The sequence below is a fragment of the Aythya marila genome (genome assembly GCF_965140915.1).
Source record: "Aythya marila genome assembly, chromosome: 3".
Classification (NCBI taxonomy): domain Eukaryota; kingdom Metazoa; phylum Chordata; class Aves; order Anseriformes; family Anatidae; genus Aythya; species Aythya marila.
This window is the reverse complement of record NC_139044.1, coordinates 6,541,932-6,614,020: the sequence shown is the minus strand read 5'-3', so window position 1 is coordinate 6,614,020 and position 72,089 is coordinate 6,541,932.

Genomic DNA, 72,089 nt, shown 5'->3' with positions numbered 1-72,089 from the left:
GTTTCCAGCTGGAGCTTCCTCTCTGCAGTTTGTTTTCTTAGCAAGTTCTTGCACCAACTTCAGTGGGTGCTGAGTCAAACTCTATGTGGTATCAAATACACAGAACATATTTACACCACAACACTGAAAATCTATTTGATAACTTCCTGTCCAAGACTGCATGAGCATCAAACATCTTTTCAACTGGAAGGAAGAGCAAAAGTGACAGCCAAACCCACCACAGCCTCCCTTGCTCCCAAGGTGCAAAGCCGCCTGTGCTAAGATGCTCATACCTCCTCCTTGCACAGCTGCTCCCAGCCCTCCTGTCAGAGATATCCAGAGCTCTGCTACTTTTGTTTATTTTTTCTCTTTTGAGCTCAAGTCCTCTCAAATAAATTTGACTAGTTTTTCAATGAGTTCGGCTTTTTCCACATGAATACAAATTGTGGATGAACATTTCAGTCCTCAAATACCACTCCCTAAATTAATCTCACAAGAGAAGAGGTGGAGTTTATGAAGTAGAGACTAATTCTCAAATAAATTAGGCAGCAGTGGTGCAGGAAGAAAAGTGAAGTAAGATAAATAGCTGTCAGGAAAGTAGAACTGGAGTGTAAGTGGAATCTGAACAATGCACGAGTGCTTCCCATTATGTAGAGCCTGCAGAGACAGGGAAGGTAGGTCGGTGACTCCAGAAGCCCTTTCCATTGCTGCACTTGCCAGCAAGGTGCTGGGAGACGAGCAGCAGCGATGTCTCTATCAGCAGATGAAGCCAGGCACACGGAGCCCTTTTCTCCGCTTCCAGCAAGTGGAGCGCCACGGCAGGGGAGCACAGCCCCGAGGCAGCACAGACCCGAAGCACAACGCTGTGCCCAGCTGCCGGACCCCACGGATCCTGGCTGGGGCCCCACTGGAGGCAGCTCGGGGCTGCATTTCACAGGGCGTGCATCCCATTTGGAGGGGCTGGCTTTCAGAAACGTGGCTTCAATGGTGACTGCAAACTCTCAGGTAAACTCACAGAAAGTCGCTTATCTCAAAGGCTTGCTGAAAGGAGACCCGGTGTGCAGACTGTATCAAAGCATATTAGCAGCGCTCAGGGAACAAGAAGACCAACATTGTAAAGCTCTTCCCAAGCCGGTTTAAAAATGTGAAAGACGGCCTATCTGCTTCAATGCCTAAGAAAATATTTAAGGTGTAGACATCAAGTGCCAATTTGTGAAGGTGCTCGGCTGGGATTAGCAGCATGCCTCCCACTAAAATCTGTGTTTTTATTTGGCGAAGTTCCTCCTCACACTCCACAAGGCGGTTTTCTTGGTTGTTAACATAACACTACAAGATGGGGACAAGGTGATGATGCAGGAAACATTGTCTCTGCACCCAGTGCTGTAGATGATTTCAAGGGATAACAAAGGGCAGCTGCTTGCAGGCACCTCAGAATGGCTTCATTTAGGGCAGGGAGTGAGCTCCTGGCAGGTGGGTGCAGAGTTACATATCTCAGATTCCCCCAGTATGCTCCCACAGCAGCTCGGTGGCTCTTTGCCCCCAGCTTTTTCATTAAAATGTCTCAGAAATCATTCCCCAGCTATCCTGCTGTACGTTAGAGTCCAGCAAGGGAGGAGAGCTTTCCTCCTGTGCAAAAACACGATCCCCGTGGAGCCAACGACTGCTCCAGCTCTGTGCAAGTCCCACGGCTCAGATGGGTTTCAGCACGGAGCAGTCTCTGCTGTGCCAGAGTGGCACTGATCCACGGCCATGGAAGCAGCTCTGGCTTCCCCGTGCTGACACAGTGGCTTGTCAGATGAGCACCTGATGATAGGCATGAGTCACGACTCTTCCCATTTAAATCCAGGCCAGCACTTACTGCACGATCCAATGAAACAAACGGCCCTAACGAGGACGCTGGCAAACGCAGAGTGTCATTCCCATATACAGCACAGAGCATTTTTGAATTTCCCACCTGAAGAAGAGATGCATGTGAATTAAAATGAGCCCTTCTGCTGTGATGCTAGCCAACTTATTAGGCAATTAAATAATATGCTGTCAGTCACATTTGCAGCATGTGCGAGCAGCTTTGATGGCAGCTTTCCATGCTGTAGTGTGCAGATAATAAACCACTAGCAAACAAGCTCTGCTCCCCAAGGAAGTTACGAAACAAGCAGAGACAAAATCAAAGCAATGGGCGGCAGACCAAGACTCAGAGGATGTCAAGAAGTGGCCCTTTAGAAAATCTGCTTGTTTAGACCATAATTAACCACATGCTTCACTTTAGCGTGACAGAAAATCCCAGTAAAGTGTATGAAGAAACCTCTTTGGAAATACTTTATCAGTGTGTTTCAATGAAATCACTGTCTCATGGAAGCTGAAATATTTACAGGGGCTGCAGATGGTAACATTTTGATGGGTTCAGGCTGAAATCGCTTCTAGATAGAGCAGACTCGACATTTTTGATCCAAAGGAACCTGGATAGCTTTGTGTTGCCCCTGTTTAAAAAAAAAAATCCCTTTGTTTTTATTTTAATCTGGAATAAAAATAAATCTGGAAATCATGAAAGTTGTTGCAAAACAGAATTGTTATTTCTCCTGCCAACTATGATATCAAAGACATGCAGCCAAGTATCATGGATCACTGAGTAGTTTTCACATCTTCCATAAATCCTTATTACACTGATCTGCTCACAAACGTTGACTCTGATTCGGGAATGCACTTAAACTGTTCTTTTGAAGTCAGCATCACAGCTGAACTCCGACGGGGAGGCACAAACAGCCAGTCGGAGAAGTGTGAAGGGCAGTCACTGGGGGATGCCAAGGCAGGAAACAGAAAATGGCAAAATGCGTTTGTCAGCCAGACAATCTAATTTCCCACTCGGAGGACTATACAGAAATTGCATGTCAGGGATTCACAGATTTAACAGCAGCCGTTGCACTTTTTTGTGCCTAGGACTAAGGTGCCTGCTGTGGTTTCAAAGCATGAGACATGCCAGCCTTGCCCCAGGGATAAATCTCAGCTGGTTCCAAATGTGCCTAAGTGCATGGCTAGTTGTTTTCCTGATGGCAGGGCCTTTGATTCCCAAATCACAGGATATATATCGTATCGCAAACTTCTTACATGTCTCAGCATCCCTAAGGACTGATTCTGACCTGAAAGCTGCTGTGGTGCTCTCCGGCTATGCCAGCACTGCCAGAGACACAGCACGCAGCCAGGGACTGGGGAGGACACCCAAATGCAAGCTGAAAATGCCTCATTCTTGGCATTCTATCCCAAGTTACAGTAACAAAGTTCAAATGGAGAATAAGGAATCTTAAACTGGAATGATTAAGGCAGGCAGCTCTCCCATTTAAATTCCACACCTGGTACAGGAGAGCGGACACGTAGAAACCAATGTTTAGGGTTTTTAGATGAGTAGATCTTTTTCAAATGAAACTGGCTGCTTTGACATAAAGTTGCACTGCCTCTGTCAAGGCATTTTCACTTTTAAAGCTTAGTATGAAATCCCTGAAATTCATCCAATTCCTTTTTTTTGGGGGAAGGTACTGGAAATATTAAATGCTGCAATTTCTTTCTGAATCCTTGCAAAAGGGTGACCTCTGCAGAGAACAGCACTACACGATCAAGTGAGAGACATACAGCCATAGATAGAGATGCAATTATTTGGATGTATGCTACACACAGAGGAAGTGGCGAGGTCTGATGCTCATCATTAGCAGCAGCTGAAATTCTTACCATAAATTCATGTCAGAAACACTGCCAGTTTGATGTGTAAGTCATACCACGTGAATCCGCTTGAGTCATTCTCAATGATCAAGCTCCTTAAAGCAAAATTGTGTTTAAACTTCCTAAATATATACCCAGTACAAGACAAGTCTTTTCCTTTTTTGCAACATGACAACTTCCAAAACATGGTGCGTCTCAGGTGGAGTTTGTACAGGGAGAGTGGGTTGAAATGCAGCACTCCTACAGCAACCCGTGGCCCCCATTAGAGACCTTCCAATACTCCACAGCTGGCATGAACTCCTCCCCAGTGGGGCATTGCTTTAATCATCTGTAAACATAATCTGTAAACATTTCATCCTATATTTGTCTCTCAAAACGTATTCACAGCAGTCACAAACAAGCTGAACCTCTGCAGCTTCAGTGGAGAAGCCTGATAACCCCACGGTGCATAGGATCCTTCCAGCCCACGCTTGAAACAACCATTTATTTCCCCTGAGCAATGCGTGTTCCCCAAAATCTATTCCTGAAAGCACAAATTCAGCAGTGAGGGACCCAGGTCTTCACCTGTGCTCTGCACCCTCACCAAGTGAAGGCACCTGTGGCGGCAGGCTTTAGCCACAGTCCCCTTCTCCCCAGAGATCGCCCTAAAAGCAGGTGCTGCAGATCTACTGCTGCTCATGGTCAGGAAGCCCTGACTAAGGGGCTTTTCAGCACTTCCCTGGAGCTGCAATGCTTAACCAGCACATCTCTGCGAACTGTATATAAATAGAGTTGCTGGGTTCCTTTATGCATTCTTTATACTTTGCAAAACAGAGCAGGAATGTCAAAAAAAGAAAACACTCTTCTGTTTCACTACAGACTTCAAAGGTGATGGATGCAATGTGTCCAGGAAACTATGAAAATACATTCTCTAATGGAAGAAAATGGGTAAGCGCACACTATTGTCACAAAGTTTTAGTAGAAAAAGACCTAGAATGGGCTATAATACCTGTACTCTATCTATAAAGCGAAGGAAAGCATCAAATGCAGTGCTTCCAATATTCAGAAGCAAATTTTGCTATTTTTCTTCTTTCCTTCTGCAGCTAAGTGCAAAATTCCAGTAAGTTCAGGAAGAGCTTGTAAAAAAATCCCTTATCAGAAAAATCTATGAAAAGTGTTTCAGAAGCTCACAGTTTTTCCCTTTTTTTTTTTCTTTCATTTTCAGAACTGATTGATTTTATGAAAGAGAGCAAAACAGTGCACCGATAGTTATCAAAATTGTTCCAATTGGAAAAAAAAAAAAATCTCTTTCCAAAATTGTAGGCTACAGGGAAAAGACCCAGCAAACCTGAAACAAACGATTACACATTAGAGCATCACCTATCATCAGTCACTAAAGAACAGTTTCTCTACGCACTTCACTTGTTTCTCCTGTGAGCCAGTGGCAGCACTTTTTCCAGTCTTAGTTATTTGTTTGAAGACAATCTCTACTTGCATGAAGACAGTGCAGAAGTGTTCTTAAAATGACAAACATTTGCATAAAAAAATATTGTATGTGCACGAGATTAGTACACTGCAGCATGGCATTGGATTATAAAAGAAAACCACCCATTAGCAGGTGTTTTTGTTGGGGGCTTTTTGGGGCTCATTGAGCAAATTCCGAGCACTCCCTGTTAGACTCAGGAACCCAGGGGCACTTCGGTTGTTTTTCATCCTGTCAGCCTGGTTCTTTCGCACTGCTGAATGGCAGATGCTACACAAATGCCCAAGTTACTGGGCTCCCTCTGATGGGCAGTGCTGCAACTGAAAACCAGAGGCAGGGCCAGACGCCCTCGGGCAGTTTTGGGTTCCCTGCAATGAGAGACATTCCTCACTGCTGAGCAAACAGTAGCCCTTACTGGCATAAGGATCTGAGTTGTTATCATGGAAAACATTTTGGATAAGCAAACAGTGGCTCTGAATTGCAATTATTTCTATTGTCAGCCCAAAGACAATGCGGGGATGCAATCTGCTTTGTTTTGGCTCCTTTCTCTCAAAATTACAGCAAGGATCCACTTATCTTGAGAAGTGATTAGGCTCTCTTTGGAAAGGACCCAAACCCAATGCACCTTTCCAGCGAGTCAGGGAAAAGTGGGTTACCCAGCCATCAGACGGGACAGGTTTCTCTAGGAGTCCAGTGGCAAAAGGAGGAGGAAAGGTTTTAAAAAGCATTCAGCCTTGAAAAAGCTTCTCCAACTGTCCTGTTAACATCAGCTGGGAGTTTGGAAAATCCACAGCCAAGCAAGCAATTGTGCAGGCCAAGCCTGCAGACAGGATCCTAATATGCCATCAAATATTCACCGGGGGAGATGGACAGAGCTGCCCACCCGTTGCTGTTGTTTCGAAGGAAGCTGACCTCAGCTTCTCCAGGGGGCCTTCATCACCACGCAGCGCACATTCCTGACTGCTGAACGCTGCCCCTGCCAGCTCCCTCTGTCCAGGAGTGTTTCTGTACACTCTGTAAAAATACGTGCCTAAAAGTACAGGCTCCTCCTGCAGAGGAGCAAAACCTGATTACCGAGTATTATTTAATGCGATGGAAAACAGAGTCCTCTAGTGGTCTCTGATCGCCATAATACTAGGAGCAGACAACAATTTAGGGGAGAAAGTGAACGATCTCAAAGAAACAAATCTTAGTCCAAAGCTGAAAAGAATCAGGGGAAATTTTCCCCGGGGATGTTGACAGCAGTCTCTGGAGTCTTCTGCAGAAAATCTTCCAGTGTTGCCTGTCATTTCAGGTATGCTGAAAAGATCTCAGGCAGATGCTATGGAAAAAGCTTTCTTCACCCATATATCTGATCCTATTGTACCACACGTGAGCTGTGCTGATATAACATACTGAAAAAGAACTTTTCCAAGCCATTAAATAAGCAGTTAAAAGTGAACACTGAGCCTTATTAGAATTGCTTGAAGAACTTAACATAAATATCCAACCAGGATTTTGGAAGTAAACCTGAATGAAGATTTATTGAATCCAGGAAAGCATCATAGAGACTTCTGTCATCCGCATCACAGCAGCAGCTGGTGCTGGTATTTGAGACAAGGACTTGATGTTTGACAGGAGATAAGTTTGTGGAGGAAATATGTAAAATAGTAAGAAAATGTCCAAGTGCCAGAGGAGTGAGGGAAAAAAATGGGAGTGGAGAGAGCAAGCAAGGTAGAGTACAGGTATGCCAACAGCGGGACCCGTGTGCTGCTAGGGGCAGTCTGACAAGATTATAGGTCTTTGCAGGAAAAAATATCAATAATTTGCCACTGCAGATAGGTGAAATAGGTAGGTGTGTGTTGGTGCCAGTTTTGCAGCTGTTTTTATTCAAACCAAGAATTCACCTGTGCCTAAAAAATGTGTAAAATGAAGTCTTGTAAAATAATCAAGCCATTTTCTATAGGCATTAAGATTTCTCAGAGGTATCAATGCACAAACGGCAGCACGGCATTCCTAAGGCATACAGTGTGTATCCTGGCATCTGCTTTATGAACTCCAGGATCTTAAGCAATCCTTTGGCAAAGGTACACGACCAGCCATAAAAATCTGGCAAACAGCAGTTTCTAAGAAAAATTTGTGTGGTCTTCGTACCAGACAGTTCCCAGCACTGTCATTAAAGCCTTATCTCAGGAAAACACTTGGAAAAATCTGTTCTCCCTTTAAAGAACCTCATCAGTCAGAGCCGTAGGGGTCATCTGTCACGACCATCAGCCTCCCTCTCTCTCCAGCATACCTCTGCAGAGCTGGAGCACAGCTAGATAAGTTCCATATGCAAAAATCCAGGGTCAAACAGCACCTGGCTGTATTTCTAGATGGCATCTTCAAATCTCTACCCCCACATCTGACTTTTCTTCTGTGCTGGCATGGCTTTTATCAGCTTTACCACTTGTATTTCATACACTTGTCAAAAAACTATTGCTGAACTTAGTGACAGTAAAATAAAGTTTGAAAAGATTCCATCTTTCATGCAGCAGGGGAAATTATTTGCTTTGAACATGCTGTCAGCCTCAAACAGGGTAATGGGTGAGTGCAGTGTGCTCAAGCCAGTATTTTGTTCCGTAGTCTGACATGCACAAAACGATTCCACAACACTGAGAGCTGCCCTGCACCTCAATCAGTGCAGAACCACAAACCAAACAAGCCTGCAGAGATGCGACTTGGGAGGTAATTTAAGACATCAGTGACAAACAGACAAAGATGTACAATAATCTAGGGGGAAAAAATACTAGGAAAAAGATTAATTTGCTGTGTAGCAAATGCAGGAATCTGTTAAGCTTTTTAAGGGCAATCGTCTCTTACTGCTTCTACATCAGGTGTGGTCACCAGAGTGACAAGAACAGCCTCTTTTTCCTTCTAAAAAAGGAAGTTTGCATTTGGAAGTATGAAACTCTGAGCATGGTTGTGTTGTCATCACCACAAACTCCCAAAGGGTCCACAGCTCTCTCAATTGCCATTAGTCCTTCAGGCTCAGCAAAGCAATTCTTTGTTGCTGTGATGAGACACAGCTTTCGGTGCAGCTTTGCAGAGGGGACAGAGGATAAACACGTTACTGGCTGGTCTATTAGGACTTCTTTCGAAGAGCAAGAGATGCTTTTTATGGACTGTAAGTCCAATGGGCATGATGGAGGTGACTAAAGTTTTTCTCGTGGTGGACAAAACCATTGTAATTTCAACCAGACACTGTTCACATAGGAAAGAAGCCTTGATCAGTAATAGCCTGGATTACTTACTGATAGCAGCAGCTGTGCTGAACCTTGTTCTCATGAAGGCAACCCAGGATGTAAAGTTGGGGCATTCTCTCCTGCCCTGTACCAGGCAATTACGATACAAAACTAGCCAGGAAGAGAGATCCCTGATTTTCATGGCCACGGAAGTGTCCTTGGTGATTGCCACAGAAGAGCCCCCCTCTGCTAAAGGCACTGAGGGGCTCAGTAGTGTCTGGCACCGCTAATCCTAAGGTGTGCTGTGACTCGTGGGACGCGACAGAGCGCGCATGCAGCTCCCTGCAGTGGGGGGCCACCTACAGCCCTTCCCGGGGAGCCAGGCCTGGGGTCTCCCTCGTCTCCTCGCTCCTCAAAGGGCACCTGGCAAGGCAAGGTGCTGGAGGATGGATCGATGCCCAGCAACGGGTGACAGCGCATCGATCAAACAGCTCCTGACCTCCTCTCCACTGCGCTAACGCTGTGGTTTTTCAAGTGACTGGCTGAAGCAAGGGCCTGGAAAACAGATTGTTCTCGTATTGCACTGCAGAACAAGCTTGTGAAAAGAAACTCAATTCTTTACCAGGGTTATCAGGATTCTTTAACAGGGTTATCTGTTTTGAACTAGTCAGATCTCCACACCACACTGACAGTCACCTTTCTACCCACATTTCCAATGACACGAGCCATAGTTTATGATGCTCGGGTCTGCTGCTTTCTATGGACAAGCCACGCCACTTCTAACCATTAGCACACATTCCCAGCTTCTGAGTGGAGTCAAGGAGCACAACAGGATCTTAGATAAAGCATACGGCCCTCTCTGAGTAAGAAAAATAGATTTCTAGTTGTGACATCCCAAAGTGGTTTGAGTGGAAGTGTCAAGTGCATTTTACTCAATGATAGCTGCGAAAAACAAACGCACAGTGCTCCACGATACCCTGTTGCTACTTCTGTTTGCATTATCCATAAGTGGTTATTTTCCATCCAAAGTTTCTACAGCTCCAGCTCCTGGTTGTGTCATTGCCTGCCAATTACTGCAGGCACAGAGAAGTTTTTTCTCTCTCCTCCAGCAATTCAAACAGTAACCTTTGTCTCACCTGGTTTTCCCTTTTGAACATGCAGCTCCTGCCACAAGTGCAGCCTATCTTTGCTCTTCATAAAGGCAAAAGGAGTGAGAGATGTGGCTCAGTCCTGGAGAAGTGTTCCCCAGCTAGCCTCCAGGGGGCAAGGCCATTAACAAAATTACAACAGGTGATTACTTGAGTAGGAATAACAGATTTATATGAGTTTAATACCTAACATCTGTCTGGCCAAAGCAGGATACCACCTGATAATTGTACCTTAAATACACCAGTTCTCAGTCATGGTAGATACTCAAAATAAAGCTAGCAGCACAGTTTCTGTACAGTTTTTGTAAGAACATTTAAGGTACTGATCACAAAATGAAGCAATCTTGAATGCCAGCATCTAAAGCCAAGTGCCTGGCTTTTCGTGTAGGCAGCTACATCTTCTCACAAATACTCAGCAGCCACAAAGCAATGGAAAGGGCTTGTGTTCAGTGCTGTTTGGGCTAAAACCAAATCAGAAAAGCTCTTGTCAACTCCTCTTATAATTTAGAACTTCCTTTAGGTTTTTCTGAAGGTGCAGAGGTATCAATCTGTGCATGCTGCTAGCCTGAACAGAGCACACTGTGTTAGCGGTGGTGTTTACTTCACCCTTTCTACCTATCATTTCTTGTGGTCAAAGAGCCCGTCATGTTTTGCTATATTCAGCATGGCCCCTGAAACACCCAGGGCACTGGAGCTGATGACCCCACAGGTCCTTCCCAATCCCGTGTTCCTAATCACTTGAGGAAGGCAATGCGTCCTTCCATGTGCTCGTAAGGACCTCTCGTAATCTTAATTAAGACTGTGGGCATAATCACGATGCAAGTCATAACCATAACAATTTAATTAGAATTATTAAATCCAAAGAGCCAGAAGTACTTAATTAAATAAGCAGCTTGGTTTCTAAGCACAGAGACATGCTTCACATCACTGCAGTCATAAAATTCTCACTGTGCAAAATTATGAGTTGTTGTTTGATAATAATCAATAGGACAGACTATTGAATAAATACCTTCTGACTTGTTTTTCAAGCCATCATATTGGTCCCAGTAGCTTGCAAGACAGATATAAATAACAGTGAAATTGCATTCCCCCAGGCTTGCTGTTATTGGTACCTAAATAACCACTGACGTGACCAGATAAAGAGAGAAAAAAAAATCTCATTTGTCAAATCTTGCAGATAATTGTCACTGTAACCTCTGTATAGGGCTCAACTGCCAGGGTTACTGTCCACATCACTTATGTTCGTAGCACGTCTTTTTTCTCTGAAGTTCATCACAGCTTCCACTCAGTTTGGAGTAACAGGTAGAAGTGTAGTGTCCTACAGAGACTACATTTTTTGACAGAGCCATGGACTAAAAATATCAAAAATACATGTCTGCCAATTAGTAATAGGGATGATACACTAGGAATTCCAAACACATTATATAGAGAGCACTGCAGATCTTTATCAATCTGAGTCAGAATAACTGGCTTTGGTTTGGGCTCCTGTGAGAAGTGTTTTGGTCCTTTCTCATCTTAGAAATTTATTCCTCTTGTCCAGTCTCACTGAAGCCAATGAAAAGTCCCGTTTTGATGTGGGTTTTGGATCACAGATCTACAACTAACATGCAATTACAAATGAAGGAATTTGTACAGTAACCTATTTTTGCTGTGATCAGACATCATCTATACACAATTTCTACCAACATACCTGCAAGTGACAGTCTTTGCCAGTTGCTTGGGAAGTTCTTACCTGGGTATGTGTCCATGTTTCAGTGCTGTCTGGCTCCTGGGAGCTTTAGCACTTGGGTCCAGGACCAGCTGTGCAGCTGTGGCCACTCTCTGCATGCACATTGTCTCGTGAGTGCATGGGGCTGCAAGGGAGGAGGTCACCGACAAACCCCAGCATTTCTTAGGGGAAGCTGCTGGGGCCATGAGCGTGAGACGCAGCCCACCAGAGCTCACCATGAGTGCTGGTGGCCCCTCGAGTGCTACTGTCACAGGGGTGCACGTGGCCCTGGGAATTCCTATTTATAACTAACTGCTTTAAATTAGGCAAGAGGTGTTCCACCCCTGGGACAAAACTGTTCACATTCATCTCTAGTGAAGACAGAATTTGCTTCCTGTGGCGGGACTGATTTTAAACACCACAGAAATATGCAAATGACACAGAGCAAAACTGTCACCTATCTTTAGATATGCTCAGCTGACAGAGAACTGTCACATCCTCCAAGCGATACATCCTTTTCTTTGGCCTTCTGATGGCAAAGACTGCCATGAGCAGCAGGCACCAGCCTTTGCCTGTCTGGAGCATAAATACTGGCAAGAGCCAAAGTAAAACCTTGCTGCATGGCAGGGGCAGGTCACAGTTTCAGGGATAAGTTTCTCCTGCCACAAGAGTGCAAACACAGTGGCACAGCCCTAGGCCCTGACAGCCCCAGCAAAGCATGCCCACATGCAAGTATGATGGGCCCATCCTGCACCCTGTGCTCCTTCTGTTGGAGACTACCCACGTGAGACAGCACATGCCATCAGGAAAATATTTAAGGGGTTGGAATAGAAACCAAACACTTGGGATGAGCGAATAGGGTCACAGGACGTTGAATTTCCATTCAATACTCAGTGATGCTGTCTCATCCCTCAGTTTCCTTCCTGCATTTACCCATTTTGTGTGCCTGACTTCATGACACGTGCTGCCCCAAATACCTCACATACACTGGGACATCTGCACACATACACGCACACGTTCAAAAGCCACAAAAACCCAACAACAGCTCACAAGGAACTCTTCCTCGCCCCTACCTGCCAGCTATTCAGCCTGCGAGCAGCAGATGGCAGCTCCACTGCCATTCCTCCTCGCCTCCCCCTGGCTCAGGCCGCCCCTGCAGACAGCACTTCAGCCCCTGGCAGGAGCAAATCCCGCTCCTTCACACTTCTGCTGGGACTCTGGCACTACCCATTGCCTCTGGTAATCGCCAGGGAAACTCTGTCTGCCCGGTGAAGTCTGGAGCTTCCCACCCTCCTTCCCTGCCGCAATGCCCGAGCTTTGTGAAATCACTGCCTGAATGGAAATGCCTCGTGTGTGGACAGACTGTCACTGGCACTGCTGCTTCCTCAGCCAAAGAGTGGAGAAAAGGCTATTTACACCAAGACATATCCTACGCCCAGCGCTTTCGGCACTGCAGGGCTTTAGGCTCGCTCACTTACCTGCATGATTTGTTGGTAGAGGGCAACCCTCTCCTTGTGGAAACTTTGGACCCTGGTCTCTGTTGTGGATCTGTGCTGGTTTTATTCATCGAAAGAAGAGAGATGTTCTGTTTGACATGTCTGGTAATATTTTTCTGAGTTGTATTTTCCTGCAAAATAAATAATCATTTGTCTGCATATCCCTTCCTCAGCCCCCCAAAACATTTCTCCTTGTACAGTCACTTACACAAGCACAGAATACAAAGGAGAATAAAAGGTTTTGCTGTTTCTTCGCACAAATGTATAGCAGAATACAGAACTACACCCAGGGGTTTTAGAAAGAAGAACAAAACAGGCTTATGAGGAAAACTGAGTCACAACTTTCTCTCAGCTGTCTGCCCCATGTTGTGAAACTCACGGTAAATAACACCTCCATGCCAAAGCATGGGAAGTTTTCCTCCCCGCTTATCGCCATAACCAGAAAAATAAAAAATAAAAAAAAAAAAAAAAACACACCTGAAAGCAACAATATTTATTTTCCATACTCCATTAGTAGCCCAGAAGCAATTCAAGCATATTACTAGAAACTGAACCCAGCTAATTAAAAATAATGTTCCAAACTACACTGCTGTCTTTTGCATCTGGAGCTGGCTGCTGCAAATAAACATACACAAAAACAAGGACAAATCACAATAAATCTAAGCAGACAGGTACAAGCAAATTGGTCTGTGGAAGTGACATGTCTCTCTGCTTAAATGTCTACTGCAACTCCCAAGGAGACATGGTAGGATTTAATCTAATTGGGTTTGCCACTTCCCTGCAGCTTAATGTGAGAATAACTGCAATTATATATGACTGTACTTAGCCCGGTACCAAAAATCCATTTATTAGGCTATTAGAATCTATAGAAACCAGGGGTTTGAGATCATTTAGATATGCTGGTTACATACTTGGCCTGCTAGTTATTTTGTGGTTACAGTTTCCAAATTGCTACTGATGAGGTGGCAGTAGAAAAGCAGATGCAGTTAAGCATTTGAATGGATGGCTTAGAAGGGTTTTCTTCTTGCTCCAGAATCTGTAATAGCACCTTATACATTGGCTCAGTGCTCTGCAAATCTCATAGCGTTCAGCAGGGGATTGGGAAACCAAGAGGTTGCTGAGGTTCAGAAATCTGTTCATCATAAAGCAAAGCACCTTTGCATGTGTGGGACCCCACAGAGTTGGCACAGCGCGGCATGGAAATATGAAAAGAATTATGTTTAAGGCCAGCCTTTGGGGGCGACAGAGGGAAGAGCCTCTATTCTTCTTGTTTTGCAGCAATTGTGGGGCTGCAATTAGCAAGAAATGCAAGAAAAGCCATGGGGCCATTCCAAAAAAATTTGGTATCGCCGCTCTCCCACCTGCTCAGCCTGTAAGCGGAGCACAGCACGATGAACCTGCAAACCCTGTCCTTTAAGCTTTTGTCAGCTAGCACAACCATCATAAAATTCATCTTGCCAAACAGATGTTTTTAAATGAGGTAGTAAACTCTCACAATTTCATTTTTTTCTGCATCGTGGTAATTGCTGGGATAAAGGTGGATTTTCTTGGAAGTCTGGAAAACTTCAGCTATAGCAAGAGTACTCCAGTGTACACACAGCAGGGGAAGCAAAAATAACAAATGGTTCTTCAGCTTATCCACGCTACAGTCAATGCCCCACTTTATGCTACTGCAGAGACTGGACTATGGTGGGGGGGTCATACCCCTCCTCCCTGCCTCACAGCTAAACAGGGAAAAGTTACTTGCAGATGTCTTTCTTCTATGGCAGCAGTGTCCCTGCTAAGAGAAACCCCAGCCTCAGAGATTTTGTAGGGACAGCTACCCTAGCATTGGGCAAAAGGCATTTTTGAAAATACTCAGCTTATCAGCCTAAACCAAGGGCCAGTACGATATTAAGCCTTCTGAGGCACCCTGTTAATCAAAAGTTATGTTTAATATACTTGTATCAGAGACTCGTAAACTAGTTGGAGAGCAGTGACTAAGTATTTTCTCTGAAAACCTTTAAATTGTAACTCAAATGGGGATATACTAAAATACTTCTGACTTGCAGCAAGACGCATCATGTACCATTACACTCAGAGACGCAGAAACGGTCAGGATGAGCTCTCGAATGGCTGTAGTATATCACCCTAGAAGTGAATTCACTGCACTACACAACCTGATGCCACATGACAAAGTGTGACAGCTGATCTGTATTGCTTATGAGATATTGTTGAGATATGCTGAATATTTTCTAAACTGCTATCAGAAAACATATGTTCCCAAGGGGTAATGATACAGTGGGTCTGAATAACTCATAAAAATTATGAATGAAGTGTTCTCACCTTCATTTGACCTTTGTTACTTCTCCAGCAGACAGAGCTAAATGCGTAGCACACCAGAATGCATCTGAAGAAGAGACAGATGATAATAAGTAGCTGTTAAGAGATGCTTACTCCACTGGCTCTATTAGTTCAGCTTGCTTGCACAGGAAGAATTTCCCTGCACGTATAAACACAAGTGTAGATAAATAAAGGGAAATACCCAGGTTCATCTTTTCCAGACTAAACTCCTCCAAGCAAGAGGCACACACAGTGCTTTGTCAAAGGCTGAAGCCCAGGGTGAGGCAGAAGGAGCCATGCAGGAACCATGGAGCTGGGGGCACTACTAAATGCATCTCCAGCACCAGCTGGGAGCGCTGACTCCACCTTTGACTGCAGTCTCCTTACAGAGGTACCTGGAGGCCTTCACTCTCCAGCTGCATTTTCCTCTCTGCCACACCTACAGCTGAGGCATAGTGGGCTACTCACCTTTTGCAGAAAGGCCACAGATCGTAAGAGATCTTTCCTGCATATGAAAATATGCCTGCGTATGTTTTTTTAAATGTCAAAAGGAGAGCAATATTTTTCAAATGTCAACAGGCAAGCAATAACCGTGCATCTTTGGAGACTCGTACAGGGCATAAATCACAGAAAAAGAGGCTTTGGTCAACCAAACCAGAGAAACTTCTGTCCGTATGAAAGTAATGCACAGACTGGACAGGTATCTGGCAGGAATGGTTTAAATGTAACCAGCACGCCACAGGGTAGGAGGAAGGCTTCGTACTGGGGCTTGTAGCCTGCCTGGCCCACACCTCTCTTCTGTCAATCCTTTTCTTCCCATCATAACCCATGGCTCTTGGCTTTACACCACACCCTGCTGGCAGGCTCTGAGCAGCTGGGAATGTTTGGTGGTCCAAGGGCAGTCAAGGGCTTTGGGAGCCATCCATCCCTTTCCCTTTCATGCTATCTGGGTCAGATACTGCACCAACTTAACTGCCAGGTACCCCAGATAAAGCTCTTGTATTTCACTTCTGTAAACATATGATGTGAGGCCAACCAGAGACCAGCTGGGCGTTATCTCCAGTGGTCACTGGGATTCACAGCTCTGACGTGCCCTTGATTATCTCTCATCTTTGACACTAAGGCCTTGAGTGCTTTTCAGGGCAGAGTTTTTCTGAGGCATTTAACAGCCTCCTTGCTTCATTCTGCATCACCTACCTCATCCTCATGCCAAGCCCTCGGGCACAATGGGCATGAAGAATGCGCAGTGTTTTGTCACTGAGGAAGCAGGTTTCTACATGCTCTGCTACACAATCTCAACAGATGCCACGAAGAAGGCTGAGCAGCATCTTTCACAAAGTTATACATTTCCTTGCAGTCCGGCTGGGGCTTTCAGAGCCAGAGCTACGCACAAACACGAGGAAAGGACTCCGGTCCACTCTGGGAGCTCTCAGAGGAGCTCGGGTGGGAATTATGTTTGGGAAGCCAGGGGGAGGATGCCAGCCAGGTGCCCAGGCTCACCCAGAGAGCAGGACTGAGCGTGGTGGAAAAGCTAAGTGGGTGAAGGGCACTTCTGAGTGTCAGCTCTTTCTGGAAGGACACAGTCAGGCATGCATCACAACCATGCAGGAGCACCCCTCTCTCTGCTTCCTCCCAGCAGCCTGGTTTTTAACATTTGGAAGCAGCAAGGTGGAGGCAGGACACAGCACTAATGACACCTGCCACCTAATTGAAGCTGTGCACGGGAGTCAGAACAGCAAATATGTTGCATAGGTGCTAAGGCACTGCAGATGATAAAAAGGCACAAGGTAAAAGGGAAGGCGATCCTAAATGGGCACGAGCGAGCATCAAACACAAAGGAAGTTGTAATGAGAGCAGGAGCGTGGAGAGTGACAATTCAGCATGGGAAAGATAAAGCTGGAACAAGAACGGGATCAAGAAAGAGAGCAGAGAAAGGATGGGGAGGAAGAAAAATTTGAAATGGAAACGATGAAAATAGAATATGATTTCCAGAGGGAAAGAATAAGGGTGAATGGGGGTCCTACTGGGTCAGCCCATGCATATTTAGTCAGTTATAATAAGGTAAAATTGCTTCCTCATTACAAGGAAGGGAATGATGTTGATATGTTTTTGCAGTCTTTTAAAAAACTGTACAGAAGTTATAATTGGTGAGAGGAGGCATGGGCAGCACAGTTCAGACCTTGCTCAATGGGAAAACCCTAGAGGCCTATGCCAAGCTGGTTGATAATGACTGCCGTGACTATCAAAATTGTGCAGGGAGCTTTTCTGAGAAGGTATGAGGTTGACCCCAGAGACCTGCAGGGTTACACTCAGGTCTCCAAGGAAAGGATCTGATAACTCCTTTCCTGAATTGGCTGTAGAAATGACAAGTTTATTTAACAGGTGGATAGAAGGTGAAAAGACATCTGTATCTGTTCCTTTTTTTTTTCTTCTTCCTTTTTAAATGATGAAATTATCCGTAGGAGCAGCTTCTAGAAGATGTTCTGAAGGACTTGGAAGCCTGCTAGACAGACAATTCTTCTCTTACAATTGTCAGCCTATTAATCAGAGCAAATTTTTATGTGCATCCACAAAATAATGAGAGGAGTTGTGGGAATCCTACCTATTTCCACAAAGACCTGCCCTTTCTTTCAGAAGCAAACAGAAACAGACAACAGTACACAACTGCCTAAACCTTACAAACCACATTCTATTTCTTCAAGGACATAATACGAAAAGGAAAAGAAAAAAACCAACAACTTATTACCGATATTATATATGCCAAAACTGCAGATATGGCACAGAGTGTTAACAAAGAGATCAGTTACCATGCTTACCTCAGCCATACACAAGTGCACTGTAAAAGCTCAACATAAGCAAGTTCAGATAGAATTTCTTAAAAGACCCTTAGTGCAAGCACTGAAACCAGCCTCTGCTTCCAGAAGTTGGGCTGGTTTGCTCCTACTGGAAAGTATTAGCCAAGCCGTGTCTATATTCCAGCTTGAATTCCCACTTCAAACAAAGCATGAAGTATTGAGAAGCGAGTGGCTGGAATACGAGCCAGATGTTATCCTCCACTTTCTGAAACATTTACTCATCGTAAGGAGCCTGTAAAATGCAACACTGACTGAGCTACTGCACTCCCAAATTCCTTCCAGACTCCCGACTAAATTTCCTCTGGGCCTGGCAATGTTGTGTTGCTTCCTCTGGCACTTTGCTCCCTTGCCTTCACTGCGCTGCCTTGGGTCGCACCCTCCTGGCTGACCGGCCTGAGGCGACTGCTTTGCCCCAGGCTCTGGAGCCAAGGCTGAAACAAAGAAACATGCCCTGTGTCCCATCTCATTTTCTTTAATTTCTTCTTTGCTATTGATCATTTTCTCTTCTGTTTTTAACTCATCTCTTTTCTCATTTACCTTCTGTTTCTAACAATCTCAGAAGTTTGTTTTTTATTTTCCTCTGACTCTCAATCTTCAAATTCCCTCTGAACCTGCACGCCTTTTACAGCTCCTTTCCTGCTAGCATCATTTTGGCTTTCATTTGATTGGCTTTTAATTTCCTGAAGCATTTTTGGCATGGGTAATATACTGCATTTTTGGGTGTGAAAACAGTAAAATGTTTTTTCCCTTGCATTCCTGCTTCTTTTGTAATTCCTATATACAAGCCCTACATCCCCTATAAAGACTTCTGTGGAAGACTTAACGCTACTTATTTCATTTTAATCTCATTTTCCTCCTTGCACAAGGACACACATCCAGCAATCTGTCACACAGCAGAGAAACTGGGGTGAGGACAGTAGGGCTGGGGCTTCACTGATGTGAGAGGCAGCAGATTTTGGTCTAAGGGCACGTGTTGAACATTTCACTTCAGTACCCACCCATTGGTACGCTGTGTGCCATTTCCCATACATACTCCCAACAAACAAGAGATCTATTTCATGCATCTCTGGCACCTTTTCTGTAAAAAGCATATTAAATAAAATGCTTTTTAACTAAGTGCTCTTGTGTGATGTGTGGTTGCCCATGAAACTACTAGATGGTTAAATGAAGCTAAATGCACAGTAAAATCAGCAGAACTCCATACTGATGCAAGTACCAGTATGTGTAGTCTGGCCTTTCTATTGCTCATTAACCTCTAGAATAAACATATTTTAGCATCTGCTCTACTGCCAGCACTTAATCCTGTGGTTGTTGCATGTAAATGAACAGGAGTCAACATTTAGAGAAAAACCTCAGAAAGCTTAGACAATTATCTCAGGCATCCTGGCGAGAGCTCAACAGTATCAGAAAGCTTTGGTAAAAGCACAAAAGAAGATCAACAGAAGTTTTCATGAAGCAAAAAGATCACATTTCCATTGCTCATGAGAACGTACTGGCAGGATGATGTGATAGTCCATACTGGATGGTACAGCTGAAAAGTAGCTGTCACGGGCACCTCTGCATTCTGTACTAAACCTCAGAGTGGTTGGTTTCTTGACCAATTTATTCTTGAATCCACTCATCATGTAGGAGTTCTGACAGACAGAAATACTTTTTTTTTTTTTTTTTTTTTCAAATAAAACCAGCATAGGATCTTGCCCTGTCTAGTACAGTGGAGCTCTTCTGACTGATATCAGCTCATGAGCTGGCTCATCTATCATTTAGCCCATGTTGAACAAGTATAAGCTTCACAAACGTGTCTTAACTAAAGGAAAGTGGCTTGTGTACTTTGTGAAGCTTAATCCAGTTCACAGAACATGTGCAGGGAAAGCACGTGGTGTTTAAGATTTAGAGCTAGGTTCAGGTGCTCTTGTGGTTTGGGTGTTACCATTAAAGCTCAATGTAACAAATATGGGGTTATTTTAATCTTCTATAACTGCATGAGATTCGGATTTTAATTGACTTCTTCCCTCCTGAACTCATCTCATAAAGTATACTAGGTATATCTGCTGAGTAAATAGAAGACAATAATGTGTTTAAATGTTTGTCTAGAGAGTTTCTTCCACCCAGAACTGAAAATCAATATAGCTCTGAGACATCTTTTGTTAATATAACTTTTTCTTTCAGCATGTTTCTAACACATTTAATATTTTTCAGTGTTATCTTGCTGGCACTGAAAGTCCAAGCCGTGTTGGCAGATCCCTGAACTGGGACTCCAGAGACATGGATTCTACTCTTGGAGCCATTTTTAACATCTTGGACAAGTAATTACAGCTCTCCAGGCCCTTATATCCATTCCAGCCATTCCCTTTTGGGCCTTGTTTCTGTAAAGATGTATGCATGTATTTGGTTGTATAAACTAGGAAGGTATTTAGCTAACTGCATGACTGTGAGCAGTCTAGTGACTTAAAGTTACTGTTAAATTCAGTGTTCAAGCCTTTGAAAGATGAAGTTTTGTATTGCACGCTCTTAGACTGTGCCAAATTGGATCGACCTGCCTACAGAGTTTGATGCTCCCAAATTCAATCCAGCCTCTGTATGTAGCACCCCAAAAAGCCAGTGGTTTTTGTAGGAAGGAATGCCAAAAATTCCAGCAAACTGTGGCAGTTGTGGAGCATTTTAGAATTAAGTAGTTCCACAAACCCTTAGCAGCAGGCACCTGAGCACAAGCTTTCAAAGCTTCCACAGATGACAGTACCAGTTTTCCTCAGCACAGTGGGCAGAGACATTCACAGCACCCTTGTCTAACCTCAAAATCAGATTTCAGGCTTGAGGTTGGGCAGGCGGGAAGCTTCAGCTGAATTGCATCTATCTCTGGGCTCATACAGATAGCCTGAATTTGCTGCCCTGTACTGAATACTGTCAGGCTGAAAATATACATGAGAAAAATACGTTCCATTTCCCCCCGAAACCAGCCTATAAATAACATGTGTGGTCCAGAATGGCTCTGATCTCACATTAGGAATAGAAGCTGTGGTGCAACAGTGACAACAACAAAGAGAGGGGAATTGGTTAAGTACTTTGGGGGTTAAAATCTGTGCCCTGAACAGTAGATTTTATGGCCAAAAGTGACTCTTCTGTAGTCTCATTTATTATTGCAAAAATGATTGGAACCGGGGACCATGACACTATTACCTGTTACTGCAGATTTATTGAAAATTAGCAATTCCATTTGTATCTATGAGATTTCAGGGATTATTCTGTTATAGACTAGAAAACTGATAGATTTATAACTGTGGTGAATCTAGTTGTACCAACTAATAGAGCAAGTGAGAAAATTTAGAGGTTTGTACTCCTAAAGGAGTTAACCTCTGGATAAAGAAACATTTTTCAAGTAGCATCTGAGAAATTATTGGATCCATAAATTGTCACTGCTGTAGCATGAAAAATATCCATTTCCCGGGCTTTATGTTTTTGTTCAAGAAAGATACAAAAAGGAAAAGTTAGTACCAAAAAAAAAAATTCACTCCACTCAGTGTCCTGCTGTAATTGCTACTGTACCTTTTGTTAACCCTTTGGCATATATTGGCAGAGCTTGCCCCGCTGGCCCTAAGGAAATTTTCAAGCTATGCGTCTTCTAAATTCATTAACATTGTATTGACTTGGGTAAATTTGATCTAACTTTAATTTTGATTTTTGTGCACTCACTGGACTTCTTAAAAATTGAATCAAACCTTCAAAGGTATTAAATACATGCCAGAACATCTTGCCTTTTTTTTTTTTTTTTTTTTTTTTTTTAACATGAGAGATCTCTGACAGTGGGTGAGGCTTGTGTAATTCACTAAAATGATCTTAAAGCTCCAAACTCCGCTCTCCTAGTGTGACACCAGCAGCCTGCCACAAGGATGCCCTGCACACAGGCAGCTTCTAGCAGCTATGTCCCCTGCTGCCACACGGTGAGCACTGTTTATACAAACCAAAGCACGTCCCTCAGACACCCAAGTACCATGACTTGTGGCACAACATTTGAGCCTGGCTGAAATCATTAACGATACCATGATAATACATGAGGATGAGTTTTGCTCTCCCTCTAATGCAGGTCTGTGGGGCAAAGTAAAGCTCATACAGTACCTCGAGGTTGCTGAGAGCTCCATGGTTGGCAGCTAGGGCACGTGGCTCTGATCCCTGTCTTTTATCTGCTGCAGATTGGAGGCCGGCACTCGTAATGCTGGCAGGACCAGATGCATGTCCACTGCCTGATCTGCAAGACAAAATGAGATGAAACGAATGTGTATGCTGGACAGCCGTTAATTAAAAGAACAGCTCATTTTGGAGTAAAATACACCATTTGCCTTATTGAACAGCACAGAGCTGCTACCTCTGCATGGCTGCTTTAGCACTGATTATTGCCTCTTAAGGAGTGAAGCTGGGTTTGCTTCTAGACCCAGCAATGCTGAGTGAAATCATATAACTTCCTCGGGACTAACCCAACTTAAATTATGTTTCAGCTTGATAGTTGTAAGAATTCAAGCTTGGAGACTGGACTGGGAAGAATCATTTTTGATATTATTAACTTATTACTATTTTTGTTCAAATTACATATATAGATAAACAGATTTTTTAAATTACTTTTAAAATACTCCAAGGTTTAATATATCTCTAAAGCTACAGGTGCTAAGGTCTGAAAAAGAAAGAAACATTGAATTTCAGTTAAAAGTAATCCAGAATACTCACACTTCTAAAGGGGAAGAAGAATGACAAGCATTTGCAATACGGACCACATCTCCATCCCAGTGGCATCAACAGATTTTGGTTATTAACTTTGGGAAAGAGGAAAATACTTTATCTGAGAATCTCTAAGGAAAAAAGCCCCTGAAATTATCCCACCATTTCACAATCAATAAGGCAAAAACAGAGCACGCAGAAGTTATTTATGATTCCATCATACTGTTATAACACTGCCTGTAACTTGAGAATAAAGCATTTCTAAGCATCCAGTGTTTGATGTGAGCCACAAACTGAGTTTCAAATGCCCAACAGAATTTTTATTTCTGCTTATTATTTAATACAAACTTAAGCATGAGATACTTCCAGCTACCATTTGAAAAAAATAATTCTGAAAAAGAATACCTTCTTTCCTGTATTCTACTACAAAAATGGTGCTGGATTTTTACCCCGGATAAATCAGCACAGCTCCAACAAAGTCTGAGCTATCACCATTTACATCATCTCTGAACCCAACTGGCATGCAATGCTTCTCTGATTACAGATGCAAAATACCCCTGCTTGGCTGAATTCCTTATCCCTTAACCAAATGTGGAACTAGTCATGGAGCTACACGTGTGTATCTGACTTGGCCGTAATACTGAATTTTCTCTCCTTGCAATGTAAGGGAATTACCTTTCAAAGATCAGACACTATGGCTTTACAACTATAGTAACTCCTGTATGCTAGTTTAGTGCAAGAAAATATTCTTGAGTACATGTGAAAGATTATTTCTTGTACCTTTTTAAACAAATGGGCAAATATGACAGACTACAAATCCAGTTTATGTATCACTCCTGTTCTAAGGAACAAAGACAACATATTTGGTAGTGTTTATTCACTACTCTAGGCTAAACCATCTCAAACTTTGATGATCTTTCTTTCATTATGATGCACTGCCTTATCATACACAAGTTTCCTGAGTTGAAAGGAATGTTTTGTGCTTCAAAGGTGGTAAAACCAGGACCATAATGCAGCACAACCCCTGCAAGAAGCAGGTCCTAACCTCGAGGTGTCACTGCTCACTGAGACATAGCTCGAAATACGAACTGTCAACAGGGAGGGACTTTGTCTGTCTGCTTACCAACAATTTGTAGATGTGGAAAAAAAAAAAGTTACAAGAAAATAAAACCCTTAGATTTTAGAGTTCTGGTCCACTTGAAGTCCCGGATAAGCCAACAGGCAGCTTGGTCTGGAGAACTGATGAATTCATGATTTTCAGAAAGCTGAAAGTTGGTGTATGTCAAGAGTAAGGACGGATTCAAGAATGATGTGAGGCAACCAGTGAGAAATTGCTTAACTAAACAGAAAATGTTTAGTCTCCCAAACAGCTGCTGAGTACCCCCAGGAATACTTTTCTTTATTTAAAGAAATTGACAGTGTCACAATATCTCTCTGCTTTAATATATGAGTGCATTTGTACTTCAGGCTACTGTGGAGGGAAGCGCTGTAGCTCAGAGCCAGGAAATAAAAAGGTAGTTCAACAAATAGTGAGTAAGAGAGCAAGAAGACAGGCTACGTTCTTCATGTAAATCAAAGTTGTTCCAGAAAGGCTTAGAAAGAGAGGTTGCTATTTTCAACTGAGAGTCAACTGAAAGTTAATGGGGACATTGCGAAAGATCACAGACAAACGGTTACTGTACTTTTAATGAATATTTTATTCATGTCACCTTTAAATTAGTTAAATTCGATAGGATGATAATGTAATGCAAAATGGCTTCCTCCCCAGACCATTTCAGGTAGAGGGTAGATCAGAATTTAATTTTAGGGTAATGCCAGGTCAAAATTAAATTTAAAAAATTATGGTTTGAAAGTAATAAATCTAAAGTGACCACTGGAAAAAAATACTAAGTTAATGAGATGTGTAAGCCATTTAGAAAACCGCAGATATATTATATGACATCTATTTTTCTTACCTGGAAACAGGCCATTTTAATACCTGCTGATAGGGATGAAAGGGGAGAAAGGAGAAGAAGGGGCACTCTTAAAGCTATTGCTATCCGGTCTTGATAAAGTTATGAAGAAAAATGTCAAAAGTTCAGCAATAGGAATATTCATCATTTGATCAGCAAGGTTGTTTAAAACTTAAGACTCCTAAATCCTCTTTCGGGTATCTAAATACGTGTTCTGCTTTTCAGAGCTCTGTCACTCACATATGCCAAAGAAATTGTTAAAAAAATTAGGGTGATGCAGCTTAATAAAATAAGAGGTATGAGATGGGGCCCAGACTACATTGGTATGTGTCTCATCCCTCTCCTTTCTCTTACCTATCGTGAAGCCAGCACACGTGAACACAAAGCATTTACAAGGGGTCTCACAATTTCAGTCTGTTTTTACACAGCCATAACAATCTCGTGGACACCATGCTTCCCTGGGTTATTCTCCTTCCTCAAAGGAAGGCGGTCCTGGAGAATGCCAATGAAGGGGCCAAGGGACAACTAAAGCAGCAGTCTGCAAAGAAGGCAGGGAAACAAGCTAGGAAGGTGCAAAAATAAACCTGAGGGATGCAGCCAAGGCAAGAAGAGAGGTGTGAGAAAGGAAAAGTTTAACTCACAGAGCATCTAATTTCTGTTCAAATTCAACATTAAAAAGACACTCCCAGATAGCATGACAAAAAGTGATGACATCAGATCTTCCTTAGCTTTGAAAGATCACTGTCATTTGTAGGTTGCACCAGAGCTAAGTCAAGATGAAATGTAGGGACAGGTTTTGCCCTTGATGCGGGTAGTCTGCCTGCCCAGGGATGCTCCTGAAGATGCTCAAACTTGGGAAGGCACAGAGGCTGTAGGGGCAGGTAAAACCCAGTGCAGCAGCCACAGGTGGGAACATACAGCAAGAAGAACAAGCTACACTGAAACGAGGTCCAAGAGAAAAGAAATATGAAAATTAGCTGCTCAGAAAGGGGCAAATTCATTTTATGCAAGGACATTAAAGTACATCATGATGTAAAACTACAGTGTGATTGTTCCCTTGCTAGAGAGCTTTGGTTATGTGAACACAAGTATTGTTGCAATTAAGAAAAACGCGCTCAGGGAGATTCAAAAATTAAACAAGTTACCTGACTCCAAGTTATTCCTGGCTATTCTGGTGGCAGTACTACGGCTGCTTAAGCCGAGCACGTCTGCTCCTTTCAGATGCTGCATTAGCCATGCTGCAAGAAGGCTGACACTGCGCTAATGGGCGCTACCATCCCCAGGATCCCCCTCCGGATCAACTGCAACCTGAAGCGAGAGGTAGGAGACTTCATGCCTATGGAGGGACACATCAGATGATCGCAATGCTTCAGCATCCAGTGGCAACCAACGATGTTTTGGGTACGCTCTCAGGTGTCAGTGTTATTTCACAAAATCTGAAGTGAAAGCTGGGTACAGATGGACGTTGCTTTCCCCTCTGCACAAAAAAAAAAATAAAAATAAAATCTGAGAGAAAGCTGTGAGGATCAGCCCCACCACGCCGTGAGTACAGACAGTGAATGCAGAGCGCTGCCCAATGCTGAGCAGGGCCATGCTGGGCCTCTCATAATCAGGCCATAAATTATTCTAATTTGTTGTCCCTACCAGGCAGCTCATTGATGAGCTAGAATGGTCATCAGGTCTATAAATTATTATTATTGTAATTTTTTTCTTTCTTTTTTGGCATGGCTGCTGGCTTTAAGCAATGCCTTCTCAAGGCTCAGCTTGATAATCTTTTTCAAGCTTTTATTTAAACTCTCTAAAAGCAAAAATGAATTAGAAACTGGAAGAACACAAAGAAGCTAGAAAGAGATCAATAACTCACATAACACAGCAGTAAACAAACTGGAACAATTACAGTGAGAGATGGGTATTGATCAATATCAGGAGAGCTCATATGCTGGCACCTCTGTTTATACTAGACCTCAATTATATTCTTACTTTCTCATAATATAACTGCATTCTACAATTTTTATCACCAATGAGAATTTAATTCCCTTATATTAATGAATAATAGCCGTATAATGGTTTTAGGCAGTTGTTTCTATCAGTAGATCTCCCAATCAGCACAATTTTGACTGCCCAGTGCCCTGTGTCACTGTTAGGTGTTAGTGACTGGAAAGCTGAGCTGCAGATTGCCCAGCTGACCTTCCTGCGGCCAAGGGCAGGGAAAGCTGAGCCCTGGGCACTGTGTTCTGGCAATACTAATCCCTGTAGACCTTCCCAAGGGGTGACTTTTTTTTCTTCTTTCTCTCTCCAATTTGCAAGCACCCAACCAAACTGCTCAGACCTGCACTTTACTGTACTGGAAGAAGCAGCCGAGGACCTGCACACCAGGCATCCAACTCCGCCTGGAAGAGTTTTAAATAAAGCTCTTTAACTCTAAATAAATCTGTTCTTTATGCTGAAAGAGGCACCGGTATTTATTAAACTGCTAAGAGGCCTCAGGACCGGAGTCCTCCCTGTTCTGTTTTGTTGTTTTGTTTTGTTTTTTCCCAGCACTGCCTCTCACAAAATACGCAAGCTGTTCAGCTCACAGCGGGCTGAGGACGTTTGCTTCCACTTCCCTCTCAGGTATTGGGCTACTCTGCAAAGTCATCACTTACATTTTGTTCTGTTACATGAGTCAGAGTCAAATTGAGCTGGAACTTTGTGGGTTTGACTTAATGAGACGTATCAGCACCAGCACAGCTTTCCTTTTCTTATGCAAGCTGTGTGGAAGTGCTCCCTCACAGCTATCTGAGGTGACTGGGTTTTAACTTAGCACACATAGCAATCCGCAAGCCTGCTTCCATGAACTCTGACTTAAAAAGGCAAGTGGCTAGAGGATAGTCAGCTGAGGTCTGTCCTGCTTAGAAGTTTCTTCTGTAAAATAAACACATTAAAAAAAATACCCATATTTAAACAGAATCCTATTCAGAGTTCATATTGGAAATCAAGCAGTGAAAAGGTAAAAATGATTGAAAAAAAAAGAACCAAAGTTTATAATACATAAAATAATCTAGGATAAACTTTAAAGCTTTTTTTTTCCCCTCAAGAGTCTGAATCATATCATTCTAGTTTAAAAAATAAAATAAAATAAAATAAAATAATAAAATAAAATAAAATAAAATAAAATAAAATAAAATAAAATAAAATAAAATAAAATAACATGTTATTGGATTAAATGGTTGGGTTTCAAGCCAGTGATTCGAAACACCTACAGAAATGTTAGCAAAAATGTCCATAGTCCAGAGATCACCCATAATGTTTCAAATTGGAAAAAAAAAAAAAATTCAACAAGAATTCATTTACTGTTAACAATTTCAATGAGCTCAATTCGAAAAGTAGAGTACTGAGAGTCATGGTGAACATCAGCAGACATAAACAGTACAGGGAAGCTATGAGATGTATTCAGGCTTGATGATCAAAGAATGCTTTAATGGTAACAATCCCCATAAAACAGACCTCAGGTCAGGATTTTGATAGATCACACAAAGTACAGAAAAATTCAGGAAATCTACCTCTGCCTCAGACAGATAGCGAGGTTAGATTTTTCAAGTCCACAGGTGTAATAACGTGTGTGAAATTCAATAACAGCTTGTTGCAAGCTTTGAATGGAATTTACCCCCAAAGGCTCACGTGGCCTGTTTCCTTCCATCATATCCCCCATCCCATCCCTAACCCCTCTTCCTTTCTTGTATTCTCCCCTTTGGGAAAGCTGAACACGCGGCTGGGTGAGGTTCCCCAAGGAAGAGGGCCAGAACGTGCCCCCTGTCCCTCGGGAGGCAGAGGCAGGGACACCCAGCCATGCCATGAGCCCGGGACGGATTTGTGCTGCCTTCGCTGCACATGTCACCAACAACCCTCTGCAGCAAACAGCTCACCCTCAACTCGAAGGACAACCTTTGGTGCCAAGGAAGTACTGAGGAAATAACAAACAGGCTGTGGCCACATCTGCGTCCTGCCCAGGAGAAACTATCCTCAGCAAAGAGGGCAGGGAGGCACTGAAGCTAAATGAGCAGTGGACTGGAGCTGGTAGCATTTTTTCACCCTCTCATTGCCCCAAATACAGTGTTATAACATCTCTAAAGAGATGTTTCTCTGACCATCCACAAAAGAGCACTGAAGTTGGATCCATGTCCTGTTTCTACATTACAAGCTTTACCCTTTTTTTTTTACCTCTCCATTTTTTTCCTTTTCTTTTCAAAAATCCATTGTGTCTTTCCACTTTAGTTTTTATTCTGATCCATCCCTCAGCTGTCTTGACATTCTGGTGCTCTTCAAAAATCCATCGCTGATTTCCTTATAATCCTTACACAAAATGGACAATATGCTAAAGGAAAACTGCCTTGCGAAGTTGCCAAAAGAGCAATTCCAATCTAATTAGGAGTTCGTACTGCTTCAGTGAAAGCAGCACAAACACTGTTAATATTCACTGCAGCTGCTTTGTCAATAACTCCCAGTGAATCCTCCAATTTATAAGAAAAATCAGGAAACTATTGGATTCTATGACACTGATAGATCTATCAGTATTCATTGCCCCCATCCTCTGCAACACGAGGCACAAATGCCAATAACTCTAACAGTCCCTTAAATGCTGAAGGATCATTATTAAAGTGTGCTTGGCATCCCTGGTCATTAATTATAATCTTGTGCACATATGCAGTGTGATTGCAGGAAATAATCAGCTTTGTCTGCCAAATTGGCAACATTTAGGAACTAATTTGTTATGACATACCATCAAAGATATTTAAACAACAAACCCAAAGCTCTGCTGCACTGCGCACACTGTTAAAATATCAGATCACATCATTAAAAAATAGTTAACATATCCGAGGGGAGGTAATATTTATCCTTGAACCCTGGTTCAAGTGGAGTTTTCAGAAAGAGCAGCTTCACCCTCTCTCCCTCGCAGCTCGCAGGCGAGGAAACTCTCTCCAGAGTGACGGGCGGGGGGGAGGCGAGGACCGAGCCTACACCACGGACGCGCTGTCAGTCAGGAGCTATTAAATGGCCATTGAATAAATGTTTGCCAAGAGCAAAGCTTACCCAGGATTACCGCGCTGCTCAGCGGATTCATTTAGAGACTTTAAGCTCATATTTATCTGTCTAATTTCCTTCACAGGCCCTGCTGCCTCTCTCACCCACCTGGCGGTGGGACGCGGTCCCCACTTTTCTTTTCCTCAGACCTACAGTCGAAGTATTAAAATATGCATCAAAAGAAAAACAACAAATAAATACCGAGCTATGCTTTCATCCAGGAAACAAACCTCTTTTTTTTTTTTTTCTCCTATAAATGAGAAGAATGGTTTAAAAATGATAAAGCAGATTATGTGCTTAATCTTTTTTAAAGAAAAAAGTTGAACTATAGCTACACTAAATATGGATGTTATCACCAGAGAGAAAAGCTGAATGTGCAGGTTTTTATGCAGCCTTTTCTGATGCTTTTTCCTTTACATGCTGTTTCCTCCTTGGACGTTATTGCTTATGTTCCTGTCTGTAACAGGAGTCCAGCAGCCCAGTTACAACTGAGCATGGAGAACACGAGGAGAACTGACAAGTGCAAAGCACTTAACTGATGTAATTGCTCCTCCATTCTTACAGTAATGACGTTTTACTCCAAGAGAGTAAAACGTTTACTTCAGCAGAATATTTTGTTTGGTTTATGCGACAATTTCCTACTCTTTTCCCATGTTTGCACAGAAGACCATGTTCCATAGTACTGAAACTGCAGTTAAGAAATCACAGTTTTGTACAAATCCATTTCAGCAGATTTTCAATTGCTGTCATCAGCCACTGAACCAACAACAACATCTTTCTTTCTTTCTTTCTTGTGGAGTTCTGTAGCTTGTAACTAATTTCAGAATGAAGTCTGAAATGCTTGAAAAGAAACAATATTTTATTCCTAAAGCAATACCAGATGTATTGCTTTAACAGTTTTTAAATCTATGCTTCCCAAGGATACTTCTTGAAATAAGATGTAGTAAAAAGATCTCAAATCCATCATCATCAAAAGACAAGCTATATCAAAAGGTACTTCAGATTAATAACATCTATTATATTAATATTCTTTATTTTTTCCCATATTTTCAAAGAAAAATAATAGTTATGGACTTCTAATCAGCTCCTCAGAAATAAAGCAAAATTTTCAACACAACTGTATAGATTTCACTATAGTAAAGGCTTTTAGCCTTTCAAATAAGTAACTTGCATAGACTTATCTTTTTCTTTTAGTTTCTTGTCTGATTGCACAGTAATAGATGTGAACAAACTATAACCCAAACCACCAAAACAAGGACATTGGTAAAGCTTATTCTCTCAGTTGTCACAACACCACTAGAGATTAATGCTTATCCTAACGGGAAGCTCAAAATTTTAACTAAAGCTTTTCATATAAATGGTATAAGATCATGAAAGTACCATACTGTATGTAGGTTTTAATACAGTGTTCTTAAAATAAGCAGATAGAGAATTCATAATGCCTTTTAATCGGGACACATTTTACCTTGAAAACTTCTATTACGGTCTACCCCATTAAGGGCAACGTTTAAATTACAAATAATAATATGGTTATAATTATTTTATTCCTTTCCCTGTTTAGATAAAAGTTATTCAGCATTTACATAAAGGCCTAAAACACTGGCCTTGGAAACAATATCCTTTCAGACAAACCATTTCATATTAAATGTCCGATGAACAATGCCTTCCTGCTGCGAGCCAAACCCCACACTGCACAAATTAACAGAAGCCCAATAAAGCCCCGAGCCAGCGCTCTGTGCCTGAAGGTACACGGCTAACACGTGGTAAGGACAGCAGCCATTGTCTCCTGTGCATTGCAGGAGATTCAATATGGGAAATGAAATGCCTCAAGAGAAAAACAGAAAGTACAGACTGAACCTCACGTAACTCTGGCTCTGCCGGGTTTGTTTGGACACTTGCTCACAAGATGGAGGGGAGCTAGGATGGCACACGGTGCGCTGACCTTCGTGGCAGCCACAGCGCAAGTTCCCCTTATCAGCGCCAAGCCACGGTGATGCCATGGTACAACCACATCATTGTCAGCACCCGCAATCCCACTGCCAGGGACGAGATGAAAAGGAGGTGCTCTGAGGAGGCGGAAAGACCATTTGTACAAGGACAAGCTCCTTGAGGCCCTCTCTCTCCCTGCCGAGACGTTATTTCCCATGCTTTAATCACTCTTGTCATTACTCTCCAAACGCTCCCCAGTTGTCAGTACCCTCCTGAGTTATGGAGAGGAGAACTGCACTCATGGAGTATGGCAGCAGCAGTCACGCCAGTTCCAAAAGCAGACGTAACAGCCTCTCTTATTCTCTTGAAATTTCCCATTTTGTACATTCAGGAATGTCATTAGTCCCTGCGGCCAAGGTGTCCCCTTAGAGCTCGCGCCCCCCTGATGGCCCACAGCACACCCAGGGAGGCAAGCTGTGTCCTCCCCTCACAGGAGCTCCAGAAGAACAGCTCTCCATTTACAGCTCCTGATTTTACCACTTGTGCTTTTGAACTGGGGGCGAGCACGATGCTGCCAGTGACTTACCCTTGGAAAGATAATAAAAAGTCCTGCCCGCCTTGATCCCCTGCTCTGCTGCACAACGCGCCTGCCCCGGACCTGCTCGCCTCAGCAAGCGACCATAAAATGGCGGCGATGCCCGCTTTGAGCGGCCTGCTGTGGCCGGCTCCGCCTGCGCCTCGTCAGCCTCCCTCGTGAGGGCTGCGGGGCCCCGGCAGCTCCCTCGGCTGCCCACGGTTGCCTCGATGCCGAAAAAAAGCCCTGCCCGTCCCGATCCGCAGCTCCGCTGCACAACGTGTCTGCCCCGGAGCTGATCGGAACAGACGCCCTTTTCAAATCAGCAAGTTCATTTTGCTGCTGGGGCTGTACCTTGCTTACAGGCAACACCAGTACTCGAGCTATGGTAACCTACGTTAAAACAATTGCTAATTTGTACTTGTGTGGTCAATTTTTCTGTCATTGTGAGGTCTAACACAGAATTCCCCATGACAAATTCAATTCTTCAGGGCAGTGACATTTCATTCCTCACTCTGTCCTCCAGACTCAGCTCCTCATGTTTCTGCTCTCTTCTTGTGTGCACACCCAGATGCCACAGGAGCTGGCGACCTGTCGTAGATCACAAGCTCTCCTGGATCTGATCATCTCAACCAGCTACCTGCCTGCCACTTCTGTAGCATCCTTGATAACTACAGAAACCACACAGAAAACTATATAGTCCTTGTGTGCCACTGAGCCTTCTCTGACGGATGGTAGTGCACCGCTCCTGATTTTACTACTCGTGCATTTGAACTGGGGGCAAGTACGATGTGCTTAGCACATCATGTGCTGTTTGGCACAATAAACTTCTGGGATTGACATTGTGAACAGTTACCACATAAATATCCTAACTTGTCTTGGATAAATAAAAAGAAAATTAGAACTCAGCATCCCATTCTTTTAATACTGGTGCTGCCAGTGACTTACCCTTGGAAAGATAATACTTATCGAGCGAGTTCATAAGGCCATTGGGAGAATTATTTACTTGCTATGCTAAAATTAATTATGTGAACTGCTGCATAATGGATCAGTAATGTTTCCTCATTGTCATCATCATGAAGTATACTTCATTCATTTGTCAAAGAAAATATATATACTGAAAAAATACTATGGGTATTATTCGCAAGCTCCACAACTTTCCAATTTCAAAAATAGAAGTCATTCTTCTCCATGGCAAAATGTTTTCCAAAGAGACATGCAAAATCGAAATATGTTTTTCTCTTCCAAATACTGAAGGGTAGTCTGAAGACAAAAATAAAGCACACCCTCCCTGTATCTACCAGTATTTTTGTGTGGACTCCAGTATCTATGTAGCTGAAGACAGAAAATCAGCTACTCCATTTCTATAACAAATATAAAATGCTTTTATATTTTAAATCTAGACTTCTAAGAGTCTTTGTCTTGCTCCAGGAATCCTAATGCCTATTTCGTAGATCCTCGGGGAAATTAGGAAGCTACTAGACAAGTTAATGCTTCGAAGCTGTAATTTTTTTTTTTTATTATTATTATTATTATTATTTTTTTTTTTTTTTTTCCTCCTTAAGGTCTTGGCATATTTTAAACAGAAAATTTTAATAATAATTATGGATATATTGACCTCTCTGTACTCTTAGGCTGGCCACTCAAGTGAAGTAGATTTTAACCAGCTCCCTGTAGGATTCTGTCAGCTTCCCATGTCGCTGTGCTGTGGCACTTCTTGCATTCCTCCTGAAAGTTGCCTAATGCTGCCTTAAGGTTTGACTCCCTGCAGAAACACTTTGATGATTTTGTTCATTTTGTTACATCTCCTGAAGAATTTAATGGGTAAATGACACCTAGCCAACTGCAAGCCTGTCTGTAAAATGCTGCTCTGTGGGGCTACGCCAGCAGATCTTCTAGCTATAGCTTTCTGTGGTAATGTTGGGAGCTCCAGTGGAGGGAAGGTTTCAGGGGTTTAATTGCATAATTTAATTTTTCACTTGATAACAATGGACCTGCCCTATCTGCAATATAATCTGCACTAATACTCTCACTCGTGAAGCCCTCTGCTGTTGCTGAGACTTTGAATGAGACAGAAAGCTGTCCAGAAGTCCCTTTCTCGGATGTCAATAAAAGCCTGAAAACTTTCAGGATTTGAATCAGGCCCCTGAGATGTGATTTTGAGAAAACTGAAGCATGACAGAGGCATACAGAGACTCACCTAACAGTGTAATACTGCCCTACACAGAACTGTGGTTTTGCAAAAAAAGGGCCTTCTCTCTGCAAAGCAACTAAACCTGAGTCACCACTGAACTGCACCCAGAGTAGCTTTAGAGATATGGAAAATATCTGGGGTTTTGGCATTATTACAATAAATAATCAGAGCAAGTTTTGTGGAAATCCTGAAAATCTAATGTCTTATGCACCTTTTTTTTCCTCTTCCCCTTTTAGCTAGGCATCATTATGTCCCAGCCTATCGCTGGAAATACAGAGGAGTGGACTATCACAAGGAAGAATCAGTTTCTGTTCTCTGGCACTAAGCCTGCTTGCTCCAACTTCCACCTCACCACTACAGATCTGGTATGTGTTTTCCCGGATAAGCCAAACCAAAAAGGAAAGATATGTGTAAATGTGAGAATCGATCACAGGTTTGACACTTGTGTCACTCTAACTGATGCAATTTAGATGTTCTTCCACCGAAATCCTACACTAGTACTGCCAATGTCAGATAAAGAGTTCACATTACTTTCAAATGTAGGAACATAGTTTACAATAAAATACACTTTGGACTGAAAAACTGCACTTACGTCCAGTCTGAACCATGCAGAAATCAGTTTCTTAATGCTCTATCTCTGATTTGAATGTCAGCTCCCTACACGAGTTATCACCATTTAAGTCAATACATTTACCACAATAAAAGAGAAGTGCCATCCCAGAGGCTCCACTATGTTTATGTACATAAAGACAGAGAAAGACTGAATGAGCATGCTTTTCTTATCCGTTTCATACCCGCTCACTAATATGCAGAGGCATACAGAATCTTTCAAATTCATTTTACAGTCCTGGCAAACAAGGCAGATGTCTGGAGTCTGGACACAGGGAGAGGTGGAGCTGGCTCTGTACCCTACAGCAAATCCAGGACGGGTACAAAACATCTGCAGTCTTACGGGACACTCGGAACCTTTTTAAAAATGAATATGCCTCCTAACTCAAAAGAAGCAATTTACATACAGATATATTTCCCAAATATCTCCCTGCTTCCTGAAAGCAGAGGATACAATTATTTCAATCGATGCGTTGCCGCATGCCTTATTCATAACCTGATTTACGGAAGTGAAGCTGGAATTTAAAAGCAATCTAGATGCACTTGACTATCTACAAAGACAATGAAGTTTTTTTTTTTATTGTTAACAGTGCTGCTAAAAATGAGGTGTTTGGTTATTCAGACCTTCTATATAAAAAGCCTATAGCTCAGTCATGTAAAACTGGCTCTATTTAAGTAGTCCTGAAGTATTTAGCTGCTTTGATGGCTTTAGTTCTCAAAATGCAGAGACATGGAACACCTTGAAATGAATCTTTATTTTTGTTGTTGTTGTTCCTTGGCAGGACTGCTATCTTTTCATGTTCAGTGCCAGGCACAAAACTTCTTGTACCTCTGTTGCTGAGGAGAACAAGAACAAATGATGACAAGCTGATATGAAAGAAATTGTTTCTAGCACTACAGGACAGTTCACTTGAATTAATGTCACGACATTGTATATCGAAAATTCATGATTTACAGTAAGAAAGCAGGTTTTTGGCTCTTTAGTGAAGGGAAGAGAGCTATGTGTATGTTACCAGTAAGAAGTTTTAATCATTACCATCGTAAGGGATGAAGTGTCCCTACAAAGAAAACCTGAAGCGGTGAAAGAAAGTTTCTAAGTGGGATCTCCTGCACTTTCTCTTGCTAATTGCTTGGAGAGCCTCTTCTTTCAGCTGCATAAATGTTCTGCCCCAGGAAGGTATAGCTCAGCATTATGGCTAAAGAGATTGAGGTCTGTGTAACAGTTTAATAGCAAAACATAAGATTTTTAAAAAATCATTAAAGCAAACACAGTTTCCTCAAAAATGCAAGTTTTTGAAACATGCTCATAAAAACAAACAAACAAACAACAAAAAAACTTTTTCCAGCATTTTATATGTAGAATTATATGTTTATGTGCATAATACACACATATACGCACACATATACACGTATCACAAACATGCATATATATGCATGCTTTTTATACTTGCTAATAACAATTGTATAGGATCTCAGTCTGAGGTCAAAACTTCATTATGCCAGGCATCACACGAACACAAAACACTTCCAAGAGTGCTTGTACCTGAAATGTAGGGCAAGGCACAGTGTGTGGTTACAGACAACAAACCCAGTGTGATAACACCGGTCAGCTTGGTGGGCAGAAGCTTCAGCAAGCCATCAGCCTGGCTGCTGCAATGTTTATACATAATACTGTCTCAACAGAGTTTTAAGAGGGGACTAAAAGGAGATAATAGAATAGCCCTACAAGCATCTAAGAAGGACTCTTCTTCACCATGATATAAATTCCATACGTCAGCCCTTAAAAGCCCAGAAACAGTCTTCATCTACTTACAGCTCCCATCTAAATACAGAAAATCATTCAACCTCAGAGAACCAACTTTATAGAAGTACTAAGATGCTGGACACTTCAGAGATTAAATGCTAAATGCCAACAAAGACAACAAAATGACAACGTACCACACAACTGACAACTGGTCCTTACTACTGCCATTGTTAGTTGATGATGGCCTTGCCATTCGCAAATATGTGAAGTCTATTCTCACTGACTTATGCACTGATAATGTTTAACAAGTGATTTCTGAAAGCTGTCATTGAGAATATTTGGGGGAAAACCTCACAAAATAAAAGGAAAAGGAAAAGGAAAAGGAAACACCAATTCTGCTTGAAACAGTGTTGTCACACTGCCAAGGTGTTGTCACAGCAAAACATTCCCCCTTCCCAGGAAGGAAGGGGACATTCCTCTGGGAGAGTTTTATGAGCAGTAACAAGAGGACTTTGCCAAGTGAGTGCATGTGATGGCATTTGCTTAGAAAGAAAATCGTAAAGAAAAGTGGGCTGATGAGTTTCTTGGTTCAGCTCATGCAGAGAAGAAGGAAGTGGCGAGTTCGAACCATGCCCAAGAAAGCAGCTCGCAGCAGAAGCAGAAGCCGAATGTGGGCATCCAGAAGACAGAAAAGCTACGACAGGCTCCCAGCGCAGCTGGGCCGGGGAAGGAGGGCGATGTCAGTGACACTTTACAGTTAAGCATGCACCACCGGGAGCGGTGGCTCGAAAGCTGCCTCATTTCAGCATGCCAGAGGGTGAACCGCTGAGCTGGGAAGCATCAGGCATTAGTTCATGCAAATTCACTGCATGAGCTGCTGCTGCACTGCGCCTCTCTGCCCAGTAATTGAGAGCCCTTGGAAACACTTTTAACTTCATCCACTGCTGACTCACTCCAAGCTTAAAAAATTTCCTTTGGCCAAGGCTGCTGCCCAGAGCAGATGACTCCAGAACTGCTTGGCAGCATCCCCAGCGCACAAACCACCTCTCCGCCAGTACGCACGGGTGCCTTCCTGAGATAGCCAAAGGAAAGGTTATCATTTATTTCTTCCCAGCCTCATCTTTGGAAAGAGATGGATCACTTCAGCCAGAACTTTCCAAAAATCCCAGCTTAAGGGAGACAGCTGGAGTAGACAACTGCTCAAGTAGTTCAGGTTTGGCAATGCTGCAAGCCGCTGACAACAGGTCGCCTCTCCACTCTCTCCTCTGGCAGTGGGGGCATCATCCGCACGCGCCTGGTGCTCACAGCACTCATCCTTTCCTGCTCATTTGATAAAAATCAAGGGTAATGAATGATCTAAAAAGTAATAGGCAGATGTGAACATCAGCTTGAAATGCAGCTCATAAGAAATGAGAACATTGGTTTATACATCAACTAACTTTAATCAAAGCATGGAAACTTTTCAGCTCTGTTTAAATATGGGAAGATTTCCCTTTGCTGGCCAGCTAACCTACCTATGCCTGAACTCCTGGGTCTTCTATAAGCCTTCTATATGATCCCATTCATTTCTATTTGTTCCTTTTGCTAATGTTGGCCTTTTAAATCTCTCTTCATTTGGAAGCACCATCCCTCCCAATACCTTTAACCATCCTCATTGCACTTTCATTGAAATCAATGGGGCTTTGCAAATTACCGTTGTACAGCTGACTCCATTATGCCCATTACAGATTTAAAAACATGATGACAAGGAGCTAATCTGTACGCACAACTCCCTCTCTTCTGCTGTAAATAACTCAGCCATATAATTTTTTAAATACTGAAGTGCCTAAATTATAGACTAACAATATGCAAAATTTCATCTTCAAGTAAGTCTATGTGTTTTGTTTTTTTTTGTAGCTAAGATAATACAGCATTTTTCACAGACTCAGCTAAACTGTGAAAGCTTGTTTGTTTTGTCTCACTCCTTGTTTAAAAATGGATAAAGGCATGTTGGGCCAATTTTATTTAAATAGGATGCTTGGAGACTAAGAAGTGAAGTGACAGAGTTTCAGTCCCACATAACAACAGTGATAGAGTTAATAGTCCTGCTTCCTAGCACAGCCCTTCAAAACGGGATCCGACAAACTCCTGATCACATTAAAAACCCCGTTCCCCTCATTAGCACCACGCCAGCAAGGAGGGAAGTGTCAGACTCAGCAGCTGCCTGGACATCACCCAGCAGAAGCTGTTTTCACCATGGAATGCCCCTCAGGCTCCAGGTGACCTCTCGACTTTTGGGCTTGGGCTTCCTCCAGGCACCATCATCCAGCTTACAAGGGGAATGCACAGCACCTTGCACCCACCCGACCCCACCATAGGAGCCCTAAGTGCCTCAAGCCTGTGTAATTCTTCCTGCTGTACCTTCCAGGCCCCTTGCTACTGAGCCACAGCAAGCAGACGCCTGCTTGATGAAGGGGAAATGAAGCCCTGCAGCTGCTGCACCCCATGCCAGTGCTTTCAGGGACCTTCTGTTGCCAACAGTCTGTGGTAGAGCTTTTCTTTGTGCCCTGGAGCCAGTGCAAAGAAGCGGGGGACAAAATGCACCAACCGTGGTGACAGGGAGAATATGGGGGCACAGACAAGACGCTGTACCCTCTTCTGTGGTTCTTCAGCAGGGAGCTGAAAGAAACCCAGCGGAGCTCAAAGCTGGGACAGCCAAATATGTCTGGTGCCAGAAAAGCAGGAGAAATCCCAGAGCTGGCTCCTGCTGGCACAGCCAGCCTCACATCATTGTCTCTGGGGCCAGGCAAAGCGGCAGCGTGCTGGTGGCACCGCTGAGCCTTGAGGTGGCTCTTCTTGCCGGGGGCTGGGGCACTGTGGACACGTCCCACGTCCCAGCAAGGAGCCTCGCAGCACGCCCTTGAGATCAAGGCAAGACGCCACGGAAGGAATTAAAGCAGTTTTCCCCAAATAACTTTCCTCCTCCTGTGGGTGGGGATGATTTAGCCCATTGTGCCATCTCTGCCGCTGTGCAATTTATATTCACTGGGGTGCCAGAACCGCACAGTCTCCTCTAAATATAAGCAATTAACTCCCATTAGCATTAGCGGGAATCACTCAGGAGGCTATCCCCCATTATTGATTTTCTCGTTTTTGTACCAACTCAAAAAAATGTACAAAGAGAAGAAAATCACATAGTTAGTGGCTTTGGCTAAGTTAAGGCAGGCAAATTAGATTCATTATCATTCTCGAGCTAAACAGCGGGGCTTATTAGAATGTAGTTCATTTACATACTTTGATCTGATGGGTGTAGATACCTAATTATACAGCAGCCAGCAACTTATTTTTGATGTTTTTTATTAATTAATATTCAGTATTATAATTAAATGCACAGGCTGCTCTTCTGCAGATCCTTTTTTAGTTGTTTCTAAAACAAAAATTATTTTAGAAACATACCTGGAAAGCAGATGATCAGCAGCGGATTCTTCCACTGCACAACAGAACCATGCACTGCCCTTACTACAAGCGTGGCCCACAGCTTTGCCTGGGGTCCTGCGCCTCCTGGACCCAACCAGGACAGCTAGCAATGCCCCTGATGTTAACCCTGATACCTGAAATATGCTCCTTTAGGAGATCTATACCTTTAAATAATGAAACAGCTGATATAGGCATCCTCTCTTTAATGTAAATATTGTATTTTATATACTTACTTTTAAAACACCATTAAAGAAAAAAATCAAGTATTGATGTGACTATCAGATTTGACTCTCAGTAGCTCCTGATACTGTATCATAACGTAAAATTTTTAAGTCTATTATGAAGAGGGGAAAAATAAGGCTAGTTGTACTCAGTCCTCTATATTTTTTATGACAATCTTACATAAAACAGAGAGAAACACAGGAAATCCCCCACGGACACACAGGTAGTTTACATAAACACAGAAGGCCATGTTGTGTTCTCCGCATGGCCTCAAGAAGTAGGACTAACTTCTGCTGTTGCCTGCACTGCTCCGTTCCCACAGGACGGGGAGCACTTGCATGCACGCTTAATATGAAGCACATGCCTTCAAGCATCTCTTGTGACGCTCTGTGTTTTAAAGAGGAGCACAGGATGTACATTTTGATGGAAAGCAGACTGCTCAGCGAATGACAAAGGTACATCCTTCTAGCAGTCACTACGACGGGACAGATACATGCCAATGAACCTGAGCACAGAATTCAGCCATATGAAAATGTATGGACATAAGACTAGAGGACACAAGTGGAGGTAGGACTTGGCTCAGGATTTCCAGATTAAATGCTTATATTATTTACTATGGTTGTGACTTGTGACGGCAAAGCTGTACGTAGGGATGCATGCAGACTTTGAGAGCCTCACTGTGGCCCAGTGCCACAGGGTAGCAGCTTCAGATTTTAGAAGACATTCAAGTTATGCACCAATCTGCACCTATTGGAGGTCTCTTGGTCTGCATAACTCAGAAGCCTCCTTTGCAAAGCAGGCATTTCTGCAAGAAAAGGCATATCCATCCTGTTACAACTCCAGGAACTGCCTGCTGATTAGGTCATTAAAGAAACCAGCCGCGAGGGGTGGCATTATGTACGGATCACTATAAAGGAAATAATAGAAGAATAAATACAGCAAGCAAAGCTCACTAAGCCTTCAAATACAATGAACTTTTTCTCTAAGCAGACAGTGCCAAGCAAGCTGAAAAATTAATTTGCTATTTATTACCATTTTTGTTACGATTGGTATCTTTACAAGTCTGAGTCATTAGCATGTACGTTTACAATTATCCTCTGAGCCTTGTAATGTCCTGTCATTTACCTCCAGGGATTTATGTCAGAATCCAACTTGGTTTGTAAGCGATCTTCCAGCAGGACAGAATGACAGCACCATTAGAGCTCCCACCAGCAGATGATGGTAATGATATTATTATTCCCCTGATCAGCTTGGTGATGATTGTTTGAACTTTATCAGTATTAATAGAGAAAATAATAAAGGTATTAATATTTGAAAGCTCTCTGTATTGTGTTTAGTATCATATTATTGCTACATTTTATGGCAAGTACTTTGACATTTCAGTGAATTTCCATTTACAATATTACCACTATAATCTACTCATTTTATAATTGCTTCTGGATACTTGTAAGGTTTAATTTCTGATATTTCCTCTCAATAAAGGGAGCTGCACTGAAACTGATATACAATTATCTTCGGAAATTTGCATTGTTAGTCTAGAGCTGTAGGGGCCTAGAACAGCCAAAAATACTCTGTGGCTCCTGGCCCAAATGAGACCTCCCTGACTTCTTGGGTTTCACAGTCACCAAGATTACTTCTACAGCAGAAGCATCCTTCTTGTTGTGGCTGCTGAAAACATCTGTGCTAATTGCATGCAAGGACAAAAGGTGCTGAACAACACAGCCTGACAGGCACCCAGGAAGACGGGACAGCCATAGGAAGGCGGGACAGCCATAGGAAGGCTGGGAAGACAGCCTCAGCTCAGTGTTTACCTCTTCTTAGGAAAACAGCAGATAATCCAATACATCAAGGATTCATGGCTCTGAACATCTGCCATTTCCAATTCATAACCTTTCCGAAGTGCCCAAGTTCGTATTTCTGCTTTCAGCCTTTCCCAATACCTCAGCTCCCTGCCCTACCTGTCCTTGTCCACAGCACTGAAGAGCAGCTTCACGTTTGCCATTGAGTTTTACTGCCTAATAATAGTAGCTCAAATTTCCACCCACAAAAGCAGAACTTGGGCAGGTTTCCTCATTAGTAGAGGGTCTCTTCTCTTCCCTCTCATTTATCTCGTGCTTTTCCCTATCTTGACATACACATGCATCATCAGTGTAGTAAGTCCTTTGTCAGCTGGCTGTAGATCTGCCTGCCTAAGTGGGAAAAAAGAGCTAAAAGCACTGACTCTCACTATGGACTGTGAAATATATTATATTTAAACAAAGGAAATGAATAAAATCTGAATATGTGACATGGGAGAGGGAGATTATTGTTTCAGAAAGATCTGGGGAAAAGTAAAATACTTTTAAAGGTAAATTGGTATCGAAAGATATTGCAGTGAGTCTTGAAGATGGACTCTAAGGAGCTCCAGCACCTCCAGGTACTGTCTGCTATGCCAAACCATAGATGTTTTGTCATCAACTAATTTAAAAAAGAACTTCAGGAAATTAATTGATGGAGAGAAACAAGCCATCAGATTAAGAGTTGTGGAATAAGCTTTCTGAATTGGGTCTTCGCAAGAGACTGATAAGAAGAAATGCAGAAAGGGGTACACTGCAGATAGATTTACTAAAGCTGTAGCTTGTGAGCGTGTGTGGAAGACAGAAAAGGTGAGGAGCATATGAACCAGAATTTGCACTTCATTTCTGCCTTGTCATTATTTTTTTAAAGCATTTTTGCAAACACTTGTGCTGTGCCACACTAACTTCCTTACATTGATGTAGTTGTTCCTGCAGAAGTACAAATTTCATTCCAGTATCTGCATAGAACTTCGAATTTTCTAAACTATTTTTAACAACTTACATTAAGTTAATAAAGCTACAGTTTTGTACAGTTATGAGACCATATGTTCTGACTGCTCCAAACCCATTTTTCTAAAGCAAAAAACGTAAAAGAAAACTCTGACATTAAGGAAAACGCAAAGTGTAGTCTGTCACCTCCTTAGCTTTTTGAGTGAGGCATCAAAAATGTAACCCAGTTGGTACCACCAGAGGCATCAACTATTTCTTAGTCTGAGGCCCATCTTAAGCTAGCTATTTTCTCTACTCTCTAGCTCCAGAGCAGCTGCATATTAATATATCAATAGTTTGTAAATCAATGTCAGACATGTTATGTGACAGGTCCTATATGGGATATTGAGAGCACTATGTGATACCAAAGGAAATGCACTCTTAAGAGCTACCTCTGATATTTCACAGAATCATGTTCTCAGCAGCTCTCATGACAGCTGCCCCCCCAGTCTTCACAGCTGAAAATGGGGTGCCGTGGAGGGAGAGCAGAACTGAAAGGGAAGGTGCTTAAACAGCAGCCTGTTCACTAGGCAATTCATGGCACAGCATTATTCTAGCTCTTCGGAGCCCTGTTCACCCATGACTCCCTGAAAAGATGCTTTTAAACAGAAAAGATAAATGGTGTTCATAGGAAAGCCAGGCCTATTAAATAGTGCCCAGACCCAGGCATTTATTTCAGATGAAGGGCTAAATCCCAACACTTAAGAAACAATTTCAGTTTTAAAATTTTGCTGTTAAAATTCTGACTGTATAAGATGTGAGATCAAGAGATGTGATCTAAGGATCTACTATCCAAACAGACAGAATACACTTGCATTAGGAAGACGACTTAGTTACCAGACAATGCACAGAAAGAAAGAACTGTGGTTGTTTTAAGAACCAAGGCTTCTTCACTTCCATTTTCATACTTACTCACCTAAGCAGCACACAGAAATGCCATCATCCAAGACCACAACATTTCCTGTCTCTCCAATGCCATTTGTTCAAGTTTCTTCCCAGTCTTCAACCTGACCACAGATTTGCATCTTTGCTTTGCATCCTAGAGCTGGAAGCCTTGACATTCCCCGTGAACTCAGCAAGCGGTGCTAAGAGCACTCTCATTAGCCCAGGATCTCATGTAGCTCTCAAGAGCTCAAGCCTGCATTGGGTCTGAATTTGTGCCAATGTCTGATTGCAGCAGAAGTAACATTAAAGGAAACCCCTAGGCTAGTCGGCTGGCTTACAATTGTATTAGCCTCACTGTCTTTGTCAGGCTTGTTCTCCATGGAATTGTATATCCACTTAAGGTTATGAATTTGATTTATCTTCAAGATTTTAGGTGAGTTTCAATCTTTGTGGCAGCAAAAGAACAATAGTGTGGAGCAGAAGATACAGGGAAGATATATGTGTGTGAATTTACCACACACAGCTTTGTCAAGGCGCTCCAGTCCTGATTTGCAGACTTTTGCAGCATGCATTTCTTGTGTAAGGATACTAAATTAGTTCTGATTTACACCATTGTGGGGAGCATGAAAAAATACTAATCTGAGCCAACAAAACAAACACACATTTGAACTGAGGTGTCAGGAGGTACAGACGTATTGCACCACCTGCACTACTTGTGGGATGCTCCTTCCAGTCAATTCTACAGCAAATTCACTTTGAGCTAACTTGTGTGGTGTTAAATTACAATTGTATTGATTTTTCACAGCATTAATTTCATGGTGACGCTTCAAACTGCTTAAGGCTTTATCCAGAATAGTGCTGAACTCTGAACAAGAACAGAATAGAGGAATATTTAATGAATCAGAAAAGGTCACTGTAAGATACCATGTAAGCTGCTCCTGATCAGCACCATGTACCACAAGCTATGTTCTTCTGTCAGTCCCATGGAAGCAACTGCTCCAGAACCAGAGAACTGTCTTTTATAGCAGATTTCAACACGCTGTTTGTTGTAAACATGGAATTTGCTTCAGAGTTTTTTCTAATTGATACTCACAAGTATAACCAAAAACACGTTTTGGATCTTACTAACATCCTCTGACCACCTGGCAAAGAACCATGATACCTCCAAGTTGAAGGTTAACAAGGTACAACCCATGCCTGAATTTTAGATGACACCAAAATATTATATCCATCTACATTGCTGTTCATACGCATCTTTCACTTTGCTGCAAGAGACCTAAACCTTGCATTTTTCAAACCAGTGGGAGTTTTGCTTGAGGAAGAAATGAAAGATTATTGCCGCAGAAAACACAAAGTCAGTAATTTGGCAGCCTGATTTTATAATAATCTTTGTCTAATGATTATTTAATATTGTACTAGGCTATTTAAAAGAGTATTCTACAAAGTGTTGGAGCTTTCCTTTCAAAGCTTATGTAAAATGTGGTTTGTAATTAGAAGCCTTAGATATGTAATGTGTGTGAGAGAATATTAGTATTCCATAAAAGCTGCTGTCAGTATAAGTTATATGGAGGAGCACAAAATAATATGAATACTTACTAGCTAAAATAATTTGTTAGAAATAGATTTGTGAGATTTCGTACACCCTCCAACTTGGAAATTTAAAATATTTTTCTTCCTTTAAATTCTACCCTAAACAGATGGGTTTGGAACTATGACCAGAAGTGACCTTAGCACTAAGGGAATATATTAAAATTTACTTTTAAGTTCTTCAAAGCATTTCACCTTATTCGAGTAGAGACACTGGAATTATTTACAGAGCCTGTTACCGCAGCACTGAAAATGACTCACGAGGGCAAACACCGATGGGAACAGGATGGCATATCCCCCTGCCTCAGTTCCAAAAATCCCAACCACTGCTGCCTCACCGGCTCCAGCCGAGCCCACCCCCACCACCTCTGGCGCAACCGCGGCTCGTCCTCTGTGCATGGTCAGGGCAATAAAATAAAACACGGCGCTGTGGATCGTTTTGGACTGCCTTCCCCCGGTGAGGATGGGGAGGAAGGCAGCGTGCGGGCCTGCAGAGCTCGGCAGGCAGCGGCAGAGGGCAGCCGCACCGCGCCGCTGCGCTCCCCGAGTGGCCGAGCCCCGCGCAGCGCAAAGCGCCCCTCCGGCTGCTCCGCCCCCCCGGCAATTCTTGGGGCGCTCAGGGAGAGAGCGAAAGGAAAAAAATAAAAGGAAAAAAAAAAAAAAAAAAAGAAAAGCAAGCCATCACCGTTTCCTGCTCAGACCATTGAATCCTGCGCACGGCTGCATCACCCAGCAAAGGGTGCCAATGGTGCGAGCTGGATACGGCCACTAGGCACCAGAGAAGCAAGGGACCAGCAGTTCTCAAATTGCCTAAAGCTGGGGTGAGATTTTTAAAAGCCAGGCATAATTGCATCGTCTGTTACACGATCCTGACACGCTGCTGCTAAAATCGCTAATACGAAGAGAATATCTAAATAGACCTGTCTGTGTGCTTCCTGGCTTTGTGGTGGCTTGAGTTCTCCCTTTGCAAAGCAGTTCTCTCAGCATATTCCTTTTCTGACCTAGATAAAATAATTTCTTATTCTTCATCTACTTCTGTAAGGTAATGGCATGGTGAAGAATGTGACGTGCACGCTACAGATGGCACTGAAGGAATCTAAAAATACAGCAAGTTTTACAGGAGAGGTTTTGTAAGGTGGCTGTCTCCTCCTTGACATCACTATTCAGCTGGCTATTGGAATGGGACTAATTTAATTAAGAGAACAGCTCAGATAAAACATTTTTGTCAGATTCTCCAAGTCCTATTCACCTTGCTTGAGAACTCAAGCAAGTCTTCTTTCCTGCAGTCCAGGATCACACCCCCTGGCACGCCAGCTTAGCTGAGCACAGCAACAATTGGAGCAATTGGCACAAAGCAAGCTACTGAAGTTAATGTAAAGATTATCATATTATTTTTCCAACGGTGACCCAATGGTCAAGGCAACTGCTGGCAAGAAATTGTTCACTGCAGTCTTGATCTTCCACTCCTCAAAAGCTTCAGGTGAATTTTATTTGCAGTATTTGGTCCCAAACTCCTCACAGCTTGCCACTACTGCATTTCAATCCTCTGATTTCCAAATGATCTGAAGCAAAAGTAGCTATTTCTAAGCAACTGTGGCTTTTTTGGCTTTTTTTTTTTTTTTAAAGGATCAACATTATTGTTTTCCCTTTTTGTGAGAAACGTAAGCAGAATGGTGAGACCCTAACACAGTTAAGGTACAGGCCTGGATGTTAATTTGACTGTACTTCAGTCTTTCCTAGCATTTCCTTATAGCGAATTTCTGTAGCTGATTTCAGTAAGTGACCAACTACTGCACATCCACTTTGCATGTTAAAACAAAGATCATTTTTTAAGGAAAGAAAAAGCTGGGGATGATGGTTTTGTGGCTAAACAATGCAGTTCTTCATATCCTAAACAGAAATGCTGGGGAGGTGGCTGATGAGGAAAGAAAAGGGAAGAAAGCGAGCCAAAAAGAAGGGGTTAACAGAAGTTTTCCAATCTAACATTCTCAAACACACAAACAACAACAAAAAAGCTCCTATCTGACCAAGGTAGAAGAGTGTTAGAAGGATGTAATGCACTCCCTGCAGCATTTCAAACTCAACTTCAAATCTAGGTCTCTTTCCGCATAGCATGTTCATTGCTTGCAGCAAAAACGGGTTCTTTTAAAGAGGATGTTCCTTTATCATCATAGAACCAGCAGTTTCAGATTTCATACTTGTGATCTCAATGGCTTGCAGGAATTTATATTCAGAACACAACTTTCGTGTATAAAACTGGAGAAGAAAAAATGTTGGACAATATATTTACGTATCACTCAGCAATCAGTGAGAGGGGACTGGAATATCTTAGCTGCCCCAACATTGTTTTTCAGACTTTGGGAAGCAAGAAAGGGGAAGACCAAAAATTTTTTTTGCTTTATATGCAGTTTGAGAAGTGGCAAGTTTGAGTTGTGCCTCTATTAATTATTTATTGCCTTATTGTTAAGAAACTGTTTCCAAAGGAAACGAGCAGTTTGTAGGCCTTCAGATTTCCCTGTTAAAGCCTGCAATGACGAAATGGCTATTTTAGCACATCTGAGTGTATGTACAAAGGCTCGCGCTATTCATTTACCCTAGCTAGCACTCCTAATTATTCTCTCATCTGAGATCTGCATTTCCCTGGTTTGATAAATTATAAGGTAGTCTGCTCAAACATCAGTCTTCCTCAAGCACAGATTTTCGTGCAGTCATGTACACAGAGGGTAAGTGATACTACAATGTTCTTGGTACTTTGCAGGATTAAGAGCTCAGAATGGTTTGCTCATTCAAGACCCTTTAAAAGTCTTGATGACATCTTTTCCATACAACACGTTTCAAAAATAGACATATGATACAGCATTCGAGGCTTAGAGTACCTCTTCTAAGTGGTCCAAATCTTCCTCTAGCGCCTTAGCAAACTCATATTAATAAAAACCAGAAGCAAGCCAGATTTCCATTATTTTTTTCCTAGTCAAGAATGTAGCCAATCTGGTCCAAACAGCCATTGCAAAAATGCACACATGAGACCAAAGGCGGAGGCTGGAGATGCCACAGCCCTCGACCCACATGGTGATCTTCAAGAAGAACCTTGGGCCTGCTGCCCTGGTGGCCAGAGTAGAGACTTCATGCTGCAGAGAGTTCCTGCAACGAAAGACCTCCCACCCACAAGATCCTCGCTCACGGATATGTCTCACTGGTATACTAACTTTCGCAACATGGCGTGAGAGCTAACTCAACATGAATTTCCTGGTGTTTGAGACATTATAGGCATTATTTATTCTTTCTTTTTTTTTTACCTACCACATTTTTAATTAAATTAAATTCCCCATGCATGGTTAGCTATAAAGCGTGTATTACTTACCTGCATCTTCAGATCTTTTACAGTCCCGTGGGTAAATCCATAATTAGTTGGTTTTGTAAAATGAGTATTATTTACTCGACAGGCCAGAATGGCTCTAAAGGAATTGTCCTCATGTCTTGGTTAAGTGCATAATTAGGCAGGTTTTTAAAACCCATATTAAGTTCCCTACATCGAAGCCCTTACACTTCATTTGTTAAATATTCATTTTTTTTATTTCTTTATTTTTTAATATGTATTATTTACTCAATCAGCCAAGACAGCATGTAATTATGTATTTAGGATGTGTGCAATGCATAATAAAAAACACTCATGAAAATGTATGGAAAAAATTACTGTGCACAATTAGTTACGTTTTAAGTCACCATGCCCTCACCACTTCCACCATTTCCTCTCAAATATCGAGTATGTTCAGAAGAGCAACATTTCATTAAAAAGTGTTTAATCAAGCACTGCATAATGTTATACATACACATTTACCTAAACTTACTTAAACTTTCAGACTCATTTCATATACAAAGAGAGTATTTGTCCTCTTTTCCAAGGACTAATGTTACTAAATACCTTTGAGTAAAACTTTATTTTACATTCCTACTGACCTTAACCTCTGGGACAGATATTCATTCTCGTTCCACTGAAGAAGGCAGAGGCATATTAATCTGAAAATCAGGGGGTCTGAATCATTGCATCCCAGATATCACGCACTATTGCTTTCCAGCGGATATTTTGACGCATAAAGGTAAGGAATTGGACAAGTACCTGTAAGTACATTCACAACATAGCAAGGGAGCACTTCCAGGGTGATGATATCTTCTGGAAATAAAAAACTGCAAAAAGCCCATGTGTCATTTTAATGTATTTCTGAGATCATATGCAGGATGAGAGTTGGGCCTAGGCTTTGAGGGCTCTGAACAGCAACAACACAGTAACACCTAAACTAAAGTCCCTTTGCTGCAACAGAAGTCCTTTCTTCCTTGTCCCACATCTATGGCCTGGGGAGAAGTTTGCTCGCTTTTTATTTGCAGCATCCTTCTCCACAGCTCGGTTCTGCCTGCTCTTGACATTAAAGCCTTAGTCCAGTAATCCAATGGTTAATCCTTCCTTAGAGACCATGTTTCCTAGAAGTTTGATCCTAAGAAGGGTCGTTCTTAGCATCGCTTCCTGGGTTCCTTGGGTGCTTTCTGCTTGGTGTGTGTGTTCCTTGAAATACAATCCTCAGAAACGGACACAATCTCAGTGGAAAATTTCACAGTAGACCCCACGCTCTGGATAGAGCAGTCTTCCATCAGCCGCTCCCTCTCACCTTCTTCAATCTGCTGGTGGGAGCACGAGGTGGAGGGTGTCGAAGGCTTTCTGAAGGCGACACGTGGGGGTCTTCCCTGAGCGAGGTGTCCCGCTCTCAGACAAGGAAACGGCTTTGTTGTTTGTTTCTCACCATCGGCACTTTGTTGCAGTTTCAGCTGTGATTGCCTAACTACACATAACCTACTGGATTATTTCTTTGAGTGTTTTTGCAGGAGTGGACATTTAACTCATTAGTTCAAATAGTGAGATCACGTTCATGCCATTCACTTACTTTTCAGCCGAATGCAACTTTTCATAGCATTTGCTAGCGTTGCAAGGGCCCAGCCATGACCGCTCTCCTCTTAAGGCACCCCCAGTGCTAAGGAGATGGGGAAAGACTTTGGGAGTGCATTTTGTGTCTTCCCAGTGGGATGCCGATGCGCTAAACTTCTCTATCACGGAGCGTGATGTGAATCTCCAAACCAAGCAACAACAACACAACAAAATCCAAAGGCTCTTGCTACTGTCTCCCATGATATCCTGCTAACAAAGCTGACAAAGCCTGGGACAGAAGAGCGGACTGTAAGGTGGGTTGAGAACTGGCTGACTGGCCGAGCTCGGAGGGTGGTGATCGGCGGTGCAGAGTCCGGTTGGAGACCTGTGACAAGCTCAGGGGTCGGTGCTGGGTCCCGTCTTGTTCGACAGCTTCATCAACGACTCTGATGAGGGAACAGCGTCCGCCCTCAGCAAGTATATGGTACATATACGCTGTATCAGACGCTGGTGATACAAAGCTGGGAGGAGTGGCCGGCACGCCAGAAGGCTGTGCTGCCATTCAGCGAGACCTGGACAGGCTGGAGAGCTAGCTGGGCAGGAAGAAACCAGAGGAGGTTTAACAAAAGCAAATTGCACCTGGGAAGTGTTATATATGCAGTGGTAATTTGTGTCCAGAAGATGGTTGATATTAATAAAGAAGGGGGAGATGTGGGAGTGTGGCCATGGGGGTCAGCAAACCCCGTGGTTAATGATAACAGTAGACTCTTAACGATGAGGCCATCAGGAATGTAAAAGAGCTTAGAGGGAACAAAGAAGGCTGATTCAGGAGACTCCATGCAGTCTCAGGGTTGCTTGTTCTCCAGCCCTTAAGGCATGGAAGTTTCTGGGTGTTTGCTGCTGTTGTTATTTGCAAAGGTGTTTGACCAAGGAAAAGTTGTTTTTCAAAAGGACTGCTGTGGGGTGAAGGGTATAAGAGGGGAGCCTGTCCTCAAGATTAAAAAAAAAAAAAAAAAAAAAAAGGCAACACGATGCGATGAAGTTACGTCACCAATAAAAATGCAGAAAGAAGGAATGAAAAGGAACAGGCTAGCAGAATGCAGACCAGGACGGGAACAGGCACATTGATCGCCTCATGAAGATCGGTTCGGCCAAACTCAGCAAACTGTTCAGAGAAGCTCGTACTGAAAGTCGCTGGAAACGGGCGCACCAGAGCTGGAGAGAAGCTCAAGCTGAGAGAAGCGGAGCCTCACACACAGCTGCCCCTCGCTGGTAAGCAGTTGCGCATTATGGCGAATCATACGTCCTTAGGAACAAAGACTGTCCTGGTAACCTTACGGCTTATTCTCCTTCTTAACAATCAGACGGTTTATGATCCTGAAATACGGCACCAAATTGAGGTCAAGGCGTGGGACTCTGCAACTAAAAACGACAAGGTTGCAGTGGGATTGCTCAGCACCTGGCGAGCAGTCTCTGAGGCCTTAAAGAGCCCTGTGGGACCACAGTCAGACACGTGTGGTTTGCCAGACAGTGAGGGAGCTGCGGGCTCCTTCACTGATCTGACTGCTACGCCATCGGCCCCTCTGTTGCTACAGCCATCGAAGGCCTTTGCTGTTCCGCCCCCTGGTGAACTGGACGTGCCTTTGGACCCAGGCCCTATTGGCCTTGCAAAGGAGATGGATATGCTTTTCTTCGATGCGGGAAGCACGGGAAACATAAGGCCCGAAGACCGAGTTGCTTAACAACTTAAAGCGAGACATATTGCTACCACGACTAGCCCTGGAATTCTCTGGTGTTTGTAATGAAGAAAAGGAATGGAAAACGGAGACTGTTGTTTGTAATCAAGAAAAGGAATGGAAAACGGAGACTGTTACCTCATGGAACTTAAACAATTGTTTGTTACCTTTTCTGATTGTACCTATGTATAGGCGTACTCAAGTTCAGTAAGTTGTGGAACTTAAAAGATTGTTACCTTTCCTGATTGTACGTATGTATAGGCATACTCGGGTTTCGTATGTAAAAGCAATGTTCTGTATAATTAGAATGTTCGATGTTTGTGTGTGCGTGTTGGTGGAGCACAGACTCCCCGCACACCCAGCGCTGTTTACTTGCCTTTTATACCTTTTATAAATATTCCTTTTATAACTATTACTAAATACAGATTGAGTTGAGACTTCACTTATAACAGAAGGAACAACCGCATGCATCAGCACAGGCTGGGGGATGACCTGCTGGAGAGGAGCTCTGCGGAGAAGGACCTGGGGGTCCTGGGGGATGACAGGTTGGCCATGAGCCAGCAGTGTGCCCTGGTGGCCAAGAAGGCCAACGGGATCCTGGGCTGCATTAAAAGGAGCACGGACAGCAGGTCAAGGGAGGTGATGCTGCCCCTCTACTCTGCCCTGGTCAGGCCTCACCTGGAGTACTGTAGCCAGTTCTGGGCTCCCCGGTACAAAAAAGACAGGGATCTCCTGGAAAGAGTCCAGCGGAGAGCCACAGACAGGATACGGGACCTGGAGCATCTCCCCTAGGAGGAAAGGCTCAGAGACCTGGCTCTGTTCAGCCTGCAGAAAAGAAGACTGAGAAGGGATCTTATCTAGAAACACCTGGGGTGTGGGAGACACAGGGATATGGCCAACCGCTTTTCAGAGGTCTGTGGGGACAGGACAAGGGGCAATGGCCACAAAATGGAGCACAGGAAGTTCCGCACCACTACGCGAAAGAACTTCTTCACGGTGAGGGTGACGCAGCACAGGGACAGGCTGCCCAGGGAGGCTGTGGAGTCTCCTTCTCTGGAGATATTCAAGGCCCGTCTGGACGCCCACCTGGGCAGCCTGCTATAAGGAACCTGCTTTGGCAGGGGGGTTGGACCCGATGATCTCTGGAGGTCCCTTCCAACCCCTACAAGTCTGGGAAACGAGCCCCACAACGCCTAGCTTTCTCTATCTTCTGTTTAACCTATTGGAGTAACGGCTCCATTAATACAATGTTTCCACAGGCTTCTCACACTTGGATTACCCCTAACAATTGAAAACAGGAAGATGCAGTCTTTCTAGACCTGGCTTGCATCGATAAGAACCCCTGCTTTTGAAGACGACATCGAACGGCGAGTTGCGTAGCGGGGCCTTGGTCCTTCCACAGTCCACAGACTCAAAAGTTTGCAGAGCGGAAGCTTTGCAGAGCTGCACGAACACTGAAGATCCAGTTCTGCAAGAAGCTGATGCCAAAACTACATGGCACTGGGCAGTTTGGGTGAGGAAGAAAGAGACTGGCATTCTCACGGTGCATGGTTTAACCGAGTTTAGTCCTGTGGGCTGTGTCAACAGAACTGGCTTTGGTTTGTACCCTTGCAGGACACTGAGGACCCAATTTCAGGTCTGTGGGCAGCACGGCTAAGCGGGCAGTGTACTCTGTGTCACCGGGGACAGAGGAGGGATCGACTGATGGGCAATGTCAGTGTGCCCTGCACAATGCTGCCGCCACCTTGCTGGAGCAGTTGGTGTGCTCCTAGCGCCAAAACGTGCCTCTTGGAGGGCCGGGGGCAAGGCGAGGCAGAGCTCCAAGAGGAGGTGGTGTCAGGAAAGCCTCATGGCTCCTGCCAGGCACTGCGCCAGGCCTCAGCCCTGGGAGGCCAGCCCCGCCCTGCGGCCTCCTGGCGCCCATCGGCTGCCACAGCTCCATGCTGCCTAGCAACAAGCGCCAGCGGCCTCGCTACTGGCTGCGCCCAGAGGCGCCAAGGCAGGCGGCCAATGGGGCGGCGCCTGGCCGTCATGGAGCAGAGATGTCACAGGGCAGGGTGGCTGACATAGTGCTGGGTGTGCTGGGGCTGCGGCACTCCGGCGATGGTGGCGCACAGGCGAGGCGCGGCCTTTGCGCTGCTCGTGGCCCCTGAGGAGTGCTGCTGTGTGCAGCTCTCGGTGTTGTCTTCACTGGGTGACCCTGCAGGAGGGTGTCGTCGTGCACCTTTCGGTGTTCTTATTGCGGCAGCCCTGAGGAGATCTGCACCATCCAGCCTTTGGTGTTCTTCGCCATGTTTTCCCTGAGGAGAGCTTCAACAATCAGCTTTTTGTATTTTCTTCACTGTGGCGCTTGAGGAGTAATTCTTCGTGGAGCTTTTTGGGGTTTCTTCACCTTGTGGTCCCTGAGGAGTTCTTCATCGTTCAGCTTTTCGGGATCTCTTCACCACGTTTCCTCTAAGGAGAGCTTCATCGTCCAGCTTTTGGTGTTTCTCCACTGCAGCCTCTGAGGAGTGTCTTCCTGAGCAGCTTTTGCTATTTTCTTCACTACATCGCTGAGGAGCTCTTCATCGTGCAGCTTTTGGGGGTTTTCCCCACACCACGTTTCCCCAGAGGAGTGCTTCATCAATCAGCTTTTTGCATTTTCTTCACTGTGGCGCTTGAGGAGTAATTCTTCGTGGAGCTTTTTGGGGTTTCTTCACCTTGTGGTCCCTGAGGAGTTCTTCATCGCGCAGCTTTTGGGCTTCTCTTCACTTTGCGACTCCGGAGGAATGCGTCATCGTGCAGCTTGTGGTCTTTTCTTCACTACGGCCCTGAGGAGTTCATCGTGCAGCTTGTGGTTTTTTGTTCTACTCGGCCTTGAGGAGCTCTGCACCATCCAGCCTTTGGGGTTCTTCGCCGTGTTTTCCCTGAGGAGAGCTTCATCCTGCCAATTATGGTGTTGTTTTCCCCTTCCAGCCCCTGAGAAGTGCTTCATCTTCTAACAATTGGTGTTTCTTTTTTTCATTCTAGGCCCTGAGGAGTGCTTCTGCCTGCAGCTTTTGGCGTATTCTTCATTGCGGCCCACGAGGAGTTCTTCATCGTTCAGCTTTTCGGGATCTCTTCACCACGTTTCCACTTTAGGAAAGCTTCATCGTCCAGCTTTTGGTGTTTCTCCACTGTAGCCTCTGAGGAGTGCCTTCTTGAGCAGTTTTTGGTGTGTTCTTCGCTACGGCCCTGAGGAGCTCTTCATCGTGCAGCTTTTCTGGTTCTCTTCACTTTGGCCCTTGAGGATTGCTTTGTCGAGCAGCATTTGGTGTTTTCGTCACTGCGGCCCTGAGGAGTTCTGCACTATCCAGCCTTTGGGGTTCTTCACCGCGTTTTCCCTGAGGAGTTCTTCATCATGCCAATGTTGGTGTTGTTTTCACCTTCCAGCCCCTGAGACGTGCTTCGTCTTCTAACATTTGGTGGTTTTTTTCCATTCTAGGCCCTGAGGAGTTTTTCATCGTGCGGCTTTGGGTGCTTTCTTCACTACGGCCCTTGAGGAGTTCTTCATCGTGCAGCTTTTGGTGTTTTCTACAGTGAGGCGCTTTTTGGCATCTCCCATGTCTGCAGCCAGACCGACAGCTCCGTGCCTGACGTATGAAGAAGCACATTCTTCTGTTTGTTTTCAATCTGCCAACCGATCATTTCCTGTAGAGCTGTCTTTTTTGTACTGGGAGGTGCCATGTTCTGTCATGCTGCTATAAATCTCTTTCAAACCATTTCCGAGTTCTCTTGCCTCATGTACTGGGTTTACGTGGCAAGGTTTTGGGAGCGGGGGGGCCATCAGGGTGGGTTCTGTGAGAAGAATCCAGAAACTGCGCCGTGGTAGAGAAGGGCCCGCTGCTGGCCACAGCCAGCCCAAGAAGCGCTGTTGTTTGCGCGCGCCTCTGAGAGGCCAGATTTAAGAAAGGTTAAAAAGATAAATAAAAAATTGCTGCGGAAGAGCAGCTGGGAGAGAGGGAGGAATGAGAAACAGCCTTGCAGACGCCAAGGTCAGTGAAGAGGGAGGGGGAGAGGTGCTCCAGGCGCCAGAGCCTGCAGCCTGTGGTGAGGACCACGGTGAAGCAGGCTGTCCCCCTGCAGCCCATGGTGTACCACGGTGGAGCAGGGTTCCACGCTGCAGCCCACGGAGGAGACCCCGGTGGAGCAGGGGCAGAGAGCGACCGAGAAGGAGCGGCGGAGACAAAGCGCTACAGACTGACCGCAGCCCCCATTGCCCCGCTCCCCTGAGCCGCTCGGGGGGAGGAGGTGGGAGAGGGTGCACCGGCGGGGGAAAATCTTACTGTCTCCCTACTCTGAGTCTGCTTTGCCCATCACGATACCTGCTGAGTGATCGCCCCGTCCTTATCTCAGCCCTTGAGCCCTTGGCATCGGATTTTCTCTCCCTTTCCCTTTCAGGAGGGGGAGTGAGAGAGCGGCCGGGCTGGAACTCGGCTGCCCACCCAAGTAAAAGCACCACACAGTAACACCTAAACTAAAGTCCCTTTGCTGCAACAGAAGTCCTTTCTTCCTTGTCCCACATCTATGGCCTGGGGAGAAGTTTGCTCGCTTTTTATTTGCAGCATCCTTCTCCACAGCTCGGTTCTGCCTGCTCTTGACATTAAAGCCTTAGTCCAGTAATCCAATGGTTAATCCTTCCTTAGAGACCATGTTTCCTAGAAGTCTGATCCTAAGAAGGGTCGTTCTTAGCATCGCTTCCTGGGTTCCTTGGGTGCTTTCTGCTTGGTGTGTGTGTTCCTTGAAATACAATCCTCAGAAACGGACACAATCTCAGTGGAAAATTTCACAGTAGACCCCACGCTCTGGATAGAGCAGTCTTCCATCAGCCGCTCCCTCTCACCTTCTTCAATCTGCTGGTGGGAGCATGAGGTGGAGGGTGTCGAAGGCTTTCTGAAGGCGACACGTGGGGGTCTTCCCTGAGCGAGGTGTCCCGCTCTCAGACAAGGAAACGGCTTTGTTGTTTGTTTCTCACCATCGGCACTTTGTTGCAGTTTCAGCTGTGATTGCCTAACTACACATAACCTACTGGATTATTTCTTTGAGTGTTTTTGCAGGAGTGGACATTTAACTCATTAGTTCAAATAGTGAGATCACGTTCATGCCATTCACTTACTTTTCAGCCGAATGCAACCTTTCATAGCATTTGCTAGCGTTGCAAGGGCCCAGCCATGACCGCTCTCCTCTTAAGGCACCCCCAGTGCTAAGGAGACGGGGAAAGACTTTGGGAGTGCATTTTGTGTCTTCCCAGTGGGATGCCGATGCGCTAAACTTCTCTATCACGGAGCGTGATGTGAATCTCCAAACCAAGCAACAACAACACAACAAAATCCAAAGGCTCTTGCTACTGTCTCCCATGATATCCTGCTAACAAAGCTGACAAAGCCTGGGACAGAAGAGCGGACTGTAAGGTGGGTTGAGAACTGGCTGACTGGCCGAGCTCGGAGGGTGGTGATCGGCGGTGCAGAGTCCGGTTGGAGACCTGTGACAAGCTCAGGGGTCGGTGCTGGGTCCCGTCTTGTTCGACAGCTTCATCAACGACTCTGATGAGGGAACAGCGTCCGCCCTCAGCAAGTATATGGTACATATACGCTGTATCAGACGCTGGTGATACAAAGCTGGGAGGAGTGGCCGGCACGCCAGAAGGCTGTGCTGCCATTCAGCGAGACCTGGACAGGCTGGAGAGCTAGCTGGGCAGGAAGAAACCAGAGGAGGTTTAACAAAAGCAAATTGCACCTGGGAAGTGTTATATATGCAGTGGTAATTTGTGTCCAGAAGATGGTTGATATTAATAAAGAAGGGGGAGATGTGGGAGTGTGGCCATGGGGGTCAGCAAACCCCGTGGTTAATGATAACAGTAGACTCTTAACGATGAGGCCATCAGGAATGTAAAAGAGCTTAGAGGGAACAAAGAAGGCTGATTCAGGAGACTCCATGCAGTCTCAGGGTTGCTTGTTCTCCAGCCCTTAAGGCATGGAAGTTTCTGGGTGTTTGCTGCTGTTGTTATTTGCAAAGGTGTTTGACCAAGGAAAAGTTGTTTTTCAAAAGGACTGCTGTGGGGTGAAGGGTATAAGAGGGGAGCCTGTCCTCAAGATTAAAAAAAAAAAAAAAAAAAAAAAAGGCAACACGATGCGATGAAGTTACGTCACCAATAAAAATGCAGAAAGAAGGAATGAAAAGGAACAGGCTAGCAGAATGCAGACCAGGACGGGAACAGGCACATTGATCGCCTCATGAAGATCGGTTCGGCCAAACTCAGCAAACTGTTCAGAGAAGCTCGTACTGAAAGTCGCTGGAAACGGGCGCACCAGAGCTGGAGAGAAGCTCAAGCTGAGAGAAGCGGAGCCTCACACACAGCTGCCCCTCGCTGGTAAGCAGTTGCGCATTATGGCGAATCATACGTCCTTAGGAACAAAGACTGTCCTGGTAACCTTACGGCTTATTCTCCTTCTTAACAATCAGACGGTTTATGATCCTGAAATACGGCACCAAATTGAGGTCAAGGCGTGGGACTCTGCAACTAAAAACGACAAGGTTGCAGTGGGATTGCTCAGCACCTGGCGAGCAGTCTCTGAGGCCTTAAAGAGCCCTGTGGGACCACAGTCAGACACGTGTGGTTTGCCAGACAGTGAGGGAGCTGCGGGCTCCTTCACTGATCTGACTGCTACGCCATCGGCCCCTCTGTTGCTACAGCCATCGAAGGCCTTTGCTGTTCCGCCCCCTGGTGAACTGGACGTGCCTTTGGACCCAGGCCCTATTGGCCTTGCAAAGGAGATGGATATGCTTTTCTTCGATGCGGGAAGCACGGGAAACATAAGGCCCGAAGACCGAGTTGCTTAACAACTTAAAGCGAGACATATTGCTACCACGACTAGCCCTGGAATTCTCTGGTGTTTGTAATGAAGAAAAGGAATGGAAAACGGAGACTGTTGTTTGTAATCAAGAAAAGGAATGGAAAACGGAGACTGTTACCTCATGGAACTTAAACAATTGTTTGTTACCTTTTCTGATTGTACCTATGTATAGGCGTACTCAAGTTCAGTAAGTTGTGGAACTTAAAAGATTGTTACCTTTCCTGATTGTACGTATGTATAGGCATACTCGGGTTTCGTATGTAAAAGCAATGTTCTGTATATTTAGAATGTTCGATGTTTGTGTGTGCGTGTTGGTGGAGCACAGACTCCCCGCACACCCAGCGCTGTTTACTTGCCTTTTATACCTTTTATAAATATTCCTTTTATAACTATTACTAAATACAGATTGAGTTGAGACTTCACTTATAACAGAAGGAACAACCGCATGCATCAGCACAGGCTGGGGGATGACCTGCTGGAGAGGAGCTCTGCGGAGAAGGACCTGGGGGTCCTGGGGGATGACAGGTTGGCCATGAGCCAGCAGTGTGCCCTGGTGGCCAAGAAGGCCAACGGGATCCTGGGCTGCATTAAAAGGAGCACGGACAGCAGGTCAAGGGAGGTGATGCTGCCCCTCTACTCTGCCCTGGTCAGGCCTCACCTGGAGTACTGTAGCCAGTTCTGGGCTCCCCGGTACAAAAAAGACAGGGATCTCCTGGAAAGAGTCCAGCGGAGAGCCACAGACAGGATACGGGACCTGGAGCATCTCCCCTAGGAGGAAAGGCTCAGAGACCTGGCTCTGTTCAGCCTGCAGAAAAGAAGACTGAGAAGGGATCTTATCTAGAAACACCTGGGGTGTGGGAGACACAGGGATATGGCCAACCGCTTTTCAGAGGTCTGTGGGGACAGGACAAGGGGCAATGGCCACAAAATGGAGCACAGGAAGTTCCGCACCACTACGCGAAAGAACTTCTTCACGGTGAGGGTGACGCAGCACAGGGACAGGCTGCCCAGGGAGGCTGTGGAGTCTCCTTCTCTGGAGATATTCAAGGCCCGTCTGGACGCCCACCTGGGCAGCCTGCTATAAGGAACCTGCTTTGGCAGGGGGGTTGGACCCGATGATCTCTGGAGGTCCCTTCCAACCCCTACAAGTCTGGGAAACGAGCCCCACAACGCCTAGCTTTCTCTATCTTCTGTTTAACCTATTGGAGTAACGGCTCCATTAATACAATGTTTCCACAGGCTTCTCACACTTGGATTACCCCTAACAATTGAAAACAGGAAGATGCAGTCTTTCTAGACCTGGCTTGCATCGATAAGAACCCCTGCTTTTGAAGACGACATCGAACGGCGAGTTGCGTAGCGGGGCCTTGGTCCTTCCACAGTCCACAGACTCAAAAGTTTGCAGAGCGGAAGCTTTGCAGAGCTGCACGAACACTGAAGATCCAGTTCTGCAAGAAGCTGATGCCAAAACTACATGGCACTGGGCAGTTTGGGTGAGGAAGAAAGAGACTGGCATTCTCACGGTGCATGGTTTAACCGAGTTTAGTCCTGTGGGCTGTGTCAACAGAACTGGCTTTGGTTTGTACCCTTGCAGGACACTGAGGACCCAATTTCAGGTCTGTGGGCAGCACGGCTAAGCGGGCAGTGTACTCTGTGTCACCGGGGACAGAGGAGGGATCGACTGATGGGCAATGTCAGTGTGCCCTGCACAATGCTGCCGCCACCTTGCTGGAGCAGTTGGTGTGCTCCTAGCGCCAAAACGTGCCTCTTGGAGGGCCGGGGGCAAGGCGAGGCAGAGCTCCAAGAGGAGGTGGTGTCAGGAAAGCCTCATGGCTCCTGCCAGGCACTGCGCCAGGCCTCAGCCCTGGGAGGCCAGCCCTGCCCTGCGGCCTCCTGGCGCCCATCGGCTGCCACAGCTCCATGCTGCCTAGCAACAAGCGCCAGCGGCCTCGCTACTGGCTGCGCCCAGAGGCGCCAAGGCAGGCGGCCAATGGGGCGGCGCCTGGCCGTCATGGAGCAGAGATGTCACAGGGCAGGGTGGCTGACATAGTGCTGGGTGTGCTGGGGCTGCGGCACTCCGGCGATGGTGGCGCACAGGCGAGGCGCGGCCTTTGCGCTGCTCGTGGCCCCTGAGGAGTGCTGCTGTGTGCAGCTCTCGGTGTTGTCTTCACTGGGTGACCCTGCAGGAGGGTGTCGTCGTGCACCTTTCGGTGTTCTTATTGCGGCAGCCCTGAGGAGATCTGCACCATCCAGCCTTTGGTGTTCTTCGCCATGTTTTCCCTGAGGAGAGCTTCAACAATCAGCTTTTTGTATTTTCTTCACTGTGGCGCTTGAGTGGAGCTTTTCTTCGTGGAGCTTTTTGGGGCTTCTTCACCTTGTGGTCCCTGAGGAGTTCTTCATCGTTCAGCTTTTCGGGATCTCTTCACCACGTTTCCTCTAAGGAGAGCTTCATCGTCCAGCTTTTGGTGTTTCTCTTCACCACGTTTCCTCTAAGGAGAGCTTCATCGTCCAGCTTTTGGTGTTTCTCCACTGCAGCCTCTGAGGAGTGTCTTCCTGAGCAGCTTTTGCTATTTTCTTCACTACATCGCTGAGGAGCTCTTCATCGTGCAGCTTTTGGGGGTTTTCCCCACACCACGTTTCCCCAGAGGAGTGCTTCAACAATCAGCTTTTTGCATTTTCTTCACTGTGGCGCTTGAGGAGTAATTCTTCGTGGAGCTTTTTGGGGTTTCTTCACCTTGTGGTCCCTGAGGAGTTCTTCATCGCGCAGCTTTTGGGCTTCTCTTCACTTTGCGACTCCGGAGGAATGCGTCATCGTGCAGCTTGTGGTCTTTTCTTCACTACGGCCCTGAGGAGTTCATCGTGCAGCTTGTGGTTTTTTGTTCTACTCGGCCTTGAGGAGCTCTGCACCATCCAGCCTTTGGGGTTCTTCGCCGTGTTTTCCCTGAGGAGAGCTTCATCCTGCCAATTATGGTGTTGTTTTCCCCTTCCAGCCCCTGAGAAGTGCTTCATCTTCTAACAATTGGTGTTTCTTTTTTTCATTCTAGGCCCTGAGGAGTGCTTCTGCCTGCAGCTTTTGGCGTATTCTTCATTGCGGCCCACGAGGAGTTCTTCATCGTTCAGCTTTTCGGGATCTCTTCACCACGTTTCCACTTTAGGAAAGCTTCATCGTCCATCTTTTGGTGTTTCTCCACTGTAGCCTCTGAGGAGTGCCTTCTTGAGCAGTTTTTGGTGTGTTCTTCGCTACGGCCCTGAGGAGCTCTTCATCGTGCAGCTTTTCTGGTTCTCTTCACTTTGGCCCTTGAGGATTGCTTTGTCGAGCAGCATTTGGTGTTTTCGTCACTGCGGCCCTGAGGAGTTCTGCACTATCCAGCCTTTGGGGTTCTTCACCGCGTTTTCCCTGAGGAGTTCTTCATCATGCCAATGTTGGTGTTGTTTTCACCTTCCAGCCCCTGAGACGTGCTTCGTCTTCTAACATTTGGTGGTTTTTTTCCATTCTAGGCCCTGAGGAGTTTTTCATCGTGCGGCTTTGGGTGCTTTCTTCACTACGGCCCTTGAGGAGTTCTTCATCGTGCAGCTTTTGGTGTTTTCTACAGTGAGGCGCTTTTTGGCATCTCCCATGTCTGCAGCCAGACCGACAGCTCCGTGCCTGACGTATGAAGAAGCACATTCTTCTGTTTGTTTTCAATCTGCCAACCGATCATTTCCTGTAGAGCTGTCTTTTTTGTACTGGGAGGTGCCATGTTCTGTCATGCTGCTATAAATCTCTTTCAAACCATTTCCGAGTTCTCTTGCCTCATGTACTGGGTTTACGTGGCAAGGTTTTGGGAGCGGGGGGGCCATCAGGGTGGGTTCTGTGAGAAGAATCCAGAAACTGCGCCGTGGTAGAGAAGGGCCCGCTGCTGGCCACAGCCAGCCCAAGAAGCGCTGTTGTTTGCGCGCGCCTCTGAGAGGCCAGATTTAAGAAAGGTTAAAAAGATAAATAAAAAATTGCTGCGGAAGAGCAGCTGGGAGAGAGGGAGGAATGAGAAACAGCCTTGCAGACGCCAAGGTCAGTGAAGAGGGAGGGGGAGAGGTGCTCCAGGCGCCAGAGCCTGCAGCCTGTGGTGAGGACCACGGTGAAGCAGGCTGTCCCCCTGCAGCCCATGGTGTACCACGGTGGAGCAGGGTTCCACGCTGCAGCCCACGGAGGAGACCCCGGTGGAGCAGGGGCAGAGAGCGACCGAGAAGGAGCGGCGGAGACAAAGCGCTACAGACTGACCGCAGCCCCCATTGCCCCGCTCCCCTGAGCCGCTCGGGGGGAGGAGGTGGGAGAGGGTGCACCGGCGGGGGAAAATCTTACTGTCTCCCTACTCTGAGTCTGCTTTGCCCATCACGATACCTGCTGAGTGATCGCCCCGTCCTTATCTCAGCCCTTGAGCCCTTGGCATCGGATTTTCTCTCCCTTTCCCTTTCAGGAGGGGGAGTGAGAGAGCGGCCGGGCTGGAACTCGGCTGCCCACCCAAGTAAAAGCACCACACAGTAACACCTAAACTAAAGTCCCTTTGCTGCAACAGAAGTCCTTTCTTCCTTGTCCCACATCTATGGCCTGGGGAGAAGTTTGCTCGCTTTTTATTTGCAGCATCCTTCTCCACAGCTCGGTTCTGCCTGCTCTTGACATTAAAGCCTTAGTCCAGTAATCCAATGGTTAATCCTTCCTTAGAGACCATGTTTCCTAGAAGTCTGATCCTAAGAAGGGTCGTTCTTAGCATCGCTTCCTGGGTTCCTTGGGTGCTTTCTGCTTGGTGTGTGTGTTCCTTGAAATACAATCCTCAGAAACGGACACAATCTCAGTGGAAAATTTCACAGTAGACCCCACGCTCTGGATAGAGCAGTCTTCCATCAGCCGCTCCCTCTCACCTTCTTCAATCTGCTGGTGGGAGCACGAGGTGGAGGGTGTCGAAGGCTTTCTGAAGGCGACACGTGGGGGTCTTCCCTGAGCGAGGTGTCCCGCTCTCAGACAAGGAAACGGCTTTGTTGTTTGTTTCTCACCATCGGCACTTTGTTGCAGTTTCAGCTGTGATTGCCTAACTACACATAACCTACTGGATTATTTCTTTGAGTGTTTTTGCAGGAGTGGACATTTAACTCATTAGTTCAAATAGTGAGATCACGTTCATGCCATTCACTTACTTTTCAGCCGAATGCAACCTTTCATAGCATTTGCTAGCGTTGCAAGGGCCCAGCCATGACCGCTCTCCTCTTAAGGCACCCCCAGTGCTAAGGAGACGGGGAAAGACTTTGGGAGTGCATTTTGTGTCTTCCCAGTGGGATGCCGATGCGCTAAACTTCTCTATCACGGAGCGTGATGTGAATCTCCAAACCAAGCAACAACAACACAACAAAATCCAAAGGCTCTTGCTACTGTCTCCCATGATATCCTGCTAACAAAGCTGACAAAGCCTGGGACAGAAGAGCGGACTGTAAGGTGGGTTGAGAACTGGCTGACTGGCCGAGCTCGGAGGGTGGTGATCGGCGGTGCAGAGTCCGGTTGGAGACCTGTGACAAGCTCAGGGGTCGGTGCTGGGTCCCGTCTTGTTCGACAGCTTCATCAACGACTCTGATGAGGGAACAGCGTCCGCCCTCAGCAAGTATATGGTACATATACGCTGTATCAGACGCTGGTGATACAAAGCTGGGAGGAGTGGCCGGCACGCCAGAAGGCTGTGCTGCCATTCAGCGAGACCTGGACAGGCTGGAGAGCTAGCTGGGCAGGAAGAAACCAGAGGAGGTTTAACAAAAGCAAATTGCACCTGGGAAGTGTTATATATGCAGTGGTAATTTGTGTCCAGAAGATGGTTGATATTAATAAAGAAGGGGGAGATGTGGGAGTGTGGCCATGGGGGTCAGCAAACCCCGTGGTTAATGATAACAGTAGACTCTTAACGATGAGGCCATCAGGAATGTAAAAGAGCTTAGAGGGAACAAAGAAGGCTGATTCAGGAGACTCCATGCAGTCTCAGGGTTGCTTGTTCTCCAGCCCTTAAGGCATGGAAGTTTCTGGGTGTTTGCTGCTGTTGTTATTTGCAAAGGTGTTTGACCAAGGAAAAGTTGTTTTTCAAAAGGACTGCTGTGGGGTGAAGGGTATAAGAGGGGAGCCTGTCCTCAAGATTAAAAAAAAAAAAAAAAAAAAAAAAAGGCAACACGATGCGATGAAGTTACGTCACCAATAAAAATGCAGAAAGAAGGAATGAAAAGGAACAGGCTAGCAGAATGCAGACCAGGACGGGAACAGGCACATTGATCGCCTCATGAAGATCGGTTCGGCCAAACTCAGCAAACTGTTCAGAGAAGCTCGTACTGAAAGTCGCTGGAAACGGGCGCACCAGAGCTGGAGAGAAGCTCAAGCTGAGAGAAGCGGAGCCTCACACACAGCTGCCCCTCGCTGGTAAGCAGTTGCGCATTATGGCGAATCATACGTCCTTAGGAACAAAGACTGTCCTGGTAACCTTACGGCTTATTCTCCTTCTTAACAATCAGACGGTTTATGATCCTGAAATACGGCACCAAATTGAGGTCAAGGCGTGGGACTCTGCAACTAAAAACGACAAGGTTGCAGTGGGATTGCTCAGCACCTGGCGAGCAGTCTCTGAGGCCTTAAAGAGCCCTGTGGGACCACAGTCAGACACGTGTGGTTTGCCAGACAGTGAGGGAGCTGCGGGCTCCTTCACTGATCTGACTGCTACGCCATCGGCCCCTCTGTTGCTACAGCCATCGAAGGCCTTTGCTGTTCCGCCCCCTGGTGAACTGGACGTGCCTTTGGACCCAGGCCCTATTGGCCTTGCAAAGGAGATGGATATGCTTTTCTTCGATGCGGGAAGCACGGGAAACATAAGGCCCGAAGACCGAGTTGCTTAACAACTTAAAGCGAGACATATTGCTACCACGACTAGCCCTGGAATTCTCTGGTGTTTGTAATGAAGAAAAGGAATGGAAAACGGAGACTGTTGTTTGTAATCAAGAAAAGGAATGGAAAACGGAGACTGTTACCTCATGGAACTTAAACAATTGTTTGTTACCTTTTCTGATTGTACCTATGTATAGGCGTACTCAAGTTCAGTAAGTTGTGGAACTTAAAAGATTGTTACCTTTCCTGATTGTACGTATGTATAGGCATACTCGGGTTTCGTATGTAAAAGCAATGTTCTGTATATTTAGAATGTTCGATGTTTGTGTGTGCGTGTTGGTGGAGCACAGACTCCCCGCACACCCAGCGCTGTTTACTTGCCTTTTATACCTTTTATAAATATTCCTTTTATAACTATTACTAAATACAGATTGAGTTGAGACTTCACTTATAACAGAAAGAACAACCGCGTGCATCAGCACAGGCTGGGGGATGACCTGCTGGAGAGGAGCTCTGCGGAGAAGGACCTGGGGGTCCTGGGGGATGACAGGTTGGCCATGAGCCAGCAGTGTGCCCTGGTGGCCAAGAAGGCCAACGGGATCCTGGGCTGCATTAAAAGGAGCACGGACAGCAGGTCAAGGGAGGTGATGCTGCCCCTCTACTCTGCCCTGGTCAGGCCTCACCTGGAGTACTGTAGCCAGTTCTGGGCTCCCCGGTACAAAAAAGACAGGGATCTCCTGGAAAGAGTCCAGCGGAGAGCCACAGACAGGATACGGGACCTGGAGCATCTCCCCTAGGAGGAAAGGCTCAGAGACCTGGCTCTGTTCAGCCTGCAGAAAAGAAGACTGAGAAGGGATCTTATCTAGAAACACCTGGGGTGTGGGAGACACAGGGATATGGCCAACCGCTTTTCAGAGGTCTGTGGGGACAGGACAAGGGGCAATGGCCACAAAATGGAGCACAGGAAGTTCCGCACCACTACGCGAAAGAACTTCTTCACGGTGAGGGTGACGCAGCACAGGGACAGGCTGCCCAGGGAGGCTGTGGAGTCTCCTTCTCTGGAGATATTCAAGGCCCGTCTGGACGCCCACCTGGGCAGCCTGCTATAAGGAACCTGCTTTGGCAGGGGGGTTGGACCCGATGATCTCTGGAGGTCCCTTCCAACCCCTACAAGTCTGGGAAACGAGCCCCACAACGCCTAGCTTTCTCTATCTTCTGTTTAACCTATTGGAGTAACGGCTCCATTAATACAATGTTTCCACAGGCTTCTCACACTTGGATTACCCCTAACAATTGAAAACAGGAAGATGCAGTCTTTCTAGACCTGGCTTGCATCGATAAGAACCCCTGCTTTTGAAGACGACATCGAACGGCGAGTTGCGTAGCGGGGCCTTGGTCCTTCCACAGTCCACAGACTCAAAAGTTTGCAGAGCGGAAGCTTTGCAGAGCTGCACGAACACTGAAGATCCAGTTCTGCAAGAAGCTGATGCCAAAACTACATGGCACTGGGCAGTTTGGGTGAGGAAGAAAGAGACTGGCATTCTCACGGTGCATGGTTTAACCGAGTTTAGTCCTGTGGGCTGTGTCAACAGAACTGGCTTTGGTTTGTACCCTTGCAGGACACTGAGGACCCAATTTCAGGTCTGTGGGCAGCACGGCTAAGCGGGCAGTGTACTCTGTGTCACCGGGGACAGAGGAGGGATCGACTGATGGGCAATGTCAGTGTGCCCTGCACAATGCTGCCGCCACCTTGCTGGAGCAGTTGGTGTGCTCCTAGCGCCAAAACGTGCCTCTTGGAGGGCCGGGGGCAAGGCGAGGCAGAGCTCCAAGAGGAGGTGGTGTCAGGAAAGCCTCATGGCTCCTGCCAGGCACTGCGCCAGGCCTCAGCCCTGGGAGGCCAGCCCCGCCCTGCGGCCTCCTGGCGCCCATCGGCTGCCACAGCTCCATGCTGCCTAGCAACAAGCGCCAGCGGCCTCGCTACTGGCTGCGCCCAGAGGCGCCAAGGCAGGCGGCCAATGGGGCGGCGCCTGGCCGTCATGGAGCAGAGATGTCACAGGGCAGGGTGGCTGACATAGTGCTGGGTGTGCTGGGGCTGCGGCACTCCGGCGATGGTGGCGCACAGGCGAGGCGCGGCCTTTGCGCTGCTCGTGGCCCCTGAGGAGTGCTGCTGTGTGCAGCTCTCGGTGTTGTCTTCACTGGGTGACCCTGCAGGAGGGTGTCGTCGTGCACCTTTCGGTGTTCTTATTGCGGCAGCCCTGAGGAGATCTGCACCATCCAGCCTTTGGTGTTCTTCGCCATGTTTTCCCTGAGGAGAGCTTCAACAATCAGCTTTTTGTATTTTCTTCACTGTGGCGCTTGAGGAGTAATTCTTCGTGGAGCTTTTTGGGGTTTCTTCACCTTGTGGTCCCTGAGGAGTTCTTCATCGTTCAGCTTTTCGGGATCTCTTCACCACGTTTCCTCTAAGGAGAGCTTCATCGTCCAGCTTTTGGTGTTTCTCCACTGCAGCCTCTGAGGAGTGTCTTCCTGAGCAGCTTTTGCTATTTTCTTCACTACATCGCTGAGGAGCTCTTCATCGTGCAGCTTTTGGGGGTTTTCCCCACACCACGTTTCCCCAGAGGAGTGCTTCAACAATCAGCTTTTTGCATTTTCTTCACTGTGGCGCTTGAGGAGTAATTCTTCGTGGAGCTTTTTGGGGTTTCTTCACCTTGTGGTCCCTGAGGAGTTCTTCATCGCGCAGCTTTTGGGCTTCTCTTCACTTTGCGACTCCGGAGGAATGCGTCATCGTGCAGCTTGTGGTCTTTTCTTCACTACGGCCCTGAGGAGTTCATCGTGCAGCTTGTGGTTTTTTGTTCTACTCGGCCTTGAGGAGCTCTGCACCATCCAGCCTTTGGGGTTCTTCGCCGTGTTTTCCCTGAGGAGAGCTTCATCCTGCCAATTATGGTGTTGTTTTCCCCTTCCAGCCCCTGAGAAGTGCTTCATCTTCTAACAATTGGTGTTTCTTTTTTTCATTCTAGGCCCTGAGGAGTGCTTCTGCCTGCAGCTTTTGGCGTATTCTTCATTGCGGCCCACGAGGAGTTCTTCATCGTTCAGCTTTTCGGGATCTCTTCACCACGTTTCCACTTTAGGAAAGCTTCATCGTCCATCTTTTGGTGTTTCTCCACTGTAGCCTCTGAGGAGTGCCTTCTTGAGCAGTTTTTGGTGTGTTCTTCGCTACGGCCCTGAGGAGCTCTTCATCGTGCAGCTTTTCTGGTTCTCTTCACTTTGGCCCTTGAGGATTGCTTTGTCGAGCAGCATTTGGTGTTTTCGTCACTGCGGCCCTGAGGAGTTCTGCACTATCCAGCCTTTGGGGTTCTTCACCGCGTTTTCCCTGAGGAGTTCTTCATCATGCCAATGTTGGTGTTGTTTTCACCTTCCAGCCCCTGAGACGTGCTTCGTCTTCTAACATTTGGTGGTTTTTTTCCATTCTAGGCCCTGAGGAGTTTTTCATCGTGCGGCTTTGGGTGCTTTCTTCACTACGGCCCTTGAGGAGTTCTTCATCGTGCAGCTTTTGGTGTTTTCTACAGTGAGGCGCTTTTTGGCATCTCCCATGTCTGCAGCCAGACCGACAGCTCCGTGCCTGACGTATGAAGAAGCACATTCTTCTGTTTGTTTTCAATCTGCCAACCGATCATTTCCTGTAGAGCTGTCTTTTTTGTACTGGGAGGTGCCATGTTCTGTCATGCTGCTATAAATCTCTTTCAAACCATTTCCGAGTTCTCTTGCCTCATGTACTGGGTTTACGTGGCAAGGTTTTGGGAGCGGGGGGGCCATCAGGGTGGGTTCTGTGAGAAGAATCCAGAAACTGCGCCGTGGTAGAGAAGGGCCCGCTGCTGGCCACAGCCAGCCCAAGAAGCGCTGTTGTTTGCGCGCGCCTCTGAGAGGCCAGATTTAAGAAAGGTTAAAAAGATAAATAAAAAATTGCTGCGGAAGAGCAGCTGGGAGAGAGGGAGGAATGAGAAACAGCCTTGCAGACGCCAAGGTCAGTGAAGAGGGAGGGGGAGAGGTGCTCCAGGCGCCAGAGCCTGCAGCCTGTGGTGAGGACCACGGTGAAGCAGGCTGTCCCCCTGCAGCCCATGGTGTACCACGGTGGAGCAGGGTTCCACGCTGCAGCCCACGGAGGAGACCCCGGTGGAGCAGGGGCAGAGAGCGACCGAGAAGGAGCGGCGGAGACAAAGCGCTACAGACTGACCGCAGCCCCCATTGCCCCGCTCCCCTGAGCCGCTCGGGGGGAGGAGGTGGGAGAGGGTGCACCGGCGGGGGAAAATCTTACTGTCTCCCTACTCTGAGTCTGCTTTGCCCATCACGATACCTGCTGAGTGATCGCCCCGTCCTTATCTCAGCCCTTGAGCCCTTGGCATCGGATTTTCTCTCCCTTTCCCTTTCAGGAGGGGGAGTGAGAGAGCGGCCGGGCTGGAACTCGGCTGCCCACCCAAGTAAAAGCACCACACAGTAACACCTAAACTAAAGTCCCTTTGCTGCAACAGAAGTCCTTTCTTCCTTGTCCCACATCTATGGCCTGGGGAGAAGTTTGCTCGCTTTTTATTTGCAGCATCCTTCTCCACAGCTCGGTTCTGCCTGCTCTTGACATTAAAGCCTTAGTCCAGTAATCCAATGGTTAATCCTTCCTTAGAGACCATGTTTCCTAGAAGTCTGATCCTAAGAAGGGTCGTTCTTAGCATCGCTTCCTGGGTTCCTTGGGTGCTTTCTGCTTGGTGTGTGTGTTCCTTGAAATACAATCCTCAGAAACGGACACAATCTCAGTGGAAAATTTCACAGTAGACCCCACGCTCTGGATAGAGCAGTCTTCCATCAGCCGCTCCCTCTCACCTTCTTCAATCTGCTGGTGGGAGCACGAGGTGGAGGGTGTCGAAGGCTTTCTGAAGGCGACACGTGGGGGTCTTCCCTGAGCGAGGTGTCCCGCTCTCAGACAAGGAAACGGCTTTGTTGTTTGTTTCTCACCATCGGCACTTTGTTGCAGTTTCAGCTGTGATTGCCTAACTACACATAACCTACTGGATTATTTCTTTGAGTGTTTTTGCAGGAGTGGACATTTAACTCATTAGTTCAAATAGTGAGATCACGTTCATGCCATTCACTTACTTTTCAGCCGAATGCAACCTTTCATAGCATTTGCTAGCGTTGCAAGGGCCCAGCCATGACCGCTCTCCTCTTAAGGCACCCCCAGTGCTAAGGAGACGGGGAAAGACTTTGGGAGTGCATTTTGTGTCTTCCCAGTGGGATGCCGATGCGCTAAACTTCTCTATCACGGAGCGTGATGTGAATCTCCAAACCAAGCAACAACAACACAACAAAATCCAAAGGCTCTTGCTACTGTCTCCCATGATATCCTGCTAACAAAGCTGACAAAGCCTGGGACAGAAGAGCGGACTGTAAGGTGGGTTGAGAACTGGCTGACTGGCCGAGCTCGGAGGGTGGTGATCGGCGGTGCAGAGTCCGGTTGGAGACCTGTGACAAGCTCAGGGGTCGGTGCTGGGTCCCGTCTTGTTCGACAGCTTCATCAACGACTCTGATGAGGGAACAGCGTCCGCCCTCAGCAAGTATATGGTACATATACGCTGTATCAGACGCTGGTGATACAAAGCTGGGAGGAGTGGCCGGCACGCCAGAAGGCTGTGCTGCCATTCAGCGAGACCTGGACAGGCTGGAGAGCTAGCTGGGCAGGAAGAAACCAGAGGAGGTTTAACAAAAGCAAATTGCACCTGGGAAGTGTTATATATGCAGTGGTAATTTGTGTCCAGAAGATGGTTGATATTAATAAAGAAGGGGGAGATGTGGGAGTGTGGCCATGGGGGTCAGCAAACCCCGTGGTTAATGATAACAGTAGACTCTTAACGATGAGGCCATCAGGAATGTAAAAGAGCTTAGAGGGAACAAAGAAGGCTGATTCAGGAGACTCCATGCAGTCTCAGGGTTGCTTGTTCTCCAGCCCTTAAGGCATGGAAGTTTCTGGGTGTTTGCTGCTGTTGTTATTTGCAAAGGTGTTTGACCAAGGAAAAGTTG